Source organism: Miniopterus schreibersii, assembly GCF_964146895.1.
Source record: "Miniopterus schreibersii genome assembly, chromosome: 6".
Lineage (NCBI taxonomy): Eukaryota > Metazoa > Chordata > Mammalia > Chiroptera > Miniopteridae > Miniopterus > Miniopterus schreibersii.
Window position 1 is genome coordinate 53662904 of NC_138107.1, and position 59364 is coordinate 53722267.

At 43.9% G+C, this 59364-nt stretch overlaps 2 protein-coding genes and 1 pseudogene across 9 annotated transcripts; 1 reads left to right on the top strand and 2 right to left on the bottom strand.

Annotated features, from left to right (window-relative positions):
- Positions 1–1097: 1097 nt before the first annotated feature.
- Positions 1098–6773, bottom strand: CD24 (CD24 molecule). The gene is made up of 3 exons (XM_081140751.1): positions 6492–6773; positions 5606–5782; positions 1098–2738 (listed from the first exon to the last, which is right to left on the bottom strand). The coding sequence occupies exons 1-3, from the start codon at positions 6519–6521 to the stop codon at positions 2571–2573; spliced, it is 375 nt and encodes a 124-aa protein (XP_080996877.1). The 5' UTR covers positions 6522–6773; the 3' UTR covers positions 1098–2570.
- A 14565-nt stretch (positions 6774–21338) lies between these two features.
- On the bottom strand, positions 21339–21797 carry LOC308558507 (cyclin-dependent kinases regulatory subunit 2-like; annotated as a pseudogene). The gene is made up of 2 exons: positions 21598–21797; positions 21339–21388 (listed from the first exon to the last, which is right to left on the bottom strand). The product of its transcript is annotated as a cyclin-dependent kinases regulatory subunit 2-like (transcript).
- Positions 21798–34368: 12571 nt separating this feature from the next.
- Positions 34369–48201, top strand: MTRES1 (mitochondrial transcription rescue factor 1). Of its 7 annotated transcripts, none has more exons than XM_081140761.1 (5): positions 34380–34450; positions 39162–39182; positions 41980–42461; positions 44321–44393; positions 47916–48201. In XM_081140761.1, exons 3-5 carry the CDS (start codon positions 41992–41994, stop codon positions 48093–48095), a joined length of 723 nt encoding a protein of 240 aa, XP_080996887.1. In that variant the 5' UTR covers positions 34380–34450; positions 39162–39182; positions 41980–41991; the 3' UTR covers positions 48096–48201. The 7 variants fall into 7 exon arrangements, with proteins under 7 accessions (XP_080996886.1, XP_080996887.1, XP_080996885.1 ...); XM_081140758.1 differs by lacking the exons at positions 34380–34450; positions 39162–39182 and adding exons at positions 34966–34981; positions 35649–35752; XM_081140760.1 differs by lacking the exon at positions 39162–39182 and having other exon boundaries at positions 34369–34581.
- The last annotated feature ends 11163 nt before the right edge of the window (positions 48202–59364 follow it).

Consider the following 59364-nt stretch of genomic DNA (forward strand, 5'->3'; position numbering starts at 1 on the left):
CTGTTGCAACAGAGACAACACTGAGTCCCCTATATGACACTATTCCATGAGGTCATCAGCCAGGTGAAATGTTGATTACACTGGACCACATACACCATGGAAGGGGCATTTTATTCTTACTGGAATAGATATTTATTCTGGATATGGATTTGCCTTCCCTGTATGCAGTGCTTCTGCTAAAGCATCATCCATGGACTTAAATACCTTACCCACCATCAGTGACCCACACAAAGTTCTGATCCAGGAGGATGTGTGGCAGTGGGCCCATGCCCATGGCATTCACTGGTCTCACCACGTTCCCCACCATCCTGAGACACCTGGCTTGATATTACCGTCGCCTTTTGAACTCCAGCTAGGTGGTAATACCCTGCAGGGTCAAGGTATTGAATGCCAGGAGGATATATGTGCTCTAAATATGGTGCTGTTGCCCTCGCTGGTTTGGCCAGTGGTTAGTGTTGGCCTGAGGACTGAAGGGTCCTGGGTTAGATTCCGACCAAGGACAGGTACCCCAGATGCAGGTTCAATCCCCGGCCCCAGTCGGGGCACGTGCAGGAGGCAACCAATTGTTGTCTCTTTCACATCTGATATTTCTCTCTCCCCCTTCCACTCTCTCTGAAAAAGCAATGGAAAAAATATCCTCTGGTGAGGATTAAAAAATGAATAAATAAGGAGCTGCTTCTCCCATAATCAGGATTCACAGGTCCAGGAATCAGGGGATAAAGATGAGAGTGGCTCCAGTACCCCTAATAAGTGATCCAGTAGCAAACCTTTTACTTTCTTTCCTTGAGACCTTCTATTCTGCTGGTGTAGAGATCTTAGTTCCAAAGTGAAGGATGTTTCCACCAGGAGACATAGCAGTAGTTCCATTAAACTGGAAGTGGAGACTGCCACCCAACCGCTTTGAGCTCAAGCCTCTGAATCAACAAGGTGGGAAGTTACTGTAGTGACTGTAGTGACTGACTACCAAGGGGAAACTGGGCTGCTGCTACACACTGGAGGTTAGGGAAGCGGATGTCTGGAATACATTATCTGTTAGGGAGTCTCTTAGTACTCTTTACTGTGATTAAAGTCAGTAAAAAACTACCATGACTCGCTCCTTCAGCCATTTCTTTTTATTTACAGTTTGTGTTCAATGCAAATCAATTCCATAAGATGAGAAGTCACTATGAATCAAAGCATAAATACACAAACACAATATACAATCCAAAATAGATGTACAGCATTCAGGTATGAAACAAAAAGGAATGTTCATTCACACACACAGTAGCTTGAGATCGGCTGAGTATGGTGTTCCTGGGTGGGTTTCTAAAGATGGGAAAAAATGACTTTGGTTATCAAGACTACTGTGGCCGTATCAGATACTGGAACATCTAAGCATCAGTGTGTGACCATGCGAACAAAAGATTTTAGGGAGTGTCTATCTTTAAAAAGGTTCTGAGCATTGAGGAAGTTGTGAAAAGATTTCCTTTCCAGAATTAAGCCCCCATTAGGCTTTGGATCAGGTTCTAACTATCTAAAAATATTGACCAATAACAGAAAGTGTTCCAAATGTAGCTATTCTGATTCATAGTTTTTAAAAAAAAGTATGTACAGAAAGAGTATAAAAGTTTTTCTGAATTTAATGTAGGCTTCCAGTCTTCATTTCCCAAACACCTAATTTACAGTTTTGGCTCCTTCATATATTTGCCTTTTCAATTTTAAATTTGTCGATTTTACCTTCAAAACCAATCATTTTTTAAATTGTTAAATGTATTCAACATATGCAGAAATAAAAAGCATTTTGAAATTAGTTGAGTCAGTGTACTTCTACTCTTCGGAATTAGTTTAGCTAAATGAATCTGGCGCTCTTGTTGAGTATCAGCAAAATTTACTCATTATGCTTGAATCCAGGGTAGATTCCAATCCATCATTGCCCTGGGCACATATCAATTACTACACAAAAAGTCAAATGCTGTGTCAAATCCAAAGCCTCAGAGGAAAGAGTTCAGATCCCAAGAGAACAGCGATAGCTTAACAATGTAAAATTTTATTTAGAGTTACACGGGTATTAAATTAGTACTGTGAAATAATACATTGAGGATTTATGGGACCATCTGGAAGTTCCTTCTAATGTACACATAAATAGAACCATAGCTTTGTGCATTACCTAACTGTTTTATGGCCTTATAACTTCAATGAACCAAATGAAAACTGACTCTGTTCCAAATTCCATCCGTTATCTCTAGATAAAATCTATTCATTTTCAAGGTAGAAGTGTATGTGTCCATACTTCTTAAGCCACATTTAAGGAAATCATCTCTGAACTAATTTTGGATGTGTCTCTCTTCATCTTGTACATGAAAGTCCAGCAGATTTAATATTGGCATTCATCATCTATTCAAACCCTGCACATGCTCTTCAAACCAATCATATCTGAGATCCTCAACATTTTCTGTGTCAATAAAATTAGGTGTGGAATTAGCAGATTCAATGAAGACCTGTTTTTTTTCCTTGTCACACTGGATGTCTAGGTGCCATTTGGATTGGGTTTAGAAGATGGAGAAGTATAGACGTTTCTTGGCCCGAGTCTTTCAACAGTAGAGATGTAGAAGAGCCAACGAGATCACGAAGACACTGGCTGTTGACTGCAGAGCACCGCCATTCGCCTTGGTGGTAGCATTTGGTGGACTCTGGGTAGTCGAGGTATTGTGGGAAGGGTTACTTGCAAGTGTTACAGCAGTTGTTTGATTTGAATAGATCTAAAAAATATAAAAAGTTACACTGATAAATTTCCACTTGTCCGAGTTGCCTCCACATACACTTAATATGCAAATAAGACAGATGTCTTAAGTTGCTCTTTGACCATTATTTCCTTACCCACACCGTTTAATTCTGAATTCTTTCTTAGTGCCACCAACATTATTCTCTCTGGTTTCAAAACAAACTACCTAGAGGTGCAAATGACTGCAACACCCAAAAACAAACAAAAATGTTCTTCAATAACTATAACTCCTAAGAGTTTAACTTTAAAAATAAAGTCAAATAAATTAATATAGAAGTTTCTGTAACTACACTGACTTACTGGCATTGCAAAAAGGTGTCCTTTATTTTCCCAGGAAGGGGGAGATTTTAAAGTGCACAAATAACTTGGATTTTAAAATACTATAGTTTGAGACTTATGGTACTAGAATTGAGTCATGGTCTATACTGGATTGGCTAGGTATCTCTCACATTCCGGTTTAATAACACCTTGGTTTTAACCTAACTGGACATAGGGTATCTGCTCCCTTGAAATCTTTTTTTATTTTATTTTATTGGAGAGCGAGAGGAATGGAGAGAAACATGGGTTGCCTCCTATACTCGCCCCGACAAGGAATCGAACCCGCCACCTTCTGGTGATGGGACAACACTCCAACCAACTGAGCCACACACGCCAAGGCAAAGATCTTGAAATTACATATAACCTTTCTCAAAAATGGCCACAATATTTGTATTAAATTGAAAAATATAATGAACCCTTTCCTTAAGGCAAAATAATTTCACTTAAAACACCAAGGAGTCAGATGGCTTCACAAAAGACACCACGAGGGTTTGGTGTTGTTTTCACCAGCAGCCGCCAGCCTCCTGCCTGGTCACTAAGCCCCCAGTGCTGTAGCCAAGAACTAAGGTTTCCCCAGTGTCCCAGCGCCTGAGTGGCATCATTCACCACACAGATTCTTCCAGTCACAAAATGCACAGTCCAGTGGGGCACGTGATAATCTCTCCTTTGTCCCAGAACAAAGGCAGATGGGAGATTTCAGCGCTCACTGCAAGGGAGGGTTTACAAGGGCTTCTAATTACAGGCAGGACGGAGGATGTGGCACCAAGCAGGTCTGGTCCATATGTACTTTTGGCTGCCTGTTAATCCCAAAATAAAACCAGTCTACATCAGCACCAGCTCCTTTTGTTGGAAAACCCATAAGGTCATTAAGCAAATATTGACCAAAGTGATGTACAATTTCCATCGCAAACAGACTAATAAAAAAGTCCTGAGCAAGTCAAATATATTTATTTGGCATCTACTGTGGTGCAAGATTCAGCTTGTCCTACCAAAAACAGCACTCCCTCTAAAAGAAAAGCATTAATAATACGGGAAATTATTTAAAACAGGGCACTCTATTTGGGGGCAAGACCTGGCTTGGGATCCCTGAAGGTAATCTGTTTTTATGCATACAAAATATTTTGGTGCAGCAGGTGACTTTTTAAATAGAGCCTAGAGTATCAATAGGAGAATCTCTGTAAGGGCCCTCTGCACCACCAACAAAAAACCAAATTGTAATATGTTAAATTGACATTAAACAAAAAACTCCCTACCAAACTAGACTGATTTGCTCACCTAGAACCTTCTTTATAAAAATGTTTGGGGGGAAATCTGTTTGGAAAGGAAACGGGGAGGGGGTGGGGGGATCAGTCGGTTTTTGGCGGCCGCGCCCCTCCCCCACCGAGGAATCGTGAAAGCCTCAGGGGCGCAGCCGACCGGTAGGACAATAGGGTACAGTTACCCGCCTGCGGAGGGGAAGCCGCTCAGCGCTCCACTCTCAGGCTGCGCTGCCCGGACAGCCGGGGCACTGTCCGTCTGGGGACCAAGGACCCGGAGCACCCAACTTTTCGGATAAGCTCAGGAGACGCTCCTCACAAAGCCCCAACTGAAGACGGTGGAGAGCCCCCCCGCCCTCCAAGCCCGAGCTGCCCCTTCTCGCCACCCCGCCCCCACCTCCGCACCTCCCGCTGGGGTCTCCCAGGCTCTGCCCCCCGCGAGCCTCCAGGCCGCCGCGCCCGCACTGCCACCCCCCCCCCCCATCCCCGGGGCGGCGTCGTTCCTGGTAACTGTGCTGGGACCGCAATCGGATCCCGGGATAGGGGCGGGGGAGACAAAGCCCGGTGGGGACTTGGGACAAACCGGCCGCCTGCCCAGAGCTAGCCAATCGACCTAACACGGGGCTCCGAGGTGACAAGAGATGCACAGGTAAGGTCGCCCCCCGGACAGGGCAGCGTCAGGAGAGGGTCCCCGCCCAGGCTTCAGCCCCGAACCACGCGGACGGGGATGGGTTAATCGGGCCAGATAGTCGGGGCTTCCTCGGGATCCCCAAACTAGCTGAATGGAAAATGGTCGAGAGCGGCGCCCGCCGAAGGGGATCTTCCCCTCTCTTTGTGTGATGCGCTAGAGGCGCGAACACAACTAGAGGGAAGAGGGGCGCTCGGGGGATCCAGGGACAACCTCCCCGAAGAGTCCGAGGTCTCGGGGCGCTTAGGAGGTAGGGAGCGCATTCTCTTCCCCGCTAGGGCCTCGGACCCCTGGAGGAAAGCAGGTGGTGATCACCAGGCTGCCTAGGAAGGGGCGACGTGGAACCTGGGGTGGGGCAGGGTCCTCCCAGCCCACGCGCGGACCCGCATTGTTCTAGGGGCTGTGAGAGGGGTGGGGACAGCCCTCAAGGAACTGGAAAGTGGGCTCCACATCGCCCTCCCCCAGGTCGGATTATGTTAGATTCTCTGAGTCGCAGTCGGCAGCCCCAGGTAGGGGCTTAGGCCAGTCCCTGGGAGTATCTCCAACCGCTGGGGCGCAGCCCCCCGAGTCCCGAGGTCTCACCTGCGTGGGTAGGAGCAGCGCGAGAAGCAGCAGCCCCAGCCCGAGCCTGGCTACCATGGCTCTGCCCATGTCCGCTCCGTCGGTGCGCCGCGAGTCTCGCTGGATGCCGGGTGCGTGGAGAACCACTGGCTCCGCGCTGGCGAAGGCAAAGTGGGGAGCGCGGTCCGCCGGAGGGACCTTATATACCAGGACAATAGCCGTGACGTGGCGCCGCCCGCCCACCTACCCGAGCTCCCCTCCTCCGAGCTCCCCCCGCCGCGCCCGCGACCGCCCTCCGCGTGCGCCCGGCCGCCTCCCCTCCCGCCCCGCCCCGCCCCGCCCGGCCCGCCCGGCCCGCCCGGCTCCCCGGCACCCCGGCCCTCCGCAGCCGTCCTGCCCGTCGCCCGCCTGGAGACCCGCGGCTGCCGGGCCCCGGCAGGTGGGCGGCCGGGCGCCGCCTGCTCCGGGCGGGTGCTTTGTGTTTCCCCGAGCGCGCTGCGTGCGGGCTGGCGCGGGCCCCTGGAGACTCCCACACAGGACCCGGGGCGCGCTCGCTAACCACGCACACCGCTCTCGGGCCGGGTCCAAGTTTCCTTTGTTTCCCTGACCAGCCATCTTATCCCCAAAAGAAAAGTCGGAGCCTCCCGCGCGGCGGGCCGCCTCCGGTTCCGGCTCGGACTGCGGGGGGGTGGCGGGGCGCGGGCGGGAGCTCCCTCGGCTTGGCTTTTCTCAGATCCCTGCCGCAGAGGAAGGGGAACTGTGCGGGCTTTGTGGGTACCCCGAGCCTGGCGACGGGAAGCGGGTGCCGCCACGCGCGTGCCCTTTCCGAGCTGATCCGCAGGCTCAGCCGCGTGGTTAGCGCCCGCCCCTTCCCGCACTCGCCCGCTTTGTTTAACGAGCCCCTCACTTTCGCCAGGCTGTGAGCGCGATGGGACATCCTGGGTCCGCATCTTCCCGAGAGCTGGGCAGCCGCCCGATGGGTGCGGATCCTCCGCCGAGACGCTGCCAGCCGCTGGGTTTTGGTCCCCGGCGCTCCTCCCCGATGCGACCCGCAGACGAAGGCGAAGAGGGGACAATCCGCTCTGAGTCGCGGCCCCCGTCCCCACGCGGCTTTGCTCCCAGATGCCACCCAGGGAGCAGAAACCTTTCTAGCGGTCCCACTAGAACTCGCTGCCCCTCTGGAATTCCTGGGGACACACTCCTTCGGTCTCTGTTGCAATGCGCTTGTTCGTCGTTCGTTTAAAGAGCAAAAGCTTTCCGCATGAGGCATTTACTTTTCCATAGCTGCCATTAGGCAGTTTAATGAACTGGCGCAAATAGGAAATTAGTCGTCATTCTGCAGGTTTTAGTGGAATATATTTTCCAATCATTAAATTGTGAAAACTTCTGAGCATACATCAAAAGTAGAAATAATTTTCCTGGTGGAATTTTTTTATTTAATTTTTAATTGCTGGATGTAATCCTTTTACTTTAGGTTTGCCCTAATGTTTTGCAATCTTGAAAGCAAACAATAAAGACCAAACATAATAAGATTGTAAATTTGCTTAAATTTAACTTTTGCAGAACAGCCTTGTTAAGAAAAAAAAAAAAAATTATGGAAACAGATTGGCAATGTAATCCGCCAGTAGCTGGTCTGTGACTGAATGAGCCTGTGTCCTAATGGTCAGTCACTTTAACTCCGTAACTTTCCACGTTAGCATGTGCCCGGGAAAACAGGAATTTCTGTCGTGCATGTGATCACATTGTACAGAAATAACCTGTTTGTGTTCAGCTTCTCTAATCTTCCAGGGCATGAAGGGACTGTGGTTCCAGGGTGCCTAGTTCAAGGCGGAGCCCATAGTAGGGTCTTCAGGAGCTGCGTGTAGAAAGCCGCTCATGTTCTCCTTCATTCTGCTCTAGCCCTCTCCTCCCTCTCTTTTTCTTCTGCTCCTTCCTCCTTAGTAGTTTAAAGAGATGGACTAATGGAGCGACAAAGCGTACAGTCTCTAGAACCAGATTGCCTGGGCCCAAATCCTGGTTGTGGACTTTGAGGCAAAAAGCCTCGGTTTTTGTCATCTGTAAAATGGAGATAATAGAACCATTACGAGTTAGTTATTAAAGGGTTATTGTATATAAAGTGTTAGAACAGTGACTGCCTCATACTAAGAGCTCTCAGGTGATATTTGCTCCAGCGACTTAAGGTCCCGGGAACCAGACCCTTGCAGCCGTATGATTCATGAAAGAAAATATCAAGCACGAAAGAGTACCCAAACTTGGTAAGGCCCTTGGGATCTGTGCTTCGTGAGCCACCTCTTCGCCACTAGCTAATGAGAGTGCATAATTCACAAAGCAAGGTCCTTCACTTCTGCCTAGCAGTTCCCCCTAGCTGGCAATTAAGAAACATCTAAAAGGGCTGTTGCCCAAGGTTTGGTAATTCTCTACCCTGAAGGCTTAGCCCTGGTAGTGAAATCCACCCCATTCGATTTCCTATATGTCAAGAAATTCAAGAAATCTGCCTAAACCTTTCCCTTGGGATTCTTTTTGTTTATAATTCCTTCTTTTGGTTCATTCTCCTCTTCTGTTGGTTTTCCATAGTTATTCGTTTGATTTTCCCTTAGTCAACAATAAATAGCTCATGCTACTACAATAGATTAACTAGTGAATCTCACCAGTATTCCTAGAATTTTTCTTAAGACACATGGCCAATTTCCATTTTTAAAGAGAAATTATTTCATGAAATAATTTTGAAACTGATTGAGTCCATAAAGTGATGTATGTATGGAAAGCAAAGGGGTTCAGAACAGTTTCCCCAATACGTGCCACTTTTGCATGTGGGTTGTTTTGAGCTGAAGTTAATTGAGAGCCTGCAGGCTCATGAAAACTTTTACCTCTCCCTTAAAGAATTTAAATTAGGGGCCCTACCCATAATAAGAGTTATAACAGAAATAATTTTTGTGACCTACCTATAGGGCAGAACAAACATCCAATTACTGGACATCTGAATGACCTTTCCCCCCTCCGAAGCCCCAAGGCATCTTACCTCATCCTTAGCTCAGAATGCTGTATATGATAGCATGTGACCTAACTTTTTGATGCTAGTCTTTTATGAGAAAAATTAAAGGAGCAATACCTACAACTTTTAAGTGCAGAACTGTGAGGATGATGAAGAACCAGACTGACACACCTTGTAGTGGACTCTGGAGTCAGACCTGGACTTGAATCCTGCTCCACCACTTGTAACAGCCTGGCTTTGGGCAAGTTATCCAACCTCCCTACACTTCAATTTCCTCATCTGGAAAATGGGTGAAGGGAACCAAATGGTTTGCCACCCTGAACCTACCTTTTAGGATAATGATTCTAAGCTGGTAATTAAGAAACAAGACTCAAAAGGAAACTTTGACACCCTGCCCCCATTCCTGTCCAAGAGATTCAGACCAAAAAAACAACAACAAAAAAAACCTGCTTCAAGAAGATCTTAGGATGTTAGCCTTAGCCTAATTTGACTTAATTATGGTAAGTAGGAGGGCTGCAGGTGGGGTCTTGTTAGCTAGATAGCCCCTATGTCCCATTGTTTTTAGTTGTCTGGCAAGAAATTGCCTGCCATGGATGTTCTGCTCTTCCTCAACTGCCTGTAAATCTCCCACTCTCATTTCTCCAACCTAATACCCTGTACCGCCCACCTTTTCGCCTTTGTCCAAAATGTCATTTATACCCAATGTTGCCTCACTGTCTTTGGAATTTTCATGCCTGTGTGAATTCTCCATGCATATATATTAATTTCTTTTCTCCTGCTAATCTGTCTCTGTTAATTAGATTATTTGCCCAGCCAGAAGAGTTTATAAAGTGGGAGAAAAAGTATTAATTTGTTTTAGCCCCCCACATGGGCTAGTAATACCTACCTCATAGGTATATGATTTTAACAGAGATAACTGAGATAATGAGAGTGTTTACTGGAGTTCCTGGCACATAACAAGAACTCACTAGGCTGCCACTTCTATCGGTGTAGGGTACGGTCATTCCAGTGTGGCTTTAATAATTTTTTTTTATCCTCACCTGAGTGGAAGGGGAGTGGGGAGAGAGAGAGGAACAACGTTGTGAGAAAGACACACAGCAATTGGTTGCCTCCTGCACACACCATGACTGGGGCTGGGGGTTGAGCCTGCAACCGAGGTATGTGCCCTTGGCTGGAATCGAACCTGGGACCCTTTAGTCCGTGGGCCAACACTCTAACCATTGAGCCAAACTGGCTAGGGCCCAGTGTGGCTTTTAAAATCTTTTATTTGTATAGCACTAGCTCTTTTTTCCAAGCATCTTTGCATGTGGTATTTTATATGTGCACTTATGGGGTCAGTAAGGCAGATGGCATTCATTTTATTTTCATTTCTAAGGCACAGAGAAGTTAAATAACTTGCCCAAGTCCCCAGAAGAGGTTATGGTGCCTCCCTTAAAGCTAGAACCACAGCTTCCTGGCCCAGGCCCCAAGTGTTTCTTGTTTTGCCAACTAAAGCAGAGGCCATGACTTCTCTGCCCCATATCCTTTGCACCTAGCACTCAGTCAATACTTGCCAGTTGAATGGGCTAATATTAAGAGAGCAGGTTAATTTGCTTTTTGAAGTAAAATAATAAATCTATTTCTAGGGAAATAGAAGATATGATTTGACATTTTTAGCATTTCTTAGCAAAATGGATATGAAATATAATATTAATCCAATAATGGATATTCCTTTTGTGCTTTACAGCAGAAATAGTGGCTGGAATAATCAAATATTTCATTTAAATTCTATTCTACAATATGGTGCTATTGTTATTTATGTTCGCAATATCCCCTTATTCTGTGCTACCCTAGATTTGGCTGGCATTTAATATTTTAATTTATTCTGTTTTTTTAGCTAAGCTTTGTTCTGCACTCAGAAACTCCAGCCAACTCCAAGCCTGAGATGGCAGTGAAGGTAAAGTGAAACAGTGTTTCTGACTGAATACTACGTTCTGAGTCCCAGAGCTGGAGCTGGAGTTGCAACCTGACACTCTGTGGGGACATGCTGCCCCCTGCTGGCCGTCAGAACCTATCAGCGCTCACTGTCAAAAAATAAAAACTGCTTTATGCTGACTGTATTTGAAGCCTTATAAAGCTAATAAACCACAATAAGCTTTTTTGACTATTTCTTTATTTCTTCTAAAAGTCTCTCAAATTCTCTCAGCTTTTAAGCTTCATCCAAGTAAGAAAACAAATGTAAAGTGAATGAACTGTGACTATTTTCAGATGCAAATTGAGTAGTAAGAAGCCTACCTCCAAACATCCTGGGGATTTTTTGCTTGAGGAAATGAAAGAAAAAGAAGTAACTCTTAATCCCTTTGGCCAGAATTTAAGTATGGGGTCTCCACTGTGTTGTCAAAGATGGGAGAAAGCAGGCGCTCTCCCGGAGGCTGATGGGATTATGGAAAGGAATTTTATATCTATCGATGTTAACAATACACCTCCCCTTAGACCTAGCAATTCTAATTTTAGGAATTTAGCCTACGGACATACTGCAGAAATCAAAAGAATATATATCTAAGGGTTTGTTGCAGCACTGTTTTAACAGTCCAGGATTGGAAATCACTGAATTAGTCAAAGGTAGAGGCCCAGTTAAAGAAGTGATAGCACATCCATGTCATTAAAAAGAGCAAGACCACCTGGCCGCGTGGTTCAGTTGGCTGGCGCATCCTCCCACGCACCAAAAGGTTGTGGGTTCGATTCCGGGTCAGGGCACATGCCTACAGATATGGGCAGCAACAGACGGATGCTTCTCTCTCTCCCTTACTCTCTCTTGGTCAAACATATCCTTGGATGAAGATTTTTAAAAATCTCCAAGATAAATTCTTTTTTTTTTTAATTCTCACCCGAGGATATTTTTCCCAGAGACAGTGGAAGGGGGAGAGAGAGAGAGAGAAACATCAATGTGAGAGAAACACATCAATTGGTTGCCTCCTGTGCTCACCCCAACCGGGCCCGGGATCGAGCCTGGAACCAGGGTACATGTCCTTGGCGAAAACTGAACTCGGGACCCTGCACTCTGCAGGCCGATGCTCTAACCACTGAGCAAACTGACTGGGGCTCCAAGATAAATTCTTAAGTAAGGTGCCAAACAGTGTGTACAGTATAGTCCTATCTGTGGTTTAAAAAAAAAAAAGCCTAGATGGAAAAATAATATTTCCGAAGGGATCCACAAGAAATTGAGAGCCGTGACTGCCACTGATGGGGGGAATCAGCTGGCCAGGGCACAGAAGTGGACCCACTCTTCATTACATACTAGTGTGCACTCTCAATTTTGTACCATTATTTATTCGCAAATAGATAATAACATTTAACTAGATTAACAAGTCAGTGTACTCTGTGGCCTTCCTTCCCTGACTCCCACAAAACAAGTGAGTGGAAAGCCAACATTCTCCAGCCCCTGGGGCCTCAGAACCACCCTCCCCTCCTCGGGAGCCCCCCTTCTTTCAATCACAGGTTCCTGAAAAGGATTTATAATTTTGCCTCAATTCATCCATCCTGTGATAACTGTGAGAGTCCAGATGGCACACACAAAAAAATCTTTCAGGAAAAATCAAGAAAAAAACTGAGTTGTAGAGAAAATAATAAGAAATCACTTGGCAAAGCACGTTTCCTCCTTTTGTTTCCCGTCATCGCCTCGAGTTAGGAAGGCTGTGGGGCAGAAGAGCTTGGGGTTGGGCAGAGTTTGCCACAGAGCTGAAGGCCTGCGCTGGGTGGGCTCATTCCCTTTAAGGGATCTTTTTAAGATTCCCCCCTCCACTCCTGCGCAGGAGGTGGAATCAAGGCCTAATTGGGTTAATTAAATTCTAGTGTAAATGAAATCCCACTTCCACCTCACAGAGATGAATCCTCAGGCTACGAAAGTGCTACATCAGTTACCATTTATTTGCATATGAACAGGTCAATTTAAGAAATGTCCAAACCTATAGAGAATTTTTATGAGTTTATTTGAGCCAAACTGACGACAATTGGTGGGAAGCAAAATCTCAATGGATTGAGAAAATGCTCCAGAGAATGGCAGTGTTGCAGCTTATTTCATACACTACAGCCAAAGGAGGAGATGTAAGGAGGGCAGGTTACATGAAGTCCGCTGGTGACAGATTAGGAAGGCGGGAGAAAGCAGAGAGGCGGAAATCTCTGGGATTGGATAAAAAAGTAAAATAGAGAGACACTTCTTTTACATTGGCGGGTACAGCATAGTTAACGATCAACATTTATAGCATGTAGAGATGGAATGTGGGGGACTAGACAATGAGGGGTTCTGTGGTCTTGTGCTCGGGTGTGGTGGGTATAGAGCTGGGGTATGGAGGAGTCCAGGCGAAGGCAATCACTCTCACACTCCAAGGGCTTGTTATCTTAGATGCAAAAAGACAATGGACAGGCTTACCTAAGGTAAAGACTGACCTTTGTTAAGGAAGCTACAGGACCAGGATGTGACTACCCCCCATGACTCACCTTTAGTTAGGAATTTTATGTTCTGACCATCCTATGTGGTCACTTTTGGTCTCTGAGTTTGTAGGGCCCACCATGCAGGCCTTCCCTAAGCTTGTCAGACTTAACATATGGCCCCCTTTTCATCCACAACCCTAAATGATCTTTTGCTTGTAAATAATGAGATTGGAAATGTGGGAAGGTATGTGTATTTTTCGTACCGGTCTGATTTTTAGTCTTATTTCCATGTCCCTTTGTTTTCCCAGGTCTTTCACTTTATATTAGGTTTAAAGCAGAAGGGTTCCTTATGCTATTGGAGATTAGTAACATTTTAAGGGGCCAGGAAAATTGGATTAAATATTATATAAACCAAAGAATGTTATAACATATCACACAATGGTACGTGTAATGAAATGTTATGTTGAGCCAGAAACAGGGACAGAATTTTGAGACTTTGTGAAATCCTTTCTAAATCTGTAACTGCGGTTGTTGAAGATCCCACTCAGCAATATCTAAAGCAGAAGCAGCTTACATCTTACCCAATATAGCCTTACTATGCCACTCTTAGGAAGAAAGAAACACTCTGTATTAAAATAAGACCAGATGAATTTAACTAGCAAGGTTGATGAGGGATTTCTCCATTGAGAGCCATATATTTGTATATAGATATTTGAGGTTTTTTTTAAAAAAAACTCCTTTGCCCGGCCAGGAGTGGCTCAGCGGTTGAGCATCAGCCTAGGATCCAGGCGATCAGGGTTCAATTCCCGGTCAGGGCACGTGCCCAGGTTGCGGGCTAGATCCCCAGTTGGGAGCATGCAGGAGGCGGCCGATCAATGACTCTCTCATCATTGATGTTTCTATCTCTCTCTCTCTCCCTTCCTCTCTCTGGAATCAATAAAGATATATTTTGAAAATAAAATAAATTTTAAAAAACTCCTTTCAATATTCTTTTACAGCCCTAGCCGGTTTTGCTCAGTGGTTAGAGCGTCAGCCCATAGACTGAAGGGTCACAGGTTTTATTCCAGTCAAGGGCAAGTACTTGGGTTGCAGGCTCAATCCCAGGTCTCAGTCTGGGTGCATGCAGGAGGCAACCAACCAATGTGGCTCTCTCACATGGATGTTTTCTCTCTCTCCACATCTCTTCCACTCTAAAAAAAAAAATTTTTTTTAATTTTAAAAAAATTCCTTTACATAGTTTTTCAGATTTTAAGAGTAATATATGTCCAAATTTTTTAAAAATTGGAAAATATAGAAATTATAACAAAGAATATTAAAATTACCCATAGCCCACTAACCAGAAGTAACCACTAATAAATTAATACTTTCTTTTTGTGTGTGTATATATATATATGTTTAAAGTTTGCTTATTTGTTTTGCTGAATTAGAAACAAATGTACATAAAGTTTTTATCTTGCTTTTTTCACTCAATAGAAAGTAGAAAAACAATAAATCACAAAATTTGAGGTCACATTACTACAAGTTTAATGAAATAAGTGAGGTTGTAACAGTGAAATGCTGGTCTCTCTGACTCCACCTTGTTCAAGCCTGCTTTGCTCCTGTGGCCTCCAGGCTAATAGCTTCTGCTTAGTCTTGTATATGGACATGCTCATCATTAGAGGAATTCTGCTTGTGGCGTGAGGAGATAAGGGAAGTATGTACCCTTTGTCAAAGATTTTCAGGAACCACATGACTAAACTCACATCAACTAGCACCAGATGTTTGCTGGCGCCCAGGTGTCTGCTGTGGTCACTCGCCTTTTGCCCCACACCCATTTCTCCTTTTCTTGACATAAAAGAAATCTGAACTCTGTACTTTCTTAAGATGAATTTGAGGTACCACTGGGAGGGCTCCCATCTTCTCGGCTGGCACCTTCTCAATCAATAAACCTTTCCTTACTCCAAACTCTGATGTTTTGAGTTTTGACCTTTTTCAGTGTCAGGCACAGATGTTGGACTGGTATCAGGGTGACCTGTACAGGTGGCCAGCCAGGATTTCTGCAAGATGCAAATCCACCCAGGTCCTGGCTTCAGTAGCTTTGGACAGCAACAAGTCCCAGGTTGGGAGCACATGCTAGAGGAAATCAGACCCTTCTGAGGGGGTGTGGTTTTAAAGAGTCTCCTAGAGTTCAAAATCACTAGTCATGCCACTATAGCTTTATTAATTAGCAATAAAGGATGTAGAATACATTGTGAAGCATTAATCAGTAAAAGGCGCACATTTGATTCAATGAGTAAACAAATAATTCAAAATAATTAGCATTTATTCCCTGAATGTGTAGCTGCCATTTCGAATAAGGAAGTTTAAAAATATCATGCTTAATTTGCCATTGTTTTTTTTTTCTCTTTAATTGCATCTGCCACCTCCTGTTAATTTGAAACAAATTAAACCCTGAAGGCAGGATCCAAAAATAAGGCACCTAAGCAGATTTCACTTTGGGGCAAAATTATACAAACAGCTTCTTCCATCTTCGAAGGGGTGAATCATTCTTTTCCAGAAGTGATAGACTATTTTCTGTCTCAATAGCATGCCCCAGTAAGTGACATCCCATTTCCTTTGCCATATTCTGTTAGTTAGAAGCAAGTCACAGGTCCCGCACACATTTGAGGAGATTCCACAAAGGTGTAAGGCAAGAATTAGTGGGAGTGTGAGGGCTAAAAAGATAATACTTTTCCTCCCACCTTCTAAGTTTTTCTAGCTAGGTTAATAATCCATTGACAGATAGATTAACAAGAGAAAATCAAAATTTTAATACATGCTTATGGGGAATTCCCATAAGCATGCTAATTCCAAAGACAGTGAGGCAAAATTGGCTATATTTTGGACAAAGGAGAAAAGTGAAGTGGGAGTCTTAGATGTTAAAAGTGAAAATGGATGATTTGCAGGTAACTGAGGAAAAGCAGAACATACATGGCAGGTAAATTTTGCTAGGCAACCCAGACACAGTGAGACATAGGGAGTGATATAGTAAACAGGCCCCAATTTAGCCCTCCCATTCACCACACTCAATTCAAATTAGACTGCTAAGGCTTTCCCTCTATTGATTTTTAGAGCCCAGCCAGCTTGGCTCAGTGGTTGAGCATGGACTCATGAACCTGGAGGTCATGGTTTGATTTCGGGTCAGAGCACATGCCCGGGTTTCAGGCTTGATCCCCAGAAGGTGGTATGCAGGAGGCAACCCGTCAATGACTCTCATCACTGATGTTTCTGTCTCTCTCTACCTCTCCCTTCCTCTCTCTGAAATCAATAAAAACATTTTTTTAATTGACTTTTAGAGAGAGAGAATGGGAGAGAGAAACATCGATGTGAGAGTGAAACATCCATCAGCTGCCTCCTCCATGCCCCATACTGTGGCTGGAGCCACAACGCAGGCATGTGCCCTGACCAGAAATTGAACCAGCAACATTTTGGTGCACAGGGCGACACCCAACCAATTGAGCCACACGGGCAAGAGCTCAAAGGTTCTTTCTGAGTTTTGTTTCTTAATAACCAATTTAAATTGGATATCACCCAAAAAAATAAAAAAATAAAATAAAATGGATATCCCAAAAGGCAAAACTTTTGGTTCCCTTCAGAAACCACCTTAGAATTTGTCTTCTAAGTCTTTGAGATCCACTGAGTATTTTACACTTACAATGCATCTCAAATCAGAACAACCACATTTCAAGTGTTCAATAGCCACAAACTAGTAGCTACCATATTAGACGGTGCTATTCTGGAACAACGAAGCCCAGAGATCTGGAAATTATATGGGACCAAACACTGGTGTAAGCAATCATGTTTTTGTATAGAGAATTCAAGCTCAAAAACATTGGAAGCATAAAAGTATAGAAGGTTAATAACATTTTGTTGTTTTTAGTAGGTGAAGAATTTATTACTATCATTTAAAATATATCATTTAAAATGTCAGTTAAAATTCAGATCCTCAAAAACAAATAGAGCCTGAAAGTAGGTTTTGCATTTGTTTTTACTTCACGCTTGCCCTGGTTTATTGGGCAAGTGCTATAGGCTGAAAGAGAGTTAAACAAAGAATTTACAGAAAGCTAGGCGACCATAATATCAGAGGGCTCCCAGGAAGATATCTTGGTAAGTAATCTTACACTTTCCCCCTCTATTCCTAGCAGGACCACTTGAGCCAGCCAACACAAAGAATTGATCCCTTCCTTGCATGACATTTTACCAGAAACAGAAGACTCAGAGGAGGGATGAAGATGGGGTATTTTGCAAGCAATTCTCCTGTTTCCCACTTGACTGCTATGTGAGGAACCACTGTATAAAGAGGATCTGATCCCTGTTAAATTAATTAAACAAGGAGGCTGTTAAACTAAAGTGCTCTAGTGCCTTAGCAGCTTACATCAAACCAGAATCTAAGCCTGCCAATGACTCAGGGTTATGAAATTAAAACCTAAGGACAGCCAATCACAAACAGCCAACTAGGTTTTTCCAAATAAGACAAGTGTTGAAACCACAGCCAATCAAATAATTTTCTGGCTTTGCTTCTGTTTTTGTTGTTATTAATCCTCACCTGAGGATATTTTTTCCATTGATTTTTTAGAGAGAGTGGAAGAGGTGGGGAGTGGGGGAGAGAGAGAAAGAAACATCTATATGAGAGAGATCCATCTATTGGTTGCCTCCCACACAAGCCTGGACCAGGCCAGGGATTGAACCTGCAACCCAGGTATAAGCGATCATGTGTATGTATAGAGAATTGACCCGGAATGGACCTGGTGACCCTTCGGTTTATCGGCTGATGCTCTATCCACTGAGCCACACTAGCCAGGGCTGCATCTATTTTATAAAAGTCTTAACCTGGCTCCTGTCTGTGGAGCTAAACAGCTTCCGGTCTGGAGTTGTCCAATTGGAATGGAGGCTTCACAATTTTAATGTGCCTCAGTTTATCTTGTAACACCCCGGAGCACGAGCTAGCATTCTGAATATGAGTGCCTGTTTCTTTACTAAACCTGGGCATCTTACGCGCAAGCCAATGGGCTCACTCCAGCTCCTCCCAGCTCTTCCTGTGCCACACAGCACTCAGTTCAAACATTGATTATATGTGCGAATGTGCACTAGTTTTGGTTCACATAATGTATTCATGCATCTGTTCTCGCGCCTTCTTTGTCACCTCTCTAAAGACACCTCTCCAAACCTATCTCAGCTTCTTGTTGGAATTTCCAGTGCCATTTCCCCACCTGCCTCCTTGATGTTTCTCTCTGAATATTCCCCTTTCACATTCAGCTCAACATATCTAACTACGCAACAGCAAATCTTCGGCACCCTGCCGTGGCCTGTCAGCCTCAGCAGGGACTGGAGGCATTCTGCAGAGTGGAAGCTGGGGGGCATCAAAAGAACGCAGTGGCACCGTCCAAGTCAGGGCTGTTTGCGCACAGAAAGTGGATCCCATGAGTCTGAGTTAGTTTAATCTTCTCAATGTACATAATCATATATGCAGGCATGAATGAATCAGAGTTATTTTCTCCTATATCCTAAAAAACCCTTGGCTGTGGGATGGGAAGCAATTCCTTTAGAGTGCCTCAGTGCAGCCTAGGTAACCCCTTCCGCCAGCTCACACCAAGGCTATAGGGTATTCAAAACCAAAATTCAACTGAGTACATTTAAAAGATCTTATTGATTTTATTTAAGGATACATGAGTTGGGCAGCATCCCATCTAGCACATAGGAACATAGAAAGGTGCTCTGAAAAGCTATACAAATGAAAATCTTTTGTAGGCAAAAGGGGCAGGCAAAGGACGTTTCTAACAAAGAGGGGATTGTTTCAGGTGAGGTTACTTCCTACGAGGGACCCAAGGGGTCTACTGGGTGGGTTACCTCATGAGTGCTGACCAGGCAACTAAAGATTGACTGGTTAAAGGCTATATCCCAAGGAGATGCTGAAACAAATTAAGTGAGGCCTTAAGTCTTGGTTTGATGATGTGGACTTAGCACAAGTGACTCTGTTTTGGACCTACTGTTCCTTTTTTAACAGGGGGCATTCAAGACCTACAAAATGGAATTAAAAAACTCCTTAGTCATGGTTCCCCCAGAGACTATAACTGGTAATATGAAAATTATCTCCTAAATCTTTATCAGTGACTCATAGTAGGATGAAATATAAGACTCATAAAATGTATATTGGAAGTGGGATAGAGAAATGATAGTACCTAATCTGATTTTATGTGACGAGTAGGTAAGTGGGAAGACTAGCCTATTTATAAAAATGCCCTTGCTCATTAAATTCTTGTAGAAAAAGTAACATTATTTTTTAAATTGTGCAATTCAAAGAGTATTATGATCATCGATACCATTGTTCTCTCCTACTGATTCACCTTTTACCAAAGAATTCTAAGAGGCCAAGATTTCATTTATTGCCTAGATCTAAGGTAATATATTTGTAAAAAATAAAATTCCAGACTGAGAGTGTTATAGACCGAATGTGTCTCCCCCAAAATTTTTATATTGTAGGAGAGGGAAAATATTCATTCTAAGTTTCTGGCTGAGGCCTCTATAACAAAAGACAGATTAACAAGAGAAAAACAAAAGGAAGTTTTTTAAAAGTATGTATACTTCATGTATACATGGGAGATACCCAGGGAAAAATCAGTATCTTTCAAGGACGTGGCTTAGAATTTAGGTTTAAACACCATCTTCAACTAAATTAAATTTTTTTTTTTAATAAAGGAAGGTTTGTGGGGGAGGCCAGTTTTGAGTAAGTGCCTTCTCCATTGATAAGAGCCTCTTGAGATTTAGAGTCAACCTTCTTTCTAGTATAGTAGAGAGAGGGAGACTCCTTTACAAGTGGAGATTTTCTTGATAAATATAAATTCCCCTTACAAAAGACTAACTTCTCTGTTTCTAGAGCTCCTCCTGTGTCTGCTGTTTCCCAAAATAATCCTTATGCCAAAGAGGCTATTTGGGGGTGGCACATTCTGCCATCCTTTACTATGCTGAAACATAGCCCCAAGGTGGAGGTGGGCCTTTGGGAGCTGTTTAGGCGATTGGGGATTAGTTTCCTTATAAACAAGACCCCTCAGAGTTTCCTCACCCCTATGCCATTGTGAGGACACAGTGAAAAGAGGACTGTCCAGGAACCAGGAAGCAGGCCTCACCACACACCCAATGTGCTGGCGCCTTGATCTAGGAATTCCCAGACTCCAAAACTGTAAGAAGTAAATTTGCTATTTATAAGCCACCCAGTCTATTGTATTCTGTTATAGCAGCCCGAATGGATTAAGACACAGAAGGGTATGGGCATATCCAGGCCTGCCCTTAAACCCAGGATGGAGTGGGGGGACTCTGTCCCCTGCCTTAGTACGTGCATCTCTAGGACGGGCCCACTCTGTAACTAACAGGCCCAGGAAACACTTCTCCACATCTCTCACCCTTTGTCCACAAAACAAAAGGCACCTGAGTACAAATGCCAGGATGGCTGTGCCACCGCCAAAGTGGAAGGCGGACACTGCTTCGGGTTTGGGAAAGGATGTGAATGGCACAAACACTTTGGGTAAGAGAAAAACAGAATAAATTAACTTGTCGCTTCTTCTGAGATATAGTGAATACAGCAGTTTTTTGCACGACATTATAATTTCCCAGGGGCTGAAGGTCCATTTTCTTGCTTTTCTTCATGTTCTAACTTGTGGTTCTGGAGGTTCTCATGTCTTAGGGTGATATTCAGCACTATTGCCCAGACTGCTGAGGAATATCTTGCCAGAATAAATATAAACTTGCATATTCATGAATTTGTTGTAGCAGGCATGAAGCATATTTACACTGGTTGTAAATGAAAATGTAATTGATACCAATTATTTACACTGGAAACAAGATGACATTGAACACAAGAATTTAAATTGCTTTGTTTTTACTAAACTATTTAGTAGTGTTCAATTAAATTTTTGAAAATTTTTATTTATTGATTGATTTTAGAGAGAGAAAGGGAGAAACATCAACTTGTTGTTCCACTTACTTATGCATTCATTGGTTGATTCTAGTATGTGCCCCGACTGGGAAATCAAACCCGCAACCTTGGAGTATCAGGACGACTCTCTAATCAACTGAGCTACCTTCCCAGGGCTTTAGTTTTTTCAAAACAAATTTTTAATGTCAGCTTTTTTTTTTTTAACTAGAAGAAATTTTATCTCAAACACCTTAGAGTAACCTACTTGCAGTTGCATTTAACTGAGCTCTGTTGTGAAGAATACAGCTCATGCACAGGTATGGATGAATAATTTGTACATTTTTCAAGTATTCACTGAAAACTACCTTATATATACATATACATCAAATTTGAAAAAGATTTAGTTGACAATCCCCAGATATACTTCATTTTTGTTGATCTTTTGGAAAAGGTCGTCTAAAGAAAAGAACACGGCCTGGCCGGGTGTGGCTCAGCGGTTGAGCATCGACCTGGCATCCAGGAGATCAGGGTTCGATTCCCGGTCAGGGCACATGCCTGGGTTGCGGGCTAGGCAGCCGGTCAATGACTCTGTCATCACTGATGTTTCTATCTCTCTCTCTCCCCTTCCTTTCCTCTCTCTGAAATCAATAAAGATATGTTTGAAAAAAGAAAAGAAAAGAATACGTGGTTCTGGCTCATGAATCATGTCATGAACCCAGCCTAGACTCTTGGACACCAAGTCTCCTCCACTCCTCTTCTGCCATCGGCTGGTTTTTGGGTACTTGTTTGGAAAGTTCTCTGGGTAACATGACATGCTGGTACTCACACTGCTCCTACTGCTCGTGGAAGGATTTGTCTGAGTAGCAGATCTGCTTGTGGGCCATCCTGCCAGCAGGTGAGTGGAGCCCAGGAGAAGCGATGGGGCGAGAAGAGCGGGGGCAGCGAATCAACCGTCCACGTGCTACTAAGGAAACAACTCGATTGGGACCAACCCTAATGTCAGCTTTTTAAAAATTTTATTAAAATGTTGATCTTTGTCAATAATTTGTTCTTTGCTTTTTAATTTTAGTTGAATATTTTAGAAGAAAAACAACTTTTTAAAATACATATATTAAGTAATCTTACTTTTTCTATTGTTTGTGTTTATTTTAATATACATTTTAATAAAAACCTATTTAAATAATATTTAAAGACAATTATACTTTTAAAAAATTTTTAGATCATTGCTAAAAATCTTGATAACAATGATTTCGCTGAAGTGAAAGAAAAATAGATTTAAAGAAATATTTATGAACTATGTATGTTTTTTTGGTCTCACCTCCAAATCAATAGCCAATCAATAGAACACTCAGATATATGCAATAATAATTAGATTTAGTCATATTTACCAACTTTCTGTCCCATGAGAACCAGTGCTTTCAATATGTTTTATTTTTTGTCATTATGAAGGTATATTCATCAATGTAGGAGGGTGAAGCACATTTTATTTAACAGTTGTTCACTTGATTTATAGCTTTTAAAAACTTAGACACTTGGAATGTACCTTCATTTGTATGCTCACCCTGCATGTCAGTGACCTAGAATGAATTAGGCGCCTGTTATTAATCCATCAGAATTAAAAGCGTGGCACTTTTACTCACAACTGGAATCCCTGCAGTCATTCAGAAATAAGAGATGCCCTTTTAAAAATGAAGCTATTCCTGAAAGCTGCCCATTTATAATGCTGTCTTATGATTGTATGTTGTGGACAGTAATGGATAGACCAAAGACATCCTTTGTCGAGTTACATGCAGGAAAGTCATCTATCACAAAGGAAAGAGAAAAACTCAGCAGGAGAAAGAAAGCAGATAAACTGAAGTAGACATTTTAACTGATGTTGAAAAGACTATATCAATGAGCCCATAATAGATAAGAGGGTGAGATTTTGTCAGATTTAATGGCCGGGGAAACAAGAAGAGGAATCAGTCACTCCTAGAGACAGAAACACGCTGATGAAGAGCCAGGAACTTGTTCAGAGAAAGGAGGAGTGAGCACACACGGAAAAGAACAAAAATCAAGATTTGTAGAACGCCCCCCAAGTGCCAGGCCCAGTGCCAAGCGCAAACATACTTTGATACCTTCAACTGCACAACACAGCAGTTTTTAATAGGATTTAATATATGAAAGCTGTATGAGGGGGACTACTCAACACCTGGTGCATACAGGGCAAAATTCAAACCTGTTAATAAAGCACCACCACCTGACCCCACGGTCCCCTCCCCAGACACTGCACTTCTCACTGTCCCTAGCACAGCAGCCGTTCCATACCTCTGTGCCTTTGCACGTGCTGGTCATGCGGCTGGAGGTGCCTGACCTGGCAAGCTCCTACTCATCCTTCAAGCCTCACCATAAATGTCACCTCGGTGAAGTCTTATCAAATCCAACCAGCCCCAGCAAGTTTTTTCTTTTCCCGCTTCCACAAAACTCTCCATATCCTTATACATATTAGAACGTAGCATGTTGCATTACCATGCGTCTAGCTCCTCCTTCAGTGCTCCTCCCGGGCAGTGCAGTCCACCGGCACCTACACTGTTCCTGGAACATGGTAGGGATGTAATAAATGCTCACTGACTGAAAGAATAATTGAATGAATGAACGTACACAGGCACTATTTATACACACACAACAGACGTGTAAGCAACCAGCTAGACTACCTCAGTGTGTGTTACTTTCGTCTTAGTTCGGTCTGCTGGGTAAGATCTGAGCGTCACCCTCCTTTCTTGGCAATGTGTTTGAGACACAGGAAACAAGTGGATGATTCAAAGGACATATGACATGTGTTAACATATAACATGACAACAACAGATCACTTGAGAGTAGTGTATCAGATTGAGCTCTCTGCAGTGATAAAATATTCCATATTTGCACTTTCCGATACAGTAGCCAGTAGCCACATGCAGCTACTGAGCACTTGAAATGTGGTTAAGCGCGACTAAGAAACTGGATTTTTAAATGTTAATTAATTGAAAGTAATCACATGTGGCTAGTAGCTACTATATTGGACAGCACAGCTCTAGACTATCGTTAACCCACAACATGAGGAAGCTCTAACTCATTGTAATTTTTCTCAACGAAGAAAACCCCAAAAATTCAGCCACTGACAAGCTGATTAATCTTAAGAACTTCCTTAATCTTTCTGTTTCTCATTTCACTCACCTGTAAAGCTAGCAAGAGGGACTAGATGATAAAAGAAGACTGACAGCTCAAAGCTCCGAGAAGGTGTAAACCTTTGGGCTCATTCTCCCTGCCACAGAGAGCCCTCTGGAGGGACAGCTGAAGGGAGCACCCCTTTAATGCTTCTCAAAGTGGGGGGCAGACGAGCACCAATGCACCCATGTAGATTCCTCCAGAGAATTATAGATGACAGGTTCATTCCAACCCAAGAGTCAGAGGACCATGCTGAAAACAGCTAAGGGCAGGGGAGTCCTGCGCTCAGTCTTAAAGGAGAAGGGAAAGGCCTCGCTAGTCAAAGCAACGCATCCTGGGGCCCTTTCAGTTCTCCGGGTTCCAGCAGTTGGCTGCCTTCCCGCGGTGGGGTAAACCACTTGGCTTCCTTCCCTTAGGAACTTTTGTGCCTAGAGAGAGCGAGGCTTGCAAATCCAGCTGCGTTTATAATCAGGTTAACTTAAGCCTAATTTTCTCATTTTCACCTCTGAAAAAAAGCACTTTGCAATTCCTAAACTTCAGGGAGAGAAAATGCTAAATCCCCTCCCCAGGTTCTCTGAGACAACTGGGTTCATGTGTGCATAACTTGGAAAGACCTATTCAGTCCCTTTTTCTTAAAAAGGTAGAAGAAAGAGAGAGGGAGGAAGAGGGTGGGAGAGAGAGGAAAAAGAAAGAAGGAGGAGGAGAGGAGGAGGGGAGGAGAGGAAGGGAGGGGAGGGGAGGGGAGGGGAGGGGAGGGGAGGGGAGGGGAGGGGAGGGGAGGGGAGGGGAGGGGAGGGGAGGGGAGGGGAGGGGAGGGGAGGGGAGGGGAGGGGAGGGGAGGAGGGAGGAAGGGGGAACAGCTGCTGTAGCTTTGGGCTGGCCGTTCTCAAACTTGAGTGTGCATGTGAATCACCTGAGAGCTTGTCAAACCAGATTTCTAGGCCCTACTCCAGAGTTTCTGACTTGGTAGGTCGGGAACAGGACCCCCCACTTTATGCATTTCTAAGTCCCCAAGCGATGCGAATGCAGATAAGGATCCCGGTGTTACAGTTGGAGAACCACTACTCAAAGTCATCAATTGCTTCGGCCCTCAGCTCCTTTTCTTGCAGTGCCTTATAGGGTTTCAGTCAGTTCCTCAAAATGAAAAGGCGTGTAAAAGTGTGTGCATACAGAGAGGGGCTTAATTATATGTTTCCTGGCTGTCCTCCCGCCGCAGGTCAGCTCTGCGGCCTGGATGCGTGGGGGCTGCTGCCAGGAAGGTGACCCAGTGGGAATGCCTGGGCCACCCTTCAGCCCATCCCAGGCACCTGGCCCGCACCCTGCGCACAGAGGGGCAGCGTTTTCCTCAGAGCATCACAGGTCTGTCTTGGTCATTTACAAGAGAAAAGTTCATATTTTCATGCAGAGGCCATGGGTAAGGATGATTGAATGATCTGATTCGTTAAAGGGTGTTAGAGAGAGACCCTGCCTATCAGCAAGGACCCAGAGCTCATTGCTTCTATTTTTTTAAAGCTCGCATTTACATATTACATACCCCGTGCCATGCACTGTTCTAAGTACTTACATATATTAACTCATTTCATCTTCGCTATCCTTTAAGATAGATATATTATCATGCCTACTTTACAGTTAAGGAAACAGGCATAGAGATTAAATGGCATGGGCAAAGTCACACTGCTAACGCGTAGCAGAACCAAGATTTGAACCCAAGATATCTGGCTTCAGAATTCCTGCTCATCGCCAGCCTATAGAATTCTGGTGTTTTCTGTGCCTCATGCCCCCAGCTCCTCTTACTCCGTCGACTGGAAAATTTGTGTTGAACAGCCAGCCGGTGCTGAAGGCATGGCCAGCCTTTTAACTGGTGCTTGCCTGAATTTCTAATGAGCATTTATCCTGGAACTGGTACATGCGGAACTCATTGTGGATACTAGGGTAGGAAAACGGGAATAAAACATGGTTTTCACCCCCCGGGAGCTGACAATCGGAAGTGGGTAGAGAGGTAAACAGCCAGCTGGAATTTATAGTTTCTCTTACATCAGTGACAATTTCGTCTGCTGGATTAGATTTGTGAGGTGCCTTCCTACTTTGTCAATGTCCTTGAAGGAGACGTGGAAAATAGCTCTTACTTACTTGTGCCAGGCACTGTAATAAACACGGTACACAGGTAGGGTTGCCACGTAAAATAGAAGCCACTCGGTTAAATTTCAATGCATATGTCATTGCAATATTTGGACATACTTATGCCAAAAACGTATTTGTTCATCTGAAATTCAAGTTTATTTGGGCATGCTGTACTTTTATTTGTTAAATCTTGCAGCCCTATACACAGACTGTCTTATGCTCACAATAATTCTGAGGTAGGTACTATTATTATCTCCATTTCACAGATCCAGAAACTGAGACATAGTCAAATTAAATAACTTATCCAAAGTCATACATCTATCTGTTAACACACACTTTAGAAGCCAAATTCTTAGGCTGCTTTGTTTCCGCCAATGGCAATTTTGTGCATTTATGTTGAAAACTACCATCACCTGTCTCACCGAACCTTGTTTTCTGAACTTGTTCTCAAATTATCAGAGTATACCTCATTCACTGACCAATATAAAGCTCTGGGTCCTAACTGTCAGAGTTAAAAAAGAGATTTAAGTATTATATAAATGAAGGATAGAAACAGCACTCATGATGGCAAAAATCAGATCTGTACTTTCTAAGGATGTGTTTTATTGCCGTAATACATACAAAGGGAAGGGAGAGAAAGACCAGATGCTGGAACCTCGTGATAGTAGAGAGCTGCAAGCTCAGCCATAAAGCTGCTCTGGGGGACAGATGGCATTAATGGCATTGTAAGTTTGCACACTGGAGGATCTGAGATTACTCAAACAGCAATAATCTTGGTTCTTCTTATGACAATTAAAACTGCCTGACAGCAAATAAGTGAGTTTAACTTGATTCTGTGTGATATTGATTCATTCTGCACTACCCCACCCCTTACCAATCGTTTTTCTCCAGCTGTTTTTAAAAGAAAACAAAGCCCATCTAATACTGTGCCAAGCATTTAAAGCACCACTGATCTTCCCCTTTAGACCCAAAGCAAAGGCTATTTCCTGATCAGACTTACAGGCTTATCAAAAGGTCAACATTAGATTACAGGCTTTGAACTTTATGCTTTACCAACATGATACAATTACTTATGGTAGCTCTTTCACTTTCTCTACTTGTTTCCCTTAGCAGAAAAGGGAGTTTTCATGGCCACGCCATAGGATTTGTTTCTGTTTAAGCTTTAAATACACAGGGTTGCACCATATGAAACTGTTATCTTTGTAGGTTAAAAATGGACAAATATCAGCAATCTCCTATGATTCAACTTAATATAAATACACATGACATATCTGCCATTTGCAACAACATGGATGAACCTAGAGGACACTATACTAAGTGAAATAAGCCAGACACAGAAAGGAAAAAAACCCCTGCATGATCTCACTTATATGTGGAATCTAAAAAAGTCAAATGTATAGAAACAGAGAGTAGATCCGTGTTTCCCAGGAGAGGGGAGGTGGGGGAAATGGGAGGTGTTGGTCAAAGGGCACAAAGTTGCAGTTATGTAGGGTGAATAAGTCTGAAGATCTAAGGTACAGCATGATGACTGTAGTTAATGCTATACTGAATACTGGAAGTTTACTGAGAAAGTATGTTTCAGGTGCTCTCATTGCACACACAGAAATAACTATGCGAGATGATATGCTAATTAGCTAGACTAGTAATCATTTCACTCTATGTATATTTCACTATATATATCAAACCATCACATTGTACACCTTAAATACATACAATTTTTATTAAAAATAAAATTTTAATTTTAAAGAATGCACATGATATATAAATCAATGCAACCATCCTTTGTTCTTCCTGGTTATTGTAACAATAACAAAAAAATTCTCTAAAAGTTTCTGGTTACCTGTATACTATGCACCCAAATATGAATCTTAGAAATTGTGGGATAGCAGAGAATGAGTAGTGGCAAGGGGAGTGTTCGTGGAAAATTAGAACAAATTACGGATTCAGAGCTTGAATGTAATTTCACAAAATATGAAAAGCTACCCTAGAAAATATTCCAAACCACATAGTTCGAAGAACTGAGGATACTGCTAACCAAAGAACTTTTCCTTTTCATTTTACTAGTAAGCTATAATTTTTGGTTTGTCCTTCGGGCTAAGGTAGAGAACAAATGAAAAGCACATTTCTTTTTAATAAGTGCCATTTTCCCCAACGTAATCTTTGATACTTAAATATATATTTTTGGGCCGAGACTGTTTTCATTGTTTCACATTTTGGGTCACTTGATGCCTTATTATTATTGGCATTGTCTTACCATCCCTATTGACTTTAAGATCCTTATAACAGGGAACACTGTTAGGTTTGTACACCTTTGAGAGGGTGGGGGTCCAGAATGAGTCACCCCAAGATGTGCCTCTGTGGTCTGCAAATTGTTTTGAGCTAAAGGCAACGTTAGCCTTGGGCTCAAGAGAAACTCCTGTCCCTCTCTTTAACTACCTAGAAGAACTTGAACAGAGGCCTTGCCCATAATAAGTTTATCAGCGATAAACTTTTTGACCCACTTATCTGGCAGGGAAAACTATTTTCTAAACATCTGCTCTTCTTGTCACCCTGCAATGACCCTTTGAAGCCCCAGGTGCATTACCTCAGCCCTAGCTCAGGATGTCTTGCATACCTCCATCCCCTTCCGCCCAAACCTCTCATGCATGCAGGGTCTCCGACTCTCTCATGTGTGTGGGGTTCCTTACAGAAGTATGTATGAAATTTGATTATTTTCTCTTGGTAATCTGTCTCATGTCTATTTGATTATTAGACCAGCCAGAAGAACTTGGAGGATAGAAGAAAGTTTGTTTCTTTCCCACAAGGGAATGAGTCATAATTAAAATATGCAATCGATCACTTTACATTTGCATTGAACAGTAGTAGCCCTTGCAGGTTTCTCAAAACCTGAGGTGATTACCATAGTGATCTATGCTTAGTAAATGATCAACAAATCAACAAATTTAACATACTGTACCAGTAATCCCAACCGTGATCCAAAGAATGGCATTGAAAATACTTGTGGGATGCAGTTAAAGCAGTTCTTAGAGAAAGATGTATACCCTTAAATGCTTATATTAGAAATTAAGAGAGGCTAAAAGTTGTTAAGCATCTAGCTAAAGAAATTAGAAAAAGACAACAAAATAAACCTAAAGAAAGTAAAAGGAAGAAACTGATTAAGAAAAAACAAAATTAAAAAAACGAAGATAAAATGAAAAGAATTTTTTAAAAGCCAAAAGTTGGGTATTTAAAACACTATTAAAAATTACAACCTCTGGCAAGATAGATGAAAGAAGAAAGAAAGAAAGAAAGAAAGAAAGAAAGAAAGAAAGAAAGAAAGAAAGAAAGAAAGAAAGAAAGAGTATAAAGGATGCAAACAAAGACATTAGAAATTTAAAAGATAAGGAAGTATTAGAAATTTTTTAAGTTCTTAGTTTATCAGTCCTCTCATGAAAAATCTGCAGTCACCACAGATAAAGTCATTAAATAATTCTATTCCTCTGTTGTCCAATCTCCTGCTCACTTTACCAGCACCAGCACTGCCCTTTGCAGTCCCCTGACTTTCTTCATTCTGTTCTTGTGTTCATTTCTGTTTCCTTGAGGTCTTTTTCTCATACAGGCGTATCTTGCAAGTCTATGTTTGGGTTCATTTTTGTGTAACCCAAGGAATCATAAATTATGCCAAAGCCAGTTGTCTTTCCAGCACCCAAATGGGTTCTGAATCCAAACACACAGATGACATCCCGTGTGATCTTATACATTTTAGCTAGTTTTTCCCAAATTTCTGTCTTAGATACTGTTGCCTCCCTGGGGTAAAGGATGTTAATGACCATTTGTTTCCACAGAAGTAGTCTATTGGTCATGAACTCCTGGTCTGGATAGTTACTGTGTCATTCATGATGGAGGTTGATCTTCAAGCAGCTGGGGTGTGGGGTGTGGGGTGTGGGGAGAATGGTACCAGGTGTTAGACCAGTGGGGTCAGATCAGACCTGGGTTCAGCAATCTCAGTACTTAAGTCTAGCCAGGAAAGAATTCAAAGCCAAGACTCAAACTATAAGACAATATTCATTTATTTAGAAAATCACAGAGGTAGAAGAAGTATTTCATAGAAGAAATGAGCTTAGGGCCCAGCCATCGTGGCTCAGTGGTGGAGCATGGACCTATGAACCAGGAGGTCACGGTTCAATTCCTGGTTGTGGCACATGCCCAGGTTGCAGGTTCGATCCCCAGTGGAGGGCATGCAGGAGGCAGCCAATTGATGATTCTCTTTCATCATTGAGGGTTCTATCTCTCTCTCCCTTCCTCTCTCTGAAATCAATAAAAACATATTTAATAAATAAATAAATAAACAAAAATTAAAAGAATAGGCTTAGGAAACACATTATAGAAGTAAAGGAAGAACCCTTGGAGCTTAGAAGAGAGGAAGGTAAAGGTGAAGCCTGGGGGGATGAGGAGGAGGAGGGGAAAAGGGAGACTCCCACGTGTTCCCAGGAGGGAGAATGCTCTGGGTCCTCTGTCCTAAGAGTTTTAAGGGTGGAAATTTTAGGGGAGGTCCCAGGGGAAGATCTCAATAAAATATTCAGCAGTTTTCCAGGTGTGTCCTTTCAGTTTCAGGGTCTCCTCTGGACTGATTGTTCAGAGCCAGGGCAGGGGGTCATTATTCAATGCAGCTGGTCCTGAGGTCAGTTGTGGCATTGCTTGTCTGATTTTGCTACTTTTCTAGGCCTAGATGTTATCTCCAGGGAGGAAAGGTCAGGGGGTCCAAACAGCACCACCAGCAATATGCTAGGGGAGTAAAGGTCACCCTGGAGACCAGGTAACACCCTATAGTTGTCCTTTTCTAGGAACCCAAGGCTTTCCGCCCTGATGACCTTCTGTACTTGACCCATCACCCTTGGTCTGCTCATGTCTGCCTATCACAGAAACAATTTTTAAAAATTGATTTTTAGAGAGAGAGGAAGGGAGAGGGAGAGAGAGAAACATCAATGTGAAAGCAACATCAATTGGCTGCCTCCATCAGACCCCCTACCAGGGATCAAGCCCATACCCCAGGCGTGTGCCCTGACCAGGAATTGAACCAGCAACCCTTCAGTGCACTGGATGTTGCCCATCCAACGGAGCCACACCAGCCAGGGTGAAACAATAAAAAAAAAAGTCTTTATTGATTTCAGAGAGAAATAGAAACATCAATGATGAGAGAGTTATTGACTGGCTGCCTCCTGCATGCCCCCCCACTGGGGATCAAACCAGAAACCCAGGCATGTGCCTTGACTGGGAATTAAACCTCAGTCTCCTGGATCATAGGTCGATGCTCAACTCCTGAGCCATGCCGGTCAGGCACAGCGAAACAATTTTATGCCATTTAATTGGGAAGCACACAACTAAATAATTCATGGAAATTTTAACTTAAAACTAACTCAAGAAGAAACAGAAAGCTGGGAGAGTCCTATATTATTATTTTCAAAAATTATTGAATCAGTATATAAAAATCTTCACACACATGCCAAGACATATGCAGAGATCAGAACGGTGATTATCTGTGGGGGTTGTTCACTGGGAAAGAGCATGACAGAGCCTTCTGGTATGCTGAAAATGCTCTGTGTGCTGATAATAGGGATAATACATATGTACAAAGTCACTGAGCTTACACTTAAGATTTATGCACTTTACTATATAAATTATACATCAATAACAATGTTTTCAAAATGTAATAAATTATACAATTTGAAATGGCAACAAAAATATATGGTACTGTTACAGACAAGTTTGGGTTCTTGTCTCCTGATATAGAAGAATTTAGACCAGGGACACTGATAAAAGCAAAAGCAGATTTATAGAGGCTCTACAGAGAGTGAGAACACTGAGATAGGGTCTCAGCTTCTGTGTGCAGAATGTGGGGCTTAGATATTTTTATTCCATGGGAACAAGTAAGTTGATGGGGTTAACCAATCAGGGTGTAGATTGGCTGGCTTTTTCCGTTTTAGAAATGCTGGAGTCATCCGGCAGGGGTGGTTCAGTGGTTGAGTGTCCACCCATGCACCAAGAGGTCACCGGTTCTATTCCCAGTCAGGGCACATGCCTGGGTTTCAGTCTTGATCCCCTGTAGGAGGTGTGCAGGAGGCAGCCAATCAATGTTTCGCTCTCATCAATGTTTCAATCGCTCTACCCCCTCCTTTCCCCTCTCTCTAAAATCAATAATAATAAAAGCCCGGCCGGGAATGGCTCAGCGGTTGAGCGTTGACCTAGGATCTAGGCGATTGGGCTTCGATTCCCGGTCAGGGCACATGCCCGGGTTGTGGGCTTGATCCCCAGTCGGGGGTGTTCAGGGGGCGGCCGATCAATGACTCTCTCATCATTGATGTTTCTCTCTCTCTCTCTTTCTCCTTTCCTCTCTCTGAAATCAAAGATATATTTTTTAAAAAATAAAATAATAATAAAACCATAAAAAAATGATGGGGTCCCACTGAAGTCTGGGTACACATCGGTAACACAAGCCATTCTGGGATTGTACAAGACTTATTATGGGATACGGGAAGGGACTTTCCCAACCAGGTATTGAGTTCGTCTCTGGGGTTTGTGGCTTGGCTTTAGATCTGAAAAACAAACTTAAAAGATGTCAGGTTAGTTCCTGGACTATTGTTTTACAGCTACCTATTGATAACTGTCATAGTTCCAGCAGGGCTTAACTCAATGGAGCAATTTTGGGAAACATTTTATTCTACCTGTTTCAGTACCTAGAAATAAATCTAATAAGAGTTGTATAAAGTCTTTATATTTAAAATTATATATTACTGAAAAACATTAAAGAAGCTCTAAACAAAAGGAGAGATATGTCAAAAGGAGAGGTTTTTTTTGGAAAACTCAGTATTCTAAAGATATGGATTCTTCCTAAACTAATTCAAATTGAAGGATTCAGAAAAGGTAATGATACAGTACAGGAGGAATTATCCTATCAAATATCACATCTTCACAAAGCTGTTAAATGTTATATTAAAATTACAGTATAAAGGAAGTTCAAATACATTTTTTGTTTTGTTAATCCTCACGTGAGGATATTTTTTTCCATTGCTTTTCAGAGAGAGTGGAAGGGAGGGAGAGTGAGAGAGAAACATGGATAACAGAGAGACACATGGACTGGTTGCCTCCTGATGGTGCCGGGAGGTGGGGTGGGGAGCGAACCTGCAATCCAGGTACATACCCTTGACTGGGAATCAAACCCGCAGGCGACAGATGATGCTGTAACCACTGACCCACACCACCCAGGGCTAGAATATCCTTTCAAGAATAAAGTAATTAGCCCGGGCTCCTGTGGCTCAGCTGTGTGTCTGCCCATGTGCCCAAAGGTCGCTGGTTGGATTCCCAGTCAGGTCACACGCTGGGGGTGTGGGCTCCATCTCACGGTAGGGGACAGGGTGCAGGAGGCAGCCAATCGATGTTCCGCTCTTATATTGATGTTTCTCTTTCTGCCTCTCCCTTCCTCTCTCTCTATGAAAATCAATAAAAATATTAAAAGACAAAAAGAAAAGAGAAAAAAATAATTAAAAGATTAACTGAGTCAGCCCTGGCCGGTTGCTCAGTGGTTAGGGCCTCGACCTGCGGACCAAACATTGGGTTAGATTCCCGGTCAAGGGCAGGAACCGGGGTTGCACCTGGGTTGTTATACCTGAGTTACAGGTTCGATTTCCCGGCGGGGCTGGGCGGTGCCAGGAGCAACCAGTCACTGTGTCCACACACCGATGTTTCTCTCCCCCTCCCCCTCCCATGCCTCTCTTCCAGTCTCTCTGGAAATCAATGGGAAAAGAAATCCTCAGGTGAGGATTAACAAAAAAAAAAAAAAAGATACTTTGAACTTCCTTTACATTGTCAGTAAATTCTGGCGGGTGTATATATTTTTCTGGAGACAACCTCTATAATTCTCAAAGATGTTCCAAAGCGCCGGTGACCCCACAGGACTCTAGGCCCCCCTACACTGTCACAAGCTCTCTTCAGCCACGTGTAACACCCCGCGCCCGCTTCCGCACTCGGCTCCCAGCCAGGCGTCTCCCCGGTGGGCCCTCCCCGCGCGGTCCTCCGAGGCGCTGCTTCCAGCAGAGGTCGCTGAGCCGCCGCTGCCGCGCCCTTGCGCCCTGCCGGGCCCGTTCTCGCCGCGCCCGCGCCGGCGGAAGGGGCGGGGCACAGGCGGGGGGCGGGGCCTGGGGCCGGAGGTTCGCAAGGCTGCGGGGGGAGGGGGAGGAGCGGCTCTGACGTACAGGTAACTGCGCCCCTGCCCGGCGCGTGCGCCCCCGGCCCGTGCCTCTCTCTCTGTTGCTTCACCGCGCGCCCTGGTGAAACAGGGGCCCCGCGAGCGCCTCTGCCCGGCCCGCGCTTCTGCCAGATCTCCGCGTGAGTCTGCGGATTCTTACCCCGACCGGGCCAGCCTCGGGGCGCCCCGGGGGCCCGGGGGCTAAAGGGGCCGTGGGAGCCCGGCGGGCCGAGACAGTCCTCCCCTGGGCTCGGCACCTACTGCTGCCTCCAGACGCATCCCGGGAGCTCGAGGACGCAGGTGTTAGGTCCCCTTGACCTTGAGGTGCCGGGGAGGTGCGCAGCCCGCCGGCGTGGGGAGGGAGCGAGGGGAACCCGGCCCGGTCTCTGCAGTCAGCTCCGAGGTCTCCGGGAGAAGGGAGGATTTTCCACTGCCGGAGACCTACAAGCAGGCAGACCAGGTTCTCCTTGCGGAGCAGTGAACAGGCTCAGGAACGTGGACCGGTTCCCGCAGGTCAAGCGTTGCCTCTTACAGCCTTCGGTTAGTTGACAGGTTTATCTGTCCTGAACATCTCACCCAAAACCGCCGTCGGTGTTCCTGCCATGATCACCCCTATGCTCAGGTCCACATTGTCGCCAAGGAAATCTTTTAAAATGCACTCCTCTCGGGTCACTTACCTCCTTAAGACCTTTTATGGCTCCCGTGCCCTCTGGGTCAAGTCCAAGGAGATAAGATACGCAAAGTCCCTGGATATCTAACTTCTTGCCCATTAATCCATCCCTATCTTTGTTCTGTTTTGAGAATGTTCCAGTTCTCAAACTCTGCTATACTTTTAAGTCCACGGTAATTAAGCACTTACTATGTGCCAGGCATTGTTCTGGGCACTTAGGATTCAGCAGAGGAAATAATACAGGTGAGGATCCCTACTCTTGTGGAGTTTATATAGTCTAGTAGGGGAGACAGGCAAAAAATGAAAACCACCAGTAAGTTATATAGATAGCAGGTAATACGTGCTATGGGGGAAGAAAGTAAGCAGAGTAAGGGGACATTGTGAGGGGGAGATGCCTATTAAATAGAGTAGGAATGAGTAGACTCACTGAAGTGAAGATGAGTTAGCCATGCAGATATCTGGGGTAAGAGTATTCTAGGTGCAGCTGGAACAAAGGACTTATCCAGAAATGTGCCTGTTGTGTATGAGGAACATCAGGATGGCCAGTGTGGCTGGAGCTGAGTGAGCAAGTGCAAGAGAGGCTGGAGATGAGGTCAGAGAAGAAATGGAGGGGCCAGATTGCTTAGAGCCTTTAGGCCATGGTAAGGATTTTGCTTTTCTTTGTGCTTTTGTAGGGTTTTGAGGAAAGTAGTGACATGTTGTAAGTTGCTTTTTAAAAGAATCACTCTGACCACTCTGGACAGCCTTTGTAGTAACCCTGGTGATAGATGATGGTGGCCTGAATCTGTGGTAGCAGTGGAAATAGTGGGACTTGATTTCCTGACTTAATGCATAGGGTATGAGGGAAAGGGAAGAGTTGAGAATGACTGGAAGCTTTTGTTCTTAGCAACTAGCAGGGAGGAGTTATCGTCAGGTGGGGAAGGCTGCAGATAAAGCAGATTTGAGACTGTGGATATATATCAGGAGTTTGTTTTTGGACCATTTGTTTGGGGTGCCTGTTACACACTGAAATGGAGATATCGAATAGGCAACTGGATATTGTGTCAGGGGTTCCCAAGGCCACCCTCAGGTTCCTTGATTCACTAGAAAGACTCAACAGGACTCAGCTATAAGTCACAGCAAAATTGTACAATGCACAATCGTCAGTGGAGAGGATGCATGGGACAGTGGAGGAAACCAGGAGCAGTCTTCTAAACCAGGAGTCCTCTCCCAGTGCACTCACATAGGGCATGCTTAATTCCTCCAGCAACAAATTGTGACAACATATGTGAAAGGTCTATCAGGAAAGCTCTTTTAGAGACTCAGGGCCCAGGGTTTTTATTGAGATTTCGTCACATAGGTACCCTCTATCAAAAATGTACCAAAATTCCAGACTCCCAGAAGGAAAGCAGGTATTCAGTATAAATCAAGTTGTTGGTACAAACAATTTAGGCACAGTGAGCCACTCCTGTCAGTTCTGGGAATGGTGAGAACCCTTCTGAAATCCAAGTTCCTAGACACCAGCCAAGGGCCACCTTGCAAATAGGCCTTTCTAAGGATAGCAGTCTCAGGCCTGCTATATTAATTCTTTTCTGCGCAGATATATAAGTCTGGAATTTGGAAGGAAGGGCCAGAATGGTGATATAGATTAGGGAGTTGTAGGCATACAGGTGGTATTTAAAGCCATGGAAACGTCCGGTGTCTTGATAAGCATTTGTCAAAACTGATAGATTGAGCCCAAGCCAGTTTTGCTCAGTGGTTAGAGCACCAGCCTGCATACTGAAGGGTCCTGGGTTCGATTTCAGCCAAGGGCATGTACTTCAATTGCAGGCTTGACCCCGGCCCCCTGTTGGGGCATGTGTGGGAGGCAACCAGTCAGTGTGTCTCTCACATTGATGTTTCTCTCTTTCTCCCTCCTTTCTACTCTCTCTGAAAAGCAATGGAAAAAACATCCTCAGGTGAAGATTTTAAAAAAATAACAAAAAAAACCTTGATAGATTGAGCTGGATGAAGTGAATGTAGAAGAGAAGACGATTGAGACTGCGCCCTGGTGCCTCCAACATTAAGATGTCAGGGAGAAGAGAGGGAAGCAGCAAAGGGGTCTTGAGAAACAGCAGCGGGTGAGGTAGGAGGTAAACCAAAAGTGAGGAGTCCTGGAAGCCAAGTAGAAAAGAAACGAGTGTTGTTTCAAATGCTGCTGAGAAGTCAGATAAGGTGGGGGTTAACAAATAACCTTTTGGATTTAGAAAACGAGAGGCACTGAAGAGAGTAGAGACAACCCTTTTGAGGAGTTTTGTTGTAAAGAGGAGCAAGAAAGAGCAGCTGGAGGGTAGTGGGGTTAAGAGAGGATGGTCCACTAGAAAGTGAAAAATTATACTGTTGTAACTTGCTCTTTCCCCAAAGCTCAATTTCTGGCCACCATTTTTAAAAAATATATTTTTATTGATTTCAGAGAGAGGAAGGGAGAAGGAGAGAGAGAGAGAAGCATCAATGTTGAGAGAGTCATTGTTTGGCTGCCTCCTGCATGCCTCCAACTGGGGATCCAGCCCGCAACCCGGGCATGTGCCGACCAGGAATCAGACTGCCATCTCCTGGATCCTAGGTCGATGCTCAACCACTAAGCCACGCCAGCTGGGCCGCTTTTGCCATCAGAGCTCTCCTCAGGCGTCCCTGCTCTGGGTTTCAGCCTGCGCAGGAACAGCCTCCCTCTGGACCTCAGCTTTCATTTAATGTTCTCTGACAGCCAGTTTACTCACCCACATTTCACTTAAACGGCAGTTTCTTGAAGACAAGGACCGTGTTTTATATGTAGACCTAGCTGGCCACTTGGCATATGCAGGCAAATGGGTGAATATAGTGATAGGTAGGATGCTTATTTCATTTCTCGAAAGTGCATCTTCAAGTATTTGCTGGTGTTTGTATGTGTTGAGCAGATTGGGGATGGGAGTGAGGAATGGGACACAGTTATGTCCTATCACTACCCTTAGGGTCACTACCCTTGGGAGATAAGAATAGTACAAAAGCCTTGGTGGAACATGAGTTTGGGAAAGGGGGAGGGTGGAGGAGGACTGTGGATTTTGCGTGGAGCCTGGAAGAGAGGAGGCCTTATTAAATGTACAGAAACATCTTAAAAAATAGTAGAATCCTTATTTTCCAATGAAATGTAAGGAACCCCAGTATTCACCAGCACTGCTGTTCTGGTTGAAGAAGGGTTGGGCCTGCCTAGCCCTCTCCTCTGGCACTGCCACTCCTCTGACCAGTTTCAAAGCTGCAAGGCAGGATCTGGGTTCTCAGACTCCACCCCTGTGGCCATGGGTGTCCACTGCTAACATACAAACGGTCATCTCCAGCAAAAAATTAGGTTAATGTGTTTTCTCAATTTTATGTTCATAAATTTTATATATATTTCCAGCATTTACCAACGTAGGTCTGCTGGAGAGTGAAGCAGATCAGAAAGAGAGGGAGTGAGCTAATAAACACAGAAGTAATGCTGGGCTTGCCATTTTGGTTATGTTTATTATAATTACATGAGTGTAATTATATAATTACATAGGGTTTTAAAGTTATTTTGTGCTAATAAAAGCTTCCTATTGTGGGTAACTATTTGTGATGTATGCACAGAGAGCACCGTCATATCCAAGCGTTCCTCAAAGAGACAACAGTGTGGTATAAAGGCAGGACTCTGGGGTGGGATATTTGGGAGTCCAGGGACTGACATAGAGACAGGACTTCCCTCCCCCAGTATGTCTCCTCTTAGGATTTCTTCTAAGTAAAGGCAACACTTCCACTCCTCTATTCCTGAAATTCTCCATTCTCTCTAGTATAGTAGTCTGTGAAGGTTAGTTTTAGTTTAAAAGAAAATGAGAAATGCCCTAGCTGGTTTGGCTCAGTGGTTAGAGTGTCAGCCTACAGACTAAAGTGTCCCGGGTTCGATTCCAGCCAAGGGTGTGTATCTTGGTTGTAGGCTCGATCCCTGGCCTGGATGGGGGGAGGTGTGGAAGGCAACCAATCAATGTCTCACATCGATGTTTCTCTCTCTCCCTCTCCCCCCCTTCCACTCTCTCTGAAAAGCAATGGAAAAAATATCCTAAGGTGAGGATTTAAAAAAAAGAAAATGAGAAATGTCATAGTGTAGCAGAAAGAGCAGTGGATTTGGAGTCAGAAGATTGGTGGGCAATTCAGCGTGGTAGTAAAGAGCCTTGATTAGGAGCCAGGGAGCCTGGGTTTGAGTCTACTTAGTATCTGTGTGACCCTGTAACTTAGATGGGCTTGTTGGAAGGAATAAATGAGTTAATATGTAATGCCTGAACCATAGTAATCAATGAGTGTTAAGAAGACTTGGCATTGGAATCCTGGCTATATCACTTACTAGCTGTATGACTTAGCAACTAGTTAAATTGCTCCAAGTCTCATTTGTACTCTTCTGTAAAACGAGGGACAGGCACAGTTTTCCCTGAGAGGCTGCTTTTGTCATCTCTGCAGACTGGGACAGCTCTGGGAGTATTGTTAGTTGGGGTGGAACATGAAGCCAGGTCCTGAGCTCCAAGGCATACATATGGCCTTCGGCATTATACCTGATAGCAAAAGATGGTTTGCTGAAGTCATTTAGACCAGTGTTTTCAAACTTTTTTTTTATTGTTATCCACAGTAAATATATTTTACATGATGACCGTGTGTGTGTGTGTGTGTGTGTGTGTGTGTGTACGTATATATGTATGTGTGTAAATGTAATAAAAGTTTCATGAAATAATATTAGCAGTATTAACTCTTATTATATGTGATGCACTGTACAATTCCCTATACCCTTCAGTTGTAGCTCTTAAAAAGTAAAAATTTTAAGAATGGCTCATGACCCAGTTTGAAAAACACTGACCTAAAGAGAGGCAAATCATTATTATTAATGTCAGTCTTCATCTTCATTACATGAGCATCTTATAAACCAGTTTAGTATAGGCCCAAGAGCAGGGGGTTGATTTCAACCAAGGCTGTCTTGGCCCATAACTTAGACATCACCTGGATAAATTCTAATGAGTCTAGAACTTAAGCCCAACACAGAATTCCTGAGGCTGATGATAGAGAGCTCTGGCCACTTATGGTTAACCTTCCTTTGTGTTTTGGGTGAGTGGTTATGAGAGGATCTGCTTGTGAGGGAATTATTTTTCTTAAAATTTTACTGTGAAGAATATATGCCAAAAATGTTAACAGTAGTTGTCATAGAGTAGATTATTAGTGGTTTGACTTCATATTTTTTTCAAATTTTATTGATTTTTTTTTTTTTTTTTGAGAGAGAGAAACATCAACCTGTTGTTCCACTCATTTATGCTCTCATTGGTTGCCTCTTGAAGGTCCCCTGACTGGGGATCGAACCCACAACCTTGGCTTATCAATACCGTGCTTCAACAAACTGAACTACCTGGCCAGGGCTCAAATTTTCTACCATGAAAATATATTTCATATGTAATCATTAAAATCTCATTTCTCTTAAAAATTATATTACTACTAAAAATCCTTACTTGGCAAAATAAAGGATAAAAAATATCTTTACTTAGCAAAATAAAAAGTAATTCACCATTAGGTAACTTCCATGAGAGCTACTGAAATAAACTATTTCCTTTTTTAATCCCTGCTGATATAAAATTTAAAGTTCTTTCTATGAATGATTATCTGTTCTATATTATATTAGATAGACCACATGTACAAATATCAGTATTTATCTTAAAGGTGCTTCAAGTAATTTCTATTCAGTATTTTAGAGTACTCGAGGGATTTTGTAGCTTTTAAAAATCATTTCAAATTATAGTTGTGTTGAAAAACAGCCCTTAAATTGAGCCTTTTTTATTTCTCATTTAAGAGTCACATTGGGGTCCCAAGAGTACTGAAATAGAGTTGAGCTTCTGTAGTCTCCTTCATTCATGCCAACAAAAATAAGGCCCAAAATGTTAACAAATATAATTTAGAAGTAGCTAGCTATGTGCTATTGAGTGGGCTTACAGGTAATTGCTGTTGTCAGCTTTGTGGTGAATGGAGAGTAAGGAAAAGTCATGAGAATCATTATCAGATCAGCCTGAAAGTATAGCCTTGGCACAAAGGAAAGTCATTTTCAGACTTGAAGTATGAGGATATTGACCATATGGCAACCCTTCTCACATTACTATTCACGGTGTAAAAACCATCTTGATGGACTTGGGAAAAGTCTGCCACCGTCATAACACTAGTTTCTACTGCCTTTGAGGTTCTGTAGGAATTGTTTGCTCTCTGGCATGTCAGCGCCTCAGAGCCTCAGGAAACAGTTACCTAGATTGTGAGTCTCCAAGCCTCTTCTCTGCTAGCTAATGCCTCTGCTCCACAGTGGGAAGGTGTCGAAGGTAGAAGGAGGTAAAATGCACATCTGTCCAATTGGTTCATTCCTAACTCTGATTTGCTGGGGTTGGAGGTTGAATTAAAGTTTAGATTCACTCTGGGTTTTATGAAGTAATAATCGGGTGTCCTTCCTGGCAAAGTCAGTATTGTAAGGATGTACTGCATGTCAGTAAATAGTCTTTCTCTCCATGAGATTTTTCTTTTTAAAAAACAAGTCATTGAGAACTATTGTTAATGTTTTTCAGTAGCAATGAGTACTAAGCTAATTCGGGGGTTGGAAAGAGTAGAACTAGTGTTTTCACACATATTAGTATCTAGTACGACCCTCATGACATCCTATGAGGTAAGCACGCTCATTACAGCTTGAAGACTCACCGTGGTACAGTGCATGGCCCTCCGTATATTCAAACCAATATGGCCCTTTATAGGGGAGCTTCAGTACTAGATATAAAGTGGTCATGGTGTGTATGGTTTATGTTGTAAGAATGTCGGGACGTGGCACTTGTGAAGTAAAACTTATCTGTTGCAGGTTATATGCACCATGGCTATGACTAGTGTCAGATTGCCCACCAATATTTTAAGAAAACCAGATGCCTGGATTGGACTCTGGGGAGCGCTACGAGGGACACATTCACACAAACTCTGTGCTTCCTGGAATCGATACTTATATTTTTCTAGTACCAAATTAAATGCATCAAATTATAAAACACTTTTCCATAACATTTTCTCACTGAGACTCCCAGGACTTTTAATATCTCCAGAATATATTTTTCCATTTTCCATAAGACTCAAAAGTAATGTAAGCTCTAAAAAATCCACTAAAAAGACTCTGCAAAAAGTCGAAGATGAAGAGGACTCTGATGAAGAGAGTGATCGTAATGAGCTGAGTGAGCAGGAAGAGGAGCTTGAGGATGATCCCAGTGTGGTCAAAGACTATAAAGACCTGGAAAAGGCAGTGCAGTCTTTTCGGTATGATGTCATCCTGAAGACAGGCCTAGATGTTGGCAGAAAGTAAGTGTGATGAGCATTTTATTGTGATATCACTTTCTTCTCATTATGTTAACATAGCATTACCAATCCCTCAGCCCACGTTATGGTGAAGAGTAACCACAGATATGAGAAGACTGCCCGGCCAGTGTGGCTCAGTGGTTAAGCGTCGACCCATGAATCAGTAGATCACCCATTCGGTTCCCGGTCAGGTCACATGCCCAGGTTTCAGGCTCAGTCCCCAGTAGGGGGTGTGCAGGAGGCAGCCAGTTGACGATGTTTCTCTCTCATCGATGTTTCTCTTTGATGTTTCTATTTCTCTACCCCTCTCCCTCTCTCTCTCAAAATCAAAATATATTTTTAAAAAAAGAGAGAAGACCTTATAGGAAACCTGTTTCAATTATTTCATTCTATAGATGAGAAAATTGATTCCCAAAGAAGTGACTGCCTGTGAGTCTCATGCCACATTTCCTTGTTTGTAAAACTCCCGTAGAACTGTAAGATGAACCATTGATTTCATAACATCTTTGAGGAGAAAAGGAGTCGCCATGTTAGATGTATATAGCAAGCATAAGTGCATGTGGGTTTCACAAATGCTGCAGCAGAAAGAAAATACCTCTTAGAACCAATGGAAGCAGTGTAGCAGGGTGGCTAAGAATGCAGGTTCTGCAGCCAGACTGCTGATGCTTCCATCCGGATTCTGTGTATGACCTTGGGCGTACATTCTCTGTGCTTCGGTTTCCTTATCTGTAAAATGGGGATAATAGAACCCCATTCTAGAAGGTAGTTGGTAGGATTAAATGAATATTTCTTTATGTATCTAAAAGTACTTATAGCAGTGCCTGGCACATAGTAGGTTATGTTACCTATGATGATGAAAATGCTTTGTATGTGTGTTCACATATAGTGCACAGAGATATTAAGTGTAACTTTCAAGATTTAATATTCTCATTCTCTCCTAGACTATAATTATATAAGAATAGTGACCCTCATTGTTCGTTCATTCCTGTAGCAATCATTGTGTGCATACTGCACGCAAGGTAAGAATTGTGGTATGAAAAATGCAGAAAGATTTCTTTGTGTAACTTGTATCTTTATGACCTAACTTAATGGCATAGTTTAATTCTTCAATCTATGAAGCTTAAGGATTCGTAAAGGCAACTCTGAGCCCACAGGCAACCTGATTGGGATTTGTTGAATGTTCTCTAAAATCTGGCAAACTCATAAGGGGACCTCTCTCAGAGTAGTAGCTGCTGCTGTTATTAAACACACACAACCTCAGATGCCAGTCACCTGGAATCAGAGCATCAGGGCACTGATTTTTGTCTGCGCCCTCCCCTGGTCTAGTTGCCCCAGTGATTAAATTCAGAGAGATCAGCAGCTGCTGGATTGGAGTTTCCCCAACTTCAGTGCAGACTAGTAGGGGATTTCTTAATGGCCTCACCATATGCATGGTGCCTCATTTTTCTCTCAGAGCAGAAAGCAGGTATGTGACGGGAAGGGAGTGCTCTCTTGCTTTGTCACGAATCACAGGAGCTACCACCTTAAAGGGAGTTGCTGTGCAGGGAGTTCGGTGGAGAACCCAGCCCTGTCCTAAATGGGACAGGTGCACATGCCCCATCAAGGTACTGATGACCTGCCTGATGGTCCTAGCAAGTTTTTGCAGCAGGTCAGCATCTAATCAGAAGTACCCTTTGATCTTGTTTTGCTTACATATGGGAGCAGTTGACTTTCACTTTCCCAGCGCCCAGACAAGATTTTGTGGGAAGGTAGGTCACTGTCAGAATAAGCATTTATGGCAGGTGTGTTTCTTAAACTTGTATAATGGTTTTGAATATATTTCTATTTTAAAGCACTTTGACTTTTTTTTTTTTTTTTTTAAGCAAAGTGGAAGATGCATTCTACAAAGGTGAACTCAGGCTGAACGGGGAAAAGTTATGGAAGAAAAGCAGAACGGTGAGATATTAAGACAGCCAGATATTTTTGTGTGTTGCTTTGTCAGTACTCAATGCTGCCCCTAATTTCCCTCGGGCTCCTTACTTGGAGCATCCCTGTATCTGTCTTACCATTTCTGAGGTCTTCCTAGAGCCTGGTCATGCTACTGAGAATCACTGTCCGGCTTCAGTCACACAGACCACCTGCTGTTTTGCAGCCATAATGACTTTGAGATGAAGTTTATGACAATCAGAACTGGCAAAAATCTATTATTTAAACTTCTGAGTCATTAGTGTTAGGCCCCATGAAATGATAATAATAAGACTAGAAAGAAACATTTGATCCATGGAGAAGTTTTTTTGGCCTGCTGTTACCTGAGCAGAGGTGTAATTCTGTGCAGCCCAGCAGCATACCCCTCCCCCAGCACTTGCTGGGTACATTGCTGTGTGTGCAGGCAGCTATAAAACAGGAGGTGCTCTGTGTTCTGACAGCTCCACCTCAGTACTACTGTTAAGTGAAAGAAGTCACTTAGAAGTGTTAGGATTTCCAGTATCTAGTGTTGTTACAGTAAATCATATATATAAATTCTGTTAAATACATGTATTTTTGTAAAAATAAATTACATAAGTACGTACATCTAGAATTAAAATATTAATATTACTAGTATTTTTTTGAGTGGGGCATTATGGGTTATATTTTCTTCATGCTTCTCATTTTCTTAATTTTTTACAAGTATGTATCACTTTTATAATTGGAAAAAACAATAATGAAGGTGAAAGTTAACAAAATAAAAAAATGTGTGACACAGACCTATGGGGCATTGACAGACAATCTAACTCTTAGTGTCCAGGGAACAAGTGTTCCAGGGAAGTTAGACACACTTTTGGAGGTTTTTATTTTAGCTTCTCTAATATTTCAAAATAGCCCTGAGGCTGGAGGACCTGATCTGTATCCTGTTGCCCTGGGACATGGGAGGGGTTGGGGTTGGGGGTGTTGAGCCAATAGCTCTGGACGTGGGTGAGCACTGAGGCTTCCTTCAGAGTCCTTTCTCCCAGGATCAGAGTGGACAGGATAGTGGGGGGAGGTGGGGGTGGACTCCTCAGTACTGTGTCAGCCTCCAAGTCACAAGGCCCACGATCCCTCTGATGGCACCTGACCAGCAGGTTCAGACTGCAGGCGTCAGTCATTGCTCGGTGAGCCACAGGAAATCAGGCGCTCAGACTGCGCTTCTGGAGATCAGGCCCTTCTCGACCCTTAATCGCTTTTTTGTGGTTGTAGCCCAGCCCCCTTCTCTCCAGCCACAATGTGCCAAGGGCAAGACCTGCTCTTGGCACACCCTGCGTCTGTGCTGGGGTCTCATTTACAAACACCACAAGCCTGTTTTTCTCCCTCTGCTATGAGATATTGTCAACTACAGCCTAATTGCAGCTTCATTCTGCCTTGGGTGTTCTGTTGTTTCGGCTGCCTTCATATTTCTCCTGGGGGTCAGCAAAGGAAGGGGGCAGTATTAACACTCTGCTGCCTTGTTACTAGGAGACCTGGTAGCCATAGTAACTGCAGCTAAGGGGAGATTTGAAATGTAGATATTTGGAACAGCCTCTAATCCCAGCCAGTTTTGCTTTGTGTCTGCTGTGCCGTCTGCCACATTAGGAAGGACAGGACGTTGCAGGGAATAAAACACCTCCTCTTCCATGGGCTGCTGTGTGGGGCCTGAGCCTGGCTGCTGGCCCTGAAGGGTCAGGCGCTTGCCGGATGCTGCAGTTAGTTGTAACCTGGCTGCCTGCAGCTGAGCACAGCTGTCCTGTGAGCTGCAAATCAGTTGGGGCGCAGAGTGCTGTAGGTACTGGGTAACTGCTGACTCAGAGAGTGTGGATCCTGGGTATGGGGACTGAAGCCTTCCTAAATCTCTCCCTGGGATAGGCTTGGTAAAGGACAAAGATTCCTTCCTGCTTTTCAAGTACACGTGAGAGCCTGCTCTTCTCTTACGGGGCAGATGTCACCCACAGTATGTCGACGAGAGGGTATATGAGAAGGGTTGCCCTTTCGTACCTTTAAATTTCATATCATGTGCACACGTTACTTAATAAAAAATGAGTTTAAGTGAAACAGAGTTATGCCAAAAAAGGTAAAGCAGAGGCCCCAAGCCTTATATTTTTGAACATTTTAAGTGTCCACACAGTTAGAGCTGCGTGGTCATTTTTTAAAAATTGAACCCAGCAGAACTATAGGAGGATCCCCCCTCAGGTGATTCCTAGGTCAGCTGATCCTTCAAACCCAGGGGTAGAAGCGGTCTTCATGCCGAGCCGTGGTGTGAGTCTTTCTGCTTCTCAGTCCAAAGGGGAGAAAGTTAATGGTTTAAAACAGGCCCCTGTGTGGGCTGCCTGGTTTGACCAGTGTGGCATCCTGGCGAGCAGGTGTGCAGTCCCACGTTGTAGACTGAGTATTGGGCCTACAAAAGCCTTGTGTGGGTGGGAGAACAGATATTCTGAAAGCATGAAATTATGACTGCCTCAGAGAGCATTCACTGGAAAATAAGGTAAAAGTCAGCATCTAGCACTGTGCTTCTTAAACAGAAGCCTTCCAGTAGGCTTTTAAAGAGTCCATGGCCCACACATGGGGTCCCTTCCCCTTCCCCTTGGAAGAGTGGTGAGCAGTCTGAGATGGCCCTACTCGTCCCTGGCTTGTGTTCTAGTAGAAGCACATGGCATATGGGTTGATTTAGCCCCTTCCTGAGTTGCTAGGCACATCCCCTGGAATCTGGAATTGCTAAGACCAGGTATCCCTCCTGGGCTATCAGCACCCTGGCAACAGTGACATGACTGTCCCAGGGCATGCCCTGCACTACCTCAACCCAAAGCTCCCACCTGGGTAAGAATGGGTTTGACCTCAGCCCTTTGAACCCACTGAATCAGCATCCAACTCTACTCTCTTTTCTGTGGCATTCCATCTTTGTGAGTTGAGGAGTTCTGTCTCTTCTTTTAAAAAAAATATAATTGGTATACAATATTGTATTAGTGATATAGTTTTAGGTGTACAATGTAGTGATTAGACATTTTTATACCTTACAGTGTGATCACCCCACTAATTCTAGTGATCATCTGTCACCATGCAAACTCATCACAATATTATTGACTGTATTCCCCTTCACCTTTTTCACACACACACACACCCCCCTGGTAACCATCCCTTTGGTCTCTGTTTCCTGTTTTTCTGCTTGATGAAGTGGCATCACTGGGGCCAGTCAGGGCTAGAAAAGCAGTTTCTTTACTTCCATTTCTCTAAGAGATACAGCTGACCACTGTTCCACAGTGACTTCCAACAAACTGCTGAGAGCCCAATCATGTAGCTCATCTGGGTTGAAATAATGAAAAGTGTTATACTGGAAATTGTCTTCTCAGTGCACATGGTAAGTACTATGCACGTAACCTCTAAGATTGTGCCCCACTTTTGATGATCAGCTGGTGAAAACTCAAAGCAGAGATGTTTGCATTGGCCTGAGTTTCCCAAGATGTAATAAAGGCTCAGTTTTCTCTTAATTTTCAGGTGAAAGTGGGAGATACATTGGATCTTCTAATTGGAGAAGATAAGGAAACAGAAACAGAAACAGTGATGCGGATTCTCCTGAAAAAAGTCTTTGAAGAGAAGACTGAAAGTGAAAAATACAGAGTGATCTTACGACGGTGGAAAAAGTTAAAATTGCCTAAAAAGAGTACAATGAAATAAATGGATTGGTTTTTAGCGATAAAGCTGTTTTTTAATGGCGGGGGAAGGAGCTAGCTCAAAAGGCAGACATTTTTATTAAAATAAAGCTCTCTTCTTATTTGTGGAATCCGCTGAGCCATTTTCTGGAAATCAAGATCCATATCTTGGAGACACACCCGTTGCCTGGATTTCCCTCCGGGGCTTGATTTGTGCGCATTTTGACCTCTAGAGCATGAGTGAGATGTGTGCTGAATGAACCCAGCCCAGTGAGGGTTTTAATAACTAGCCTGTCGTTTCCCACGGTAACCACCTCAGGAGACTGTGAAATAAACTGGCCTTGTTGTTAGAGTTTTTATTTCAACTTTATCCCTGTTGGCCAGCTTCCCTGGGTCCAGGCTTCTTAAGGCAAAGCCAAGCCAAGTGAAGGTCACCCTTCATAGCCTTAAGGGAGCAGAGGGACACCCTGTGGTTCTCCACCAGCCTTTCTGAATTACCAGCTTGTTGGCCTTAGTTCCTCCTTCAGTTTGTCTTCAGAAGTCTGGATGAGTAAAGTTCCAAGTAATTCCAAATGGGCTAGTTTAGGGCAGGGGCTGATAAACTAAAGCAGCCAGAGGCCTTTTGCATGGCACTCAAGAATGGTTTTTACATTTTTAAAGGGTTTGAAAAATGAAAAGGAATATATGATAGAGACCTTATGTGGCCCACAAAGCCTAAAATATTTACTATCTGACCCTTATAGAAAAAAGGTGGTGACGCCCCCCTTCCCCCCCAGTGGAGGGTAATAAGCTGAGGGTTTAATTTTCAGGGGAAAGTAGAAAATACACAGATTTTATCAATGAAAAGAATAAAGAATCAGAGACTAATGCTAATTCTCAAGAGTGTGATAAAAGGGATGAAGCCTAAACATATAAAGTAGTATTAGAAAGGACATACACAAATATACATCATCTAAGGAAAGGTCATCTGCATGAGTAAATTAGTCTGTGGATTCCTAGGAGCTGTTTCTTAGCACTGGAAGGGTCAGGTCAAATAGATTTATTAGCTTGTGTAATGTCAAAAAGACAGGCTGTGTCTGGCTCCAGGAATTCTTGAGAATTGAGGTTAGCTGACAGTGGAGGGAAACATCTGTAGCCCAAAGCAGTGGGCTGTTTGGGCCCACGAACCAGCTCAGGTTTCAGATGACCCAGGGACATCAGTTTTCATTTGAAAGCTTAAATAAAGCTCTCAGGAAGAAATAATATTGTATACTGGGCACTGTAACAGAGGAAACTTTTCTATTTTACGACTTATTGGGCTTTACTAAGTCCGTAAAAATAGCACATTTAATTTTGACATGAGTTAGTTATGAATTATAATTAGGAGGTTGTATTGATAGCCATACTTTTTCATTTCCTTCACCTGTCACTTTCTCCCTTCCCCTCCCTTCTCTCGACTTCTCCTTGGAAAGTAAGAGAAAGCCTACGAAGTCTTGGATGGTGAGGGACAGCATGATCCAGTGATGTGTAGTCTTGCCATTAGCAAGTTGGATCACCTTGGTCATAGTTTGACCTTAACCTCTGAACTTTGGCTTCTTCACAGGTCAGATGGGGATCAGGATACTAACTGCCTTACCTGTGTCTTTGAAGGAGAAAGAAAATTAACATGTACAAGGCAGATGAGTTGGTAGCTAGAGCAGGAAGGCCCATAGGAAAGGCCTTTTGAAGCTACTGGTCATTCATACCTAACTTAGCTGCTTGGCAGGGTTTAACCCATTCCAGACTTCTGTTTTTAAAAATCAAACTAAGAAAGAAGATACCTGATGGTAGAGAATGTTGCTTTGGTCACAGCACATGGCAAAAACTGATCAGAAACAAAAGCAGTTCATAAAGATGTATGGAACTCTCGCAGCTCATTCATTATTCAACCCAAATGACAACTGCTTCATAATGCCGCCCTGGCAAAGCTTCCTCAGATAAAAGATTTGGATGTTCCTAATGCAGTGGTTCTCAGTGGGGGTGGTTTTGCTGCCTGGGTACATTTGGCAATGTCGAGATATTTTTGGTTGTAAGCTGAGGAGGTGGTATGGGCATGGAGTGGGTAGAGACCAGTGATGCTGCTAAACATCCTGTGGCCCCACAACAAAGAGTTATCTGACCCAAAATGTCCATAGTGATGAGGTTGACACCCTCCTCTAATGGGATGACAAGGAAGATTTTTTTTTTAATAGTGCTTGTTTTCCCATAAGTATAAAAATGTCCCTAGTGTATGTTTGCAGTTTTTAAAGGATGAACAATTTAAAGTTATGACTGTTTGTAGAGACCTGTCTAGCCCTTTACCAGTAATGGTTAATCCTTTCAAAGAAACAGCTTTTTTTCCCTAGGAAATATGCTGCTAATTGCATTTCTCAGCCAACAGCATTTATATCTTTCCTGGAAAATTATATAGATGGCTAGGCATTAGTTTCATTGTCTTTTTAGCACTTGAGGGAGAAAAGTAGACATCTGGGGGATAAGTCATGGTTTATTTGGTGAGTAATGATTGGGGAGAGAGAACCATAACTGCCATTTTTCAAGAAAGGAAAAAGAAAACATTTCAGTTGGGCTGGTAGTGCATGGTCCCTGAGCCTTAAAGGGTGTACCATGTACATCATGACATTCTACTAAAGTTCTGCCTTATCTTGGACATAAAGATTTTGGCTTTCAAAAAGTTACTATCTGGATTATCATACAACTTACGATCTCGGAGCAGTGAAGGAAATTGTAAACTCCGTCGAGGAGACTCAGGAGAGCAGCATGTCTGCATCTCCCAAACTGCTTTCTTTGAAAATCAGCCTTAGTAGTTGTATTCTCACCTTGGAAATCAGTAAACACCATGAATCAGGGTTTATTTTCCCTTGGAGAGCCAGTTGTTAAACATTTACCAACACACTGTTGGGTGGAATGGGGACGCACGCCCACACGGTTTTCCATTAGGAAATGCCCTCTCGCCAGTACCCACCCTCCAAGTGCTTTCAAGTTATTTTTTCTCCTCTCTTGTTTTCACGTATTTCCACAGGTCCTCCTCCCTTATTTTAACTAACTATTCTAATGTGTGTAATGTGTATCTTTGTATTCATTCTTGTAAAATGTGTTTTGCTGTTCTGTGCACATGTATTTAAATTTCATAAATGGCATTGCTATATATTTTTTTGTATCATTTTTCACTAAGAATGGTTTTTAAGATCCATCCATGACATACAGGTACATCTAATCTGTTGCTTCTCTCTGCTGCATAATAAATCCCAATGTGCATCTACCACATTTTGCCTACCCTTTTTTTTTTTTAAGAAAGAGAAACACTGATTTGTTGTTCCACTTATTTGTGCATCCATTGGTTGCTTCTTGTATGTGCCCTGACCAGGGATCAATTCCGCAACCTTAGAGTATCGGGACAATGCTCTAACCGACTGAGTGCCCGGCCAGGGCCTTGCCTGTCCACTCTTGCAGTGATGTTCTTCCAGACCCCACCAACTCCCCTCACCACAAATAACAGTGTTTGCTTACTCCCCACAACAGCTGCACCAGGCTGCCCTCCCACCAGCAACACACAAAGTGCCTGCAGACCCACAGCCTCGCCCAGCCCTGGCACGATCCAACTTTCCGACTTTTGCCACTCTAAGATAGGTCTAAAGAGGTGTAGTTACTTGCAACATACACTGTTCATAGGTTCTACTTTCCTGTACATGCAGGCATTTAAACAGCATGAGCAGAGCGGGAAAGATGGGCCAGGTGCAGAGGGTCACCAGGGCAGAAAGCCCTGGGTGCCTAGCAACAGGCAAAACTACAAGCCCTCGCACAACCACTCCCTTAAGCATTAACCCCTGGAAGGTGACATCTAGGCTTCAGCTGTTTCAGATACAGGCCCAGAGAAGCAGCAAAATCAGACAGAGTAATGCCAGGACATCAGGACCACCTGCATTGACTAATGACCTCCTAGCGCCGACCAGTCAGTGGAGACACGGAGGAGATACACCAGGAAAACTGATGGATGCTCTAGAGATCCTCTCCTCATACCTCCACATAAAAGCTCTCAGGATGGAGGCCCCAGTGAAGCCCTCTCTACAAAGCACCCAACTCCTTTCCCTGCCCTTCTTTTCCCAGGGCATGGTCTTTTTTTCCAGAGCAGCACCCGCCTCTCCTCCCTCTTTCTAAGCTCCAAGGGCCCTTCTAGTACCTCGGTAACTTTCTAAGTGAACTTTCCCTTAAGTTCCTTGGCTCTAAATTCTTTCAAGCGGAACTCAAGTACAAAGGTTGCTGAACCGAGGCCTGACCGTTGCTAACGCCTGGTGCTGTTTTCCCACCGCTAACACAAGCTCCCACGGCCCACTGCTCCTGCCTTTTGGTAGCTGCCACTACCCAATCTGTTGCTTGGAACTTCACCGAGCGCTCTGAAATGGCGTGCAGCCTTCTGAGACCGCTACTCTCAAAGACGTGCTTGCTGGCCCTTTTAAGTTTTTTGTTCATCATTATTGGTTAACAGACCAGGTATATCAAAAGCAGGATGGTGGAAGTCTACGATTTTGCAAGGTCCTGAGGACATGGATCACTCTTGATTCCATTGTAGAGATGTTAACCATCCAGTCAGCCTTCCAGCTGGGGACTTTATTAAAACTGGAGAGACCTTCCCCAAGCAGACAAGGGGAGCTGCAAAGACTGTAGTCAGTGTAGAACAGCAAGTGTCTAAAATGGGCAGTTTCTATTTAGAGATCTGGACTGGTTATATACATTTCTGGACCCCCATTCAGAGGAATTAGATACTATTCTATACTTCCCCAGAGAATATGTAGCAGATTGTCTTTAGGATTTTAGGGGAAATCCCTACCTCTTGATTCTGAGACAAAGGTGAGGTTGAAATCATAGCAGCCAACTCTCGATCTGAGCAACACCATCACTATTAATAACCTGAAGAGAAGGAGCCTATCCCCATGGGCCTAACATATGCTGGAGTATACGCCCCATCTGCCTGGAACTGTGCCTGTGCTGAGATTTCAGCTCGCCAAATCCAAGGAACTTGGGTTTCATACCTTGTGTCAGAAACAGCAGGAACTGAACCCCAGAAAGATCAGGGATATGGTGTTCTGCAGCCAGCACTCACAGCACATGTAGGAACCGTGTTCCAGTCTGTGAGAAACAGAAGAGTCAGGAAACTGGAAACCCACAGGAGTGCCTTAGATCAGAGCCTCGCCCAGTTCATCGGGGATGGCTTCTGCTGTCTGCACTGAGGGGAAGAGCCGAGGCCTCAGTCTGCTTACTCCCACATGCATCTTGAAAGTCAATTTCAGGCCAGAGATGTCACGTTCTGTGCTGTTTACCATCAGAACCTCCCCTCCAAGCTCAAACAGGCTTAATTAGCAGCGAGTGAGGTTGGGACTTGTTAGTATCATGGAACAGTGCCCAGAAGGTAGCAGGTGTTTCAAATGCTTTTGCCGAATGAACTTCCTAGAGGCGGAGATGATTCCTCCTGCATTCCAATTCCATTTCCTGTGGCATTAAAAGATTTTGTGGGTCAAACACTGTCTCACCTGGATGAATTCAGAAGCTCGGAGACTGTGGACAGTTAGCAGAAGTTAAACAGTAGGGAACCACTAGGTAGAGAGACGGAGAAATGTACTTGACACAGCTACGTGAATGGCAGCACAGAAATCGAGAGCACAAACTTTGGAGTCAGCCTGGCAGTCATTAGAGGCCCCCAGCTCTGCTACCTATATGACCTTGACGAAGTTATTTACTTAACCTCTGGAAGCATCTCCTTTTGTAAAACGGGGGATAAAAATATCTAGCCCACAGGGTTTCTGTGAGGCTTAAATGAAATGCTTGTGAGGTCCCCAGCACATTCTTGACCCATTACAGGAGCTCAGAAAATGGGAGCGCTTACAAAAAACAGAACTCCCTGTAATTTAGGGACCTGTTGTCCCTTCTGAATACACAACAGGAGCTTCTGGAAGGAGGAGCTGCGGCATTACATGCTCTCAACCTCTGTGAAGGACACAGTTGACCATCTGGACTACAAATTCTACTCAGAAGAACAAATGAATTCTTACTCCTTAAAATAAAATCAACGCACATGCCTCACCACACAGAAATGTTCTGGCAAAAGACAATGCATTTGGGCAGCGCCCTAAAGCCCCAACGCTGAAGCATCGCAAACCGCCTCTTCCTACTGACCTAAAAGCTAAGATTTTGTTTACCACTAGCTTAGTAGTAGTCAGTTTTATTTGAACACAACAGGAAACCATTCACACTTCAGCTCGTATCTATTTCTAATTATCAGGAAAGTGCTAAACCTTCAGTTTTTGTATATACACAGATATTCACAGCGGATTTTGTGAAGTTGCTATAGTGCAGTTCTCAGAGTGCGGTCCCCAACATCAGCACCAGCACCACCTGGGAATGCTGAACCTACTGAATCGGCACCTGGGGTGAGGCCCCGTGATCTGGGCTAACATGTCCTCTGGTGGTTCTGCCCCTTGTGGGTGCTGACGGAGTTTCTCCGATTCCCTTTGCCGCTGTGCCCATCCTGTAACTGTTGAGGGACAGAGGCCCTTCTGGAGCCAAAGAGAGGCACCCTGTCAGGCAAGTTACCCCCTTCCCACGGGCAAGACCTCAGACACATCATTAACCGGCCCCTTTGCCTCAACTGGGACTAATTCTGCCAAACAATTCATATTCTAGAGCTTCTCAGTGGATGGGAATGAAGCTAGGCTGCAGTGGAAACCACAGTCTCACTCCTGGCCTTCCCTGGCCCCATCCTGCTTTCCCCAAAGTCCTCCTGACAGCACACCCTAAATCAATTGCACAAGAGCCACTCCCCACACACACTCCTCCATCCCCGGTCCCAGGCTCTGCTCTTACGGAATGCAGTCCACAGCAGTTAATTTCACAACCTCAAAAAATGTACTACTACCAGAACATGTCTGTCCGCAATTCCCAGTTATTTCACCCAGGGCAATTCTAAAACCAGAGCACCCATATCTAAGCCCCCTAGAGACTTAGAGGATGTGGGCGAGAGGACACAGACTTGCAATTGTTTTTGGATCTGAATCTTTGTGTATTGTATGGCTCAGGGGGTTTAGCTCCTGAGACGCTGTGATATGGTAGAGTCAAGTCTGGATTCAAATCTAGACATCACAATTTGCAAATTGTGTCAACTTGGTCAATAAAACTACTTCTCTATTCTTCCTTACCACAAAACAGGTAACAGTGCCCAAGACACTGAGTTTTTATGAGAATTAAATGAGATGGTATAACATGATTCGGAGCCTTAGCTTTCTTGTCTTACCAGGCGTTATTATGGGACTTACCTCACAGGGCTCTTGAGTGGGTTCTATGATCCAGGTACAGCTCTCAGGGTGCCTGGCACATGGTTTACACTAAACGAATGTCAGGTGCCATTATAAGGAGCAGGCTTGATACATGTTCATTTCTTTCCCACCACAGGCCAGGGGATTTTAGATTTACCTGGAAGCTCCCTTAAAGAGTCCATTGCAGTAATAGTGGTAACTACTTTGGTGTGGTGCTCTTATCTCTGAGAACTAGATTTCATAAGTAAGCTCGTATATATTAAAATTCTCTGAATTTTCTTTTGGGTAGAAAACAAAGGTACTTACAGCTAGAAGGGGCTTAAAGAATTTAGCCTTCTGTCAAGTCTTGCTTAAACTCGCTCGTGTTATTTCGCCTTCGGGGTTCCAGCCCTTGACCAGTCCCAACCTGCACACAGCTTAGCACGCAAAAGTGTCAGGACTCACAACAGCAAACACTCGCTGGAGGAAAAGTGTTCCAATCACAAGCCACAAGTCACTTCACACACTGTGACCCTTGGGCCAAAAAAAAAGAAAGTTCCTCCTCTTACAGTGTACAACATTATTTGAAAAGTTATTCAAAGTTGATGATTTATAATTAGCCAAAGGGTGAGAAAAAACATGCATCCTCTTGCTGTCGGTTAATATGTTAGCTTGGAGGAACGAAATCCTATTTAATCCAAAGGGAAAAGACTGAGATGATGCTCTGCTCGCCCGGCCTCAGGCAGGGAGCCAGTGCTGGGCTGGCCAAGAAAGGTGAGGCCAAACGCACCTCCCTCGGTGTGGCCAGGAAGTGGTTTGTGCAGAAATGGGCTAGGATTTATTTGGTGGCTTCTCAGTCATTCAGCTGTGACAAACTGACGCCCTGTGAGCTGCGGCCCTGACACCCAGAGTGTGGAAGCCCCAGAGGCGGGGGTGTCCCCAAGCATTCAAGTCCCCCCCGGGAGTGGGTAGGAGGCCGCACGGAAAGACAAATAGACCAAGACGCGTTCTGAGAGCTCTCTTCCCTAAGAAAATAAGATGTTACGAGACCATATTTTTTCTATTTTTTTATAACATTTTATATAACTCATAAAACAGTGCTTGTATAAAAATTCACACAAAGTTGCTAGAGAGCATACAATTTCCAAAAATGTCCTGGGTTTCTGTTACATTCAGTTTTCTAAGGGTGCACTCAAATCAATGGTAAAATGCGGACATTATGTGATATTTCATTATCTTTGGTAAAACTATTCTCATTATTCTGTCTCCTCACAGTATTAACTCTGATATCCACTTTGTGCAGGGTCTGCTATCACTAGGATGTCAGAAAAACATTAAGGCTGGATCTACGCGAAGCAAGTATTTCCAAATGGCAATAATAGCCCCTTGGCCCCCACCCCCACTTCATATCATCTATTTACACAGGCAGGTGAGAGCTCAATGACCTCCAATCAGGGGTCTTGAGACAAGCCCCCCTCAATCAGGCAAGAGGCAAACATTTGGGGGAAAGGTGGAGACTGAGGCCATCTCTCCAGGAACCTGGCGGCCACGCTGTGGTATGGTCAGCCAGTGACTCTTACCATTTAAACAGCTACTCTGTTCATCACTAAGTAGATCCCATTGGTTGGGTGATGATTGCTGCTGATGTGATTCCCCTCCCCCCACCAAACACTTAAAGGAAGGTACAGGGCGGACACTGAATGGGGAGGGGCACATTAACGCCCACGACACGAGACACGACTTTATTCCCTGTCAAATGGTTGTTGTCATGTAGACACAGCCAAAGTGAACTGAAGCAGGATTAGAACACTTAGTACATTCATGACTATCTTCATACATTCTTTTAAAAGTTACTAACACAGAAAATGAGGGGCACTAACACCTATTGTGACTTGCTATTTTACTTAAGATCAGAATGTGTCTGTGCTAATTCTTTAGTTCTCCGGATACAAGGCAATAAAAAAAAAAATCCGAAAAACATGTAAAAACCAAAAAAATTTGGACAGAGAGAAGGAAGGGATTTGCCAACAGATTTTATGGAAAACATTATATTTTGGAAAAAATAAGTATTTTGTACTTGTATTGCTTCATGTAAAAAACTGCCCTTGGAGCCCACCTGCATGGCTGGAGAACTGAGGACACCACACAGAGAGACACAGGGCCTGCTTGCGCTTCCTGATTGACAGTCAGAGGGACAGGAAACAGCTCCCAGAGTGTGGCCACCTCTCTTCACTGAACGGGACTCTAAGATTTGGAGGGGTGGGGAGAAGAAGCCCTATGCAGAAGGGTATTGGGAACCACCAAAATATGGTTTCCAAAAACTGAACATGCTCTAGGTTACAGAGATGTATTTCATCCTTAGAACCTAGAACTGTTGATTTTTTTTAACATGGGTAGATAGGATTTTTAAAAATTATTAATAAATGATTGTGCTTCTGAAGTTGCAGGGTCACATTCCACCCTCTAGAAAGCAGAACAATTTTCACATGGCTTGGAATCCTCTTGGATACATCCTAGAGACCAGAACGAATTCCAGGGCACCCTCCAGTCAGCAGGGCTGGTGGGCGAGTGCCACTGCCATCTTTGGGTAGGGCGTGTGTGTGCATGTGTGCGTGTGCATGTGTGTATGTGCATGCGTGCATTTGTGTGTTGGGGAGACTAAGGCATAGAGAAAGGCCCAGGTGTGTGTGTGTGTGGGGGGGGGGTGAGCCTCCTGGTTGCTCCAGTCCCTTCTTTCCAGGCACAAAGAGGTTGAACTTGTGTATGTAGGTCCCCGTCATCTCACCTCATTTTAATAACAAATGTGTGTGTGCATGTATGGGTGGGTGAGAGTCATGAAATCCCTGTGCACTTCTAAATTTCAATAATTTAGTCCTGCAGTTTCAACAGAAATAATCTGTAAATGGCATTTAAAAGCAAATTTACTAAAGTTAGATCAGCACATATACATTGTTCAAAATCCTGTCATATATATTTTAAAAAAGCCTGTTGGGTGCAGGCAAAATTCTGTCATACAGCTACGGGAACTGAAGTCCTTATCAGCTGTACAAAGACAATTCACAGATTGTTTCTGCATTTTAAGGTAGCCAATTATTAAGCCACAGGGTTTTATGAGTACCCTGTGTGATTCACTCATTTTTCCAGGTTTCTGGTATAATGCATTCAGTTTGAGTTAGACTGTTTCCTTTCCCTCTTAGGCATTTGGCTCCCAAAGTCTGGTACATAAAAGTATTATTTCCAAGGACTTTAACTATTGGGCAATTTCCTGGTTGGAACTCCTGGAGAACATGCCACCGGCCTGAAGCAGTCTGACCTTCCCAACCAGTGGGGAGAGAAGAAACATCTCAGGCCAAGGCCAAGGGAACAGCCAGATACAGGACAGTAGGACCTTCTAGAGGGTCTGAGGGGGAAGCTCTGCATGGACCCTGGAAAGGGACATAGGAGCCTCACTTGAGATGATCTGTGTCCTTCCAATACCAGGTATCCCCAAGAGGGCCCAAGGGTCTGGGCCTACCCTGAGGAACGAGGATGCATACTGACTGGAGGAGCCAACACGGAGGTGTGGTGAAGTCACCATAAGCTCCCAGAACCTAGGCTTCGTACAAATACAAACACAGAAAGTAAACAGTTCTTGGTGAGTCCAAAGGGACCCATCCTTACATCAAACAAGAAGCCAATTATTCACACACACTGTTCTCCAAAGAAATGTGTCTGCCCCTCCAACTAGCATCCTCATGTGGAGAGGGAAGGGGGCAGTGGAAGGACACAGCTCAAATGACATTGTGAACGTGTTTCCACGTCTATCTACATTCATATCATCATCATCATCATCCAGTGTTCTTGTCTACAGAGAGTGAGCACAACATTCTACCGGCCCAGCAACGACGAACAGGCTAGGCCACAAGTACGCCCCTTCCTCACACCACAGCAGAAGGGAGAAAGCGGCCATGGTCGGGAAGGACATCGCGCTATCCCACCCCCTCTACTGCCATC

What these genes read in the sequence shown, in the direction of transcription:
- MTRES1 (XM_081140758.1), top strand. An exon ending in GGCCTAGATGTTGGCAGAAA is followed by an intron (nt 42,462 to 44,320) that starts GTAAGTGTGATG and finishes TTTTTTTTTAAG; the next exon opens with CAAAGTGGAAGATGCATTCT. An exon ending in TATGGAAGAAAAGCAGAACG is followed by an intron (nt 44,394 to 47,915) that starts GTGAGATATTAA and finishes CTTAATTTTCAG; the next exon opens with GTGAAAGTGGGAGATACATT.
- CD24 (XM_081140751.1), bottom strand. Translation starts at nt 6,521, where the DNA reads ATGTCCCATCGCGCTCACAGCCTGGCGAAA. An exon ending in GCGCTCACAGCCTGGCGAAA is followed by an intron (nt 5,783 to 6,491) that starts GTGAGGGGCTCG and finishes CTGGTATATAAG; the next exon opens with GTCCCTCCGGCGGACCGCGC. An exon ending in CGCTGCTCCTACCCACGCAG is followed by an intron (nt 2,739 to 5,605) that starts GTGAGACCTCGG and finishes TATATTTTTTAG; the next exon opens with ATCTATTCAAATCAAACAAC.